The sequence below is a fragment of the Sparus aurata genome, chromosome 8, assembly GCF_900880675.1.
Source record: "Sparus aurata chromosome 8, fSpaAur1.1, whole genome shotgun sequence".
NCBI classification, from domain to species: Eukaryota; Metazoa; Chordata; class Actinopteri; order Spariformes; family Sparidae; genus Sparus; species Sparus aurata.
In genome coordinates, this window is record NC_044194.1 from 33,316,001 (window position 1) to 33,388,089 (window position 72,089).

At 41.4% G+C, this 72,089-nt stretch overlaps 2 protein-coding genes across 3 annotated transcripts; one reads left to right on the forward strand and one right to left on the reverse strand.

Moving 5' to 3' along the window:
• Nucleotides 1–8,256: 8,256 nt before the first annotated feature.
• Nucleotides 8,257–46,417, forward strand: LOC115586688 (carbohydrate sulfotransferase 1-like). Of its 2 annotated transcripts, none has more exons than XM_030425943.1 (6): nt 8,257–8,515; nt 10,749–11,143; nt 22,855–23,068; nt 23,219–23,445; nt 39,370–39,587; nt 45,784–46,417. In XM_030425943.1, exons 2-6 carry the CDS (start codon nt 10,796–10,798, stop codon nt 46,118–46,120), a joined length of 1,344 nt encoding a protein of 447 aa, XP_030281803.1. In that variant the 5' UTR covers nt 8,257–8,515; nt 10,749–10,795; the 3' UTR covers nt 46,121–46,417. The 2 variants fall into 2 exon arrangements, with proteins under 2 accessions (XP_030281803.1, XP_030281804.1); XM_030425944.1 differs by lacking the exon at nt 8,257–8,515 and adding an exon at nt 8,522–9,189.
• Nucleotides 46,418–70,098: 23,681 nt separating this feature from the next.
• On the reverse strand, nt 70,099–70,648 carry LOC115586689 (E3 SUMO-protein ligase CBX4-like). Its single transcript, XM_030425945.1, has one exon. It carries the CDS (start codon nt 70,624–70,626, stop codon nt 70,111–70,113), a length of 516 nt encoding a protein of 171 aa, XP_030281805.1. The 5' UTR covers nt 70,627–70,648; the 3' UTR covers nt 70,099–70,110.
• Between the last annotated feature and the right edge of the window lie 1,441 nt (nt 70,649–72,089).

Consider the following 72,089-nt stretch of genomic DNA (forward strand, 5'->3'; position numbering starts at 1 on the left):
TCTGCATCTTCCCTGTGTTGGCAGACAGTGTCTTCATCATCATCCTGTAATAACACAGATTTATTGTGTTATATTCTACCCATCATGAAATCTCTTTGGAATATTAAGAGTACTTAGAATAGCATGGAGGTCTGTTAAAGCAGAAGGCTCCATGCGACAGATTACACCATCAGTAACTGGTAGAAGAAGATTAGTCAGTTGATGATTACCCAGAAAAGTGCCCCACCATGTAGATTTATTTATTTATTTTTACAATAGTGTGCAGGTCCCATCACAATTTTTCAGACTCTAAGTCTCCTTGAAATAGATTTATATCTGAAAGCAACAGCAGCCAATTACAGAGAAGTGTAGCCTACTGCCACAAGAAAAATCAGTGTGCCAAGTTGTGTCTATGCTGTTAAATGAGGGCAGGCTAAACAACACCACAATTGCTTGATATTATAAATGATACCTTACCTGTTTGGGCTATATTTTTATATTTAATCTTTAGTTGCTGCCAAGTCCGTTTTGTGCCTGTTGGGTTGCACCTGTGCACTCAAACACACATATAAAATATAAATGTTGAATGAGTGGAACACTCATGACGAAACATTACTTTTTCTCTACAATTAATGCTCACGCATTGACTCGGTCGGCAATTTTCTGCCACACAAGCTCTTGCTCTTTTGCTGCTGCCGCAGTATTGCTTTTTCTTTTGAAAATATGCTCATTTCTACATATGCGGTCATTAATATTTCCAACTCCACTGGGGAGAAGAAAGAGGATCAAGGCTTTTTTTCACCTGTTACCATGGTGGATCATGTTATTTACGTTCCATTGATGAGGGCTTTTTATATCCTCATGCACAAGCTTAACTCAGGGTAACCTTTACTCAGAGTTGAAAAACATCCAGCTGAGCATTATGCTTTGGAACATTTTGTTCTAAAACTGGGCTCGTTCGAAATCAACTGTGCATCGGATGGAAAACGGATGAGATCAGTTGGCAGCAGCCTTCAGTCTGTACAGGAAATCACAGAAACACTCACATCCTGTTCAAACTGATTCTGATTGATTTAAATGTTATCAGACACATCAACAGTTTGTACACAGCCATTGTTTATTATGATGCTGAGCCTATCAACGCTCTACACAGGCCATCTGTTATATCTGTTCAACATATTTTTCCATAAATTCTTACATAAATCATCATTATAAAATATCATCATCATTAATTAAATAATTTCCCAGTCTGGGATCATTAAAGTAATTCTATCTATCTATCTATCTATTATATGAATTTGCTTCTCTTTGCAAATCATCTGAGCAGACCTGTCCCTCTCAGAATACATTAAGAAATAGAATACATTAATATAACACTGAGGAAAGAACATAGTTATTTTAGTATTAATCTGTCACATATTTATACTGTCTGGGCTTTACATGTGAATCCTCACATCTCACTTACCACAATTTTTTGTGTTGTTCGATACAGGCTAATTAAGGACGTTTAGTCCAATATAACTTTAGATCATTTATTGTGCACTGTTCATAATATGAATGTGGGCTTTTTAGTCTCCACATTAGCTACAAATCTGGTGACCTTTACACCCTTTTTATACACCCTAACGCTGCTCGTTGGGCGCTGTAGCATATGTGTCATGAAAAAAATCTCTTGTTTTCACGGGGAGGACAAGGATGAGGAAGGCCAAGGACAGTAGCCTCTTATGAGATCCAAGCCACTTTGATTGACCATGTGGTATAACACGAGGGAGGTTGGGCAAAGAGTACAGCCAAATATAAGCAAGTACACTGTAGCATCCATCATCCAGAAAAAAATAAATAAAAAATAAAGTATGTTTCAAGTATTTTGGAAATGTATTCCTACTTTGTATTCCTACACAGTATTTACAGTATTTTACGATTTGTATGGCAGAACTGACAGATTACCAACACAAGGTGGTAGGGAATGTCTTCTGTCTCCTGAACAAGAAACTGAAATCATGAACATGGTCCTATGAAATAACGCCATAACATTACGGCAAATACAAAGAAAAATTAAAGCTGCAAGCAGCGTTGAACGGGCCCTTGCAGTCCACGCACGTCGGGGCATGCTGCTGTCGATGCATGCTGCCGTAGGGCTTGTCCACGCAACACCCTCCATTTAAGTTTTTCCCATGGTTTGCTGGGCTGCTCCTCCTGTCGGAATGTATATTATTATATATAATAATATATTATTAGTGTTGGAATAAGGAGTACAATGTCCAACAAAACATTAGCAGAGGCAATGTATGCTAAACAGCATGATGGCTTTACATACTTACTACTTGCCACAGTAAATAATTTGACCATGGGGTGCCGTTTAGCTCAGTTGGTAGAGCGCGGGTGCCGAGGCTCCCTTTGCTACGTGTCTCTCTCCCTGTTTCTGTCATATCTTCAGCTGACCTATCAAAAAGGCCAAAAAAATATTAGACCATTAAACTCTATTAGCAATAAGCATGGTCACAATCACAACAAATAGACTGAGTTTCAATATTGGCATTACAAACGAAATATTCATCATTAAGTCCTCACAATCCAAATGTAGCTGCAGTGCTATCAAATGGCAGCTAAGTACTACTGAGACACAGGCTACTGAACTAACTCAAACTCACACAACATATTTCCATGTAAAATAACACAAACTGCAATAGCGATCAAACTATCAATCAACTACAAGCAGAAACCACTTACATTTCCTCAAGAATTCACACATCATTAGCGAAACTCACAGAAAGTCCATGCAGCTTCACAGGGTCTGCTCACTGACTGTCTGCTGCTTTTTAGTCTGACTGAACAGTGCTAGTTGTCTTTGCACCAGTGGACAGTGCTGTTGGACCTTGACCTGCAGACCTTTCTTACAGTTTTTGTGGCTGCACATATGCTGGAGCAGCAGCAGAGCCAAAGTTGAAAATGTCCCCACTACTGCTGTAACAAAATAATTTCCCAGTCTGGGATCATTAAAGTAATTCTATCTATCTATCTATCTATCTATCTATCTATCTATCTATGAGAGTGAATGGGAGAACACCTCCTAAACTCCTGCAATTTTTGAAGAAAATGTAATGGTTAACGCCAAAATAGTGAGTATTGAGTAACAGGAGACATTGCTGAACTCTGTGATGTCTTTTTTTTTTAATTTCTGTAGAGTGAAAAATTAGGGGCACCAGAGCGCGAGACAAAGCAGGTACCGTCTGTTCTCCTTCAGAAATTTAGGCTCAAAATTAACATTGCGGCTTACGAGGGAGTTGCTGAAGTGCTTGTTGCTCTGGGGCTCCTACAGCCAAAAGTGTAAGTTCTACATCTGAAATAAGACCATCAGCTGAAAGCCAACAAGATTTCCTACATTTCTATGCATATATTGTCTAAAGTGAAGTAAAAGATGTGGGATCCAGATCAAGCTGAAGAGAACTTTTTCTCCAGATTTCTAGCAGCTTTCCACTCTAGCGATGATGTCACACACTCTAGCTCATGCAATACACACCCATTATAAAATCAAAAGACTGCCTAAAAATCTTAAAACTGAAACTGTGATGATTTGAATACCATAAAAGATTTTTAAAAGCCGAATACGTGCCTAATAGTTCAAGGTCTTCTAACTCTTTTAAAGATGGAATGGTGTCCTCCCACCTGGAAGGAGCAAGCCACCTTTTTCCGGTCGAGAACCATGGCCTCGGATTTGGAGGTGCTGATTTTCATCCCAGCCGCTTCACACTCGGCTGCAAACCGCCCCAGGACATGCTGGAGGTCCTGGCTCAAAGGAGCCAACAAGACCACATCATCCGCGAAAAGCAGAGATGAGATCCAGCGGCTCCCGAACCAGATCCCCTCCGGCCCGTGGCTGCACCTAGAAATTCTGTCCATAAAAATAATGAACAGAACCAGTGACAAAGGGCAGCCCTGCCGGAGTCCAACATGCACTAGGAACAGGTCTGAATTACTGCCGGCAATGGGAACCAAGCTCCTGCTCCGGTCGTACAGGGACCGTACAGCCCTTAACAGAGGGCCTCCGACCCCGTACTCCTGGAGCACCTCCCACAGAATGCCACGAGGGACACGGTCGAATGCCTTCTCCAAGTCCACAAAACACATGTGGACTGGTTGGGCAAACTCCCATGAACCCTCGAGCACCCTGCGGAGGGTATAAAGCTGGTCCAGTGTTCCACGGCCAGGACGAAAACCGCATTGTTCCTCCTGAATCCGAGGTTCGACTATCGGCCGAATTCTCCTCTCCAGTACCCTGGAATAGACTTTCCCAGGGAGGCTGAGGAGTGTGATCCCCAGATAGTTGGAACACACCCTCCGGTCCCCCTTTTTAAATAGAGGGACCACCACCCCGGTCTGCCAGTCCAGAGGCACTGTCCCCGACTGCCACGCGACGCTGCAGAGACATGTCAGCCAAGACAGCCCCACAACATCCAGAGACTTGAGGTACTCAGGGCGGATCTCATCCACCCCCGGTGCTTTGCCACCGAGGAGCTTCCGGACTACCTCAGTGACTTCGGCTTGGGTCAACCTCTGAGTCCCCAGCCTCTGCTTCCTCTATGGAAGGCGTGTCAGTGGGATTGAGGAGATCCTCGAAGTATTCCTTCCACCGCCCGACGATATCCCCAGTCGAGGTCAACAGCTCCCCACCTCCACTGTAAACAGTGTTGGTGGAGGACTGCTTCCCCCTCCTGAGGCGCCGGATGGTTTGCCATAATTTCTTCGAGGCCGACCGGTAGTCCTCCTCCATGGCCTCCCCGAACTCTTCCCAGACCCGAGTTTTTGCTTCCGAGACTGCCCGTGCTGCCGCACGCTTGGCACCCGTCGGTACCCGTCAGCTGCCTCAGGAGTCCCCCGGGCCAGCCAGGCTCGGTAGGACTCCTTCTTCAGCTTGACAGCAACCCTTACTTCCGGGGTCCACCACCGGGTTCGGGGATTGCCGCTGCGACAGGCACCGGAGACCTTACGGCCACAGCTCCGGACAGCCGCGTCAACAATGGAAGTGGAGAACATGGTCCATTCGGACTCAATGTCCCCAGCCTCCCTCGGGATCTGGTCAAAGCTCTCCCGGAGGTGGGAGTTAAAGATCTCCCTGGCAGAGGGTTCTGCCAGACATTCCCAGCAGACCCTCACGATACGTTTGGGTCTGCCAGGTCTGTCCGGCTTCCTCCCCCGCCAGCAGATCCAACTCACCACCAGGTGGTGATCAGTTGACAGCTCAGCCCCTCTCTTCACCCGAGTGTCCAAGACATATGGCCGGAGGTCAGATGACACGACCACAAAGTCAATCATTGATCTCTGGCCTAGAGTGTCCTGGTGCCACGTGCACATATGGACACCCTTATGCTTGAACATGGTGTTCGTTATGGACAAACTGTGACTAAGTCCAGTAACAAAACACCACTCGGGTTCAGATCGGGGAGGCCGTTCCTCCCAATCACACCCCTCCAGGTAACACTGTTGCTGCCCACATGGGCGTTGAAGTCCCCCAGGAGAACGACGGAGTCCCCGGTTGGAGCACTCTCCAGTACCCCTCCCAGGGACTCCAAGAAGGCCGGGTACTCTGCACCGCTGTTCAGCCCATAAGCCGGGACAACGGTGAGAGTCCTATCCCTGACCCAAAGGCGCAGGGAAACGACCCTCTCGTTTACCGGGGAGAACTCCAACACATGGCGGCTGAGCTGGGGGGCTATAAGCAAGCCGACACCAGCTCGCCGCGTCTCACTGCGGGCAACTCCAGAGTAGAAGAGAGTCCAGCCTCTCTCAAGGAGTTGGGTTCCAGAGCCCAGACTGTGCGTGGAGGTGAGCCCGACTATTTCTAGCCGGTACCGCTCAACCTCCCGCAACAGCTCAGGCTCTTTCCCCCCCAGCGAGGTGACATTCCATGTCCCCATGGCTAGAGTCACCATCCGGCGATTGGGCCGCCGGGGGCCCCCGCCCACGACTGCCACCCATATCCCACTGCACCGGCCCCTTCTGAACCCTCCCGCGAGTGGTGAGCCCATGGGAGGGCGGGCCCACGTTGCTCGTTCGGGCTGCCCCCGGCCGGGTCCCGTGGGCACAGACCCGGCCACCAGGCGCTCGCCTGCAAGCCCCAACCCCAGGCCTGGCTCCAGGGTGGGGCCCCAGTGACGCCGATCCGGGCGACGTGCACGTCTTTGTTGTTCTTTCTGTCAATAGGGGCGAGTGAACCGATCTTAGTCTGACCCGTCACCTAGGACCTGTTTGCCTTGGGAGACCCTACCAGGGGCATTAAGCCCCGGACAACATAGTTCCTAGGATCATTCGGGTGCTCAAACCCCTCCACCACGATAAGGTGCCGGTTCAAGGAGGAGCCTATTAAAAGTCTTTTGATAATTTTTTCTCAGGAGGGTCCACAGATGCTGTGTCCCAAGTTTCGTGGAAATCGGTGAAATCGCCTGGGAGGAGTTTGAAAAAGTAGGTTTTCAACATTTTGAGAATTTGCAAAAAAACGGTTGGCTGAAATGGGCGTGGCCCTCAGCACAATTCACTGAACGCATGGATATAAGGTTTTTTAATGTGTGACAAAGTATAAGGGAGTTATTACCCAAAACGCACTTTCCTTAATAACAGCACCACTTAGTGGTAGAAATTCAAGAAGACAATAGATTATATAATTTTTCGCCAGGTGTGATTTATATTCCAAGTTTGGTCAGTTTTGGGATATGTTCAGGCAGTGAAAAATGCGATCATTTGGGACAAAGAAAAAAAAAAGAAAGAATCATTTGAAAAACAATAGGGCCCTTAGGGTCCTTGCAGGATCCCTGCTCGGGCCCTAATAAGAATCACGAGACAAACAATAGGGTCCTTGCAGGTTCCCTGCTTGGGCCCTAATAATCCTTTGAAAAACAATAGGGACCTCGCAAGTTCCCTGCTCGGGCCCTAACAATAAAGAATCATTTGAAATACAATAGGGTCCTTGCAGGTCCCCTTCTCGGGCCCTAAATAATAATCATTAGAAAAACAATAGGGACCTTGCAGGTTCCCTGCTCGGGCCCTAGTTATCTGGGTCATTCTATGAAAATGTGCCATTTTCCATTCAGAAAATCAGATTTTCAAAGTATTATTTTTATTGTGTTTAAGGACTCATTTGGTTTAAGTTGACCCTTACTAGTCAGAAAAATATCTGGTGCCATCTCAGGCTATCTTATATATTTATTTATTTTCCTAAAATAATCACCATGCACATGTGTGTTTTGTCAATCGCGTTACTGACACCAAATTGTTTTAAATAAATATTTGAAGTATTAATAATAATATAATACTATTATTAATATAATAAAGTGATATTATTAATGATGTATTGTATAATTAATTCTGGATTTGGACACAATAAATATTGGGACATGGTAGGGAAAGGGTTAATAGTAACAGGTTTGACAGTAATAGGTTTGATGAAATATGTTTTTGGCAGCCATTACTAGCCATGCGGTTCACACCACGTGGTGTGCATTCTAGAGAGGCTAAAATGTTTGTTTATATGTACATTTTAATCAAAAATGTTTAACTTTTTAGTACATAATATTACTGTAACGCAGGTTGACACACTTTGATCGTCCTCTTCAGTCAAACTAAACGCATCTCAATGAAAATTCATTAAAAGAGTGGAGAACTGACTTGTCTGTTTGGCACCTTACTGATAAAAGGCAGATGATGTCACTTCCTGAAAATTAATCACTTCTGGGATGTTCTTTGTCCTTGAGGGGGCGTGTTTATCCAAAGTAACGCATTTGACATAAGACGTAGGGACAGTACTAAAATGTTATTTTTATCAATATTCCAAAAAGGTCAAGAATAAAATACATGCGTCATAGGTTAACTAACAATTAAAGCTTTTCATAAATTAAAGTTTTTCTCACATAATTTGGTTTTATCCTCTTTAAAAGCCTGTCATAATAGAAAAATGTTACCGAGGAACAAGACATTTTTACCATGTTTAAAAGATATACAATACAAAAATCTCTAAATTAAAAAAATAATCACGATATGTTTACCATATCATACCAACTACATGTTTAAATATTTTGATGTTAATACAGCTTAATGGGTTAGATTTTGTGTCAGGGACACAAAATGGCACGTTTTCGTAGAATGACCCATCTATGTATTCTTGATCTGTAGTCCTTTGGCAATATTGTAAAACACAGTAATGCCAATAAAGCTTGTTGAATTGAATTGCATTGAATTGAACTAAATTTAGAGAGAGAGAGAGAGAGAGAGAGAGAGAGAGAGAGAGAGAGAGAGAGAGAGCAGTGCGGTAGAGAGAGCCGTAAACAGACGGTGTCACCCAGCAGTCCAGCAACCTGGATGTGGACGCGTCACGGTTCCTGACTCTTTGGATTGGGTTGTATTTGTTCTATCGTTCCTGTGCGGATCACAGTCAGACTCAGATCGGTGTTCATCCCAGCGGTGGAGCCACACAGCAACACCATCATGTCTCCTCCACGGCCAGCCCGCCGCATCTCGCTGCTGACGGCTATAACACAGACGAGAGGTAACCGGACGCAACGCCGTGCCGAGGTGTCAGTGTGCGCGCTGATCAGGGGATGGAGCGACCTACGGATGTGTATGACGACAACAAGCTCACGTTCTGTCCCTGTTAGCTCCAGATGAGCAGCACTGAGAGGACATAAGGCTTCAGCTAGCACGACTCTGACATGCCGGTGTCAGGCTGGGTTAGCGCCTGCGGTGTGCTGCCAATATACAGGCTAGTGTGGTCACTGCATTCTTCTGGAGTGATAGATAAACTTAATGAAAGACAAACAGCCATTTTTAATTGCAAAGATTTGATTGATGTCATAGGCCCTGTGGCGTAGTTGAAGCCGTGCTACATTGACGTTACAACTGAAATGTTCTAAAAATGTACCTAACTTTAACTAAACCATGACGCGCCTCTGTGGTAGGATATTGGCGAATATGTTATTGATGTATCACAGAACCAGAAATCCAAAAATTTACATCTAAAAAAATGTCAATTTCATTTCATTTTTGGAAAACGCTCAGAGAAACAAGGGAACAGTGTGTCTGTGGGGCTGATGGGTGGTGGTTCCACAGAGCAGGATACAAACAGTTGTTATGATGGTTGATCGAGGACTGCACATGGGATCTGTTGTCCCCTCTGTCTACACAGGAGTGCACCTGTTGTCTCTGCCAGTATCCAGATGCCTTGTGAGTGTGATGTATTTATGGTAATTGCCAGCAGTGCTTGTTAAAAGTGCTAGCTGAAGAATGCCTCATTTCAGGGACTCAACATTTTAAGGTTACAAACCTGGTCTTCAGTTGAGGCTTATTTGTTATTATACAGTTCTGGGAAGGTGTTGTGCTTGACTTCCATTGTATGCTATTTAATAACCTTCTTTACTTATTAGCACGGGCTATGAATCTGGATTTTCAGTCGGCTGAGATAGAAAATATGAATGAAACACACCACCTACAGCATGCAGTCATGAAGTAGGTGCAAGCAGAAGGTGTTTTTTGTGATGCACCTTTAGTCAGTGCTGCTCACATTGAGTCTTATTTTGTTTTCAAAGAACAAAATAAAAATAGAAACAAAACGGCATGAAAAACGGAATGATGAGTGAAACAAATAAGACAAAGAGTCAAAAACTTTTCTTCAACACATCACATTGTTGTGGTGTCAGGAGTTTTGTTTGTAAGTAGCGCTACTAGCTCCTTGAAGAGGAAGGCTCAAAACCCGCCTTCAGGGTTTTAATAATGATAATGCGGTGGACAGTTATTTTTTATTTTTTGGCCTTTATATGGCTTTATTCATAGAACAGCTTAAGAGATTACAGGAAACAGGGTTAGAGAGGGGGGAGTGACATGCAGCAAAGGGCCCCAGGCCTGGATTCGAACTCAAGGCTTCTGCAGCGAGGACAAATCCTCTGTACATGAAATGCATATCTATCAACTAAGCTAAATGGTGCGCCGCGGTGGACAGTTCCAAGGTGGACAATTATAGTAGTTTCAGCAATCTCCTTTGTTGTTTTCTTTACTTGATGCAGGCCAATAATCTGACCCTTCTGAATCAGAGTAACATCTGTTCCACGACCACAGGATGTATCTTTCTGCATGGTTGTTTAAGAATTGTGGAGCTACTCCCTGCATCAGTTGGGGTTAAATAACTTGCTGTCAGCTGAAACGTATTAATCACTGCAGTAATTATCCAGTGGAAGGCTTTTACATATGTTGCTTAGTTAAAACCAGGTGGTGGCTTTTTTTGGCCAAACAATGTATATTGTTAGCTATATTCTAATCAGAAAGGACAAATTACTTAATGCTGCATTATTAATGAATTATTTTTGCCACGTGGAAAACAACTTTCAAATATATTGTTTCATTAGTGTTGTGTTTGTGTCCACTTTATGAATGTAAGTCCAATAGTCCCTCTACATTAAGTTTTGTTTTGGTCTTTAATACAGGGCCGCGATATACGTTGGAGAAAATAGTGATAGTTAGAAAATTAAATCGTGACATTGTGTTAGAGCTTGACCCGAAAATGAAACATCGGTAAATCTTAAAAGTGCCTCTTTCGTCGTAATTATGCTTTTACCTGAAGGCTTGACTCATATACATTGACAAAAAGGTGCATCTTGCATCTTGGCGAAAGTTTTGCTTTAAAGACATTAGCTGGCTGGTGCTGAAGCTGAAGAATGATAGGCAAGAATTTACATTGTTAACATATCTTCCCTGTCACCTATCCTCCTTGTGTCCTGTATTCGACCCAGTGTCAGCAGACGGTGCTGTCGCTTCCTGATGCATCTGTCCAGCCACCATGCAGTGTTCTTGGAAGTCCATGGTGCTGCTAGCATTAGCCTCCATAGCTATCCAGTACACAGCCATCCGCACCTTCTCCTTCAAACCTTTAAGCCTGCTGTGCTCTGTGGGCCTGGCACCCACGGGCCATGCTGTCAACTGCAGCCTCAGAGATCTGACACGACTAGGCCAGGAGACACTCGAGGCCTCGGACCAGGGCTGCGATGAGATCCTCCCTCAATCCCCCTCCTCCCCCTCCGTCTCCCTCCCCTCCTATAATGCCAACAAAAGAACCCACATCCTCATTCTGGCCACCACACGGAGTGGATCCTCGTTTGTGGGTCAGCTGTTCAACCAGCATCCAGAGGTTAGTATATAATATGGGTACGCATGATCTACTTCATATCAAACTATCATCCACAATCAAACAATTATGATCTTATTTGCTGGCCTCTATTAAGACAACATTTGAGAATGCACAAAGAACCACTTTGACATGTTGATAAAGGTTCTCAGTCGTCCAGGTCATGGTAAATCTAAGCGTTGTATCATAGGCAGCTGGACTTGTTTCAATTTCTTGAAGAGGTTTAACCTCTCATCCAAGAGGCTTCTTCACTTCTAACTAACTGGAGGGGAGTTTTCTTTTCATAACATTTCTTTGACACAACTGTGTCAAACTGTGAACTGTGTCACAGCTCTGATTAACACAGTGGTTCTCAATTATCTTTTGGTCTCCCCTAGAGGACAGAAATTTTTTCACCCCCCCCCAAATTGAAATACTATTGAGAACCTGATAATATTTATTTATTTTTCTGTATAAACCACTGTATGAGTTGCAGCATTCTGCATACAATCGACCGATAGTCAAAATGGTTTCATGCTGTCCGCTGTCGGAGTTTTTAGGCATAAAACACAAACAGGTCTTTCCTCATTTCCGACCGTGTTCACGGTAAACCCAAGGGCCATGTAGGCATCATCATATTCCCTGCTCCATAGTTCCTGACCGAAGGATTAGCAGAAGAGCTTGTGTTTGTCTCTTTTTTGAGATTTGTGTGCTGGTGTCAACACGGAGTGTTTTGTTTTGAAAAGTAACTGGATGCAATATTCAGCTGAATTGCTGCGTCGTGCTCCAGCTCCCACCAGAAATAGAAGTCCTACGTATTTGTGCCGGAGAACTCCAGACTGCCGGAGCTGGGATGGAGCAGATATGCAGTGCAGGGTGGAACCCTGGTGGAAATTAACACATAGACTAAAGTGAAACCTATCAGCTCTGCTGGCGAGGTGGAGACATAACGCAGCGGAAACGCATCCAGTGGAAATTGGGGGTTAAGTGAAACCTATCAGCTCCGCTGGCATGGCAGACATAACACAGTGGACACGTATACAGTGGAATTAGACCTTTGCGTTCCGCCCTGCCTCTCACGCCTCCCCGAAACGGGGCGCGCCCCACTATTTGAGAAGTACTGGAATAACACCTTTAGTCCTCACTTGTGTGCAACAATATCGAACAGCTATACTGACTGTTAAATGTTGTTATTTCTCTGAATTCAACATGTAAACACAATGCTGTCTGGCAAAATGTAACAATGCACAAGTGATGTTGTTACATCGCCCATCACAGCCCACAGTTAGCATCCTGAAATATGTGCCACTAGAAACTGAATTTGAATCATCAGTATTTGAATTTGAATTGCTAAACCTGGATAATTGCATTAAAAAAAAACTGAATTTAAATAACATCATTTGACGTAAAACGTCATTAGGAAACAAAGCCACTTCGAGCAGAATTACACACAAAACTCTGAGGTAAGGACCAGAAAAATAAACCAAATGCAACACGCAGTATGATAGTCAGGTCAGCCACACAACAGGAGCGTGGAACTGAAGCCTCGAGTGGCATGGGACTTGGGCAAGCACAAAAAAACATTCAGTGACACGGAAATCGTGAAGGAGTGCATGAATGAAGTAGCAATCGCTTAGTGTCCCGCTTAAAGGTTCATCACCCTGACCTCATAGCATGTCACTGTAATGAGACTTGTCAATTTTTTGAGGGCATCATCTGCTCTGCAGCATCGCTTGCTGTGCACATTCCTCACAGAGGTCAATGCAGAATTTGATGATTTACAAAAACAAAACCATTTCTGGAATTCCTGCTAAACAAGGAAAAAATGGAAATTGCTGCATTTCTATCAGACATTACTTACTACCTCAATGATCTGAATTTGAAACTTCAGGGCAAAAATAACACAGTGTGTAATCCAGGGTGGGAATTTCGTCATTTTAGGGGCAAGGCGATTTGGCCTTCACTTTTTTTTTTTTAGGGGCATCCAGGCCACATGACAGGGCACAAAGGCCATTGAGTAAAATTCTATGATTTACCTTTCAGATTGATACCATAACATCCTAATTTATAATAAGACATGGATTATGTATTTAAACACTTTCTAATACCAATATCAAGTTAATGTTACATTAGAAAACAGTTTTTTTTAGTAGGGTTGTGCTTAGGTGATTTTGGTGACACTACACTGAATATTAGTGTTATTGAATATTTCTCCCAATAGACATTCCCAAAATTATGGCAAAGCACATTTTTTCAAAACAAAAATTTGTAGAATAACAACAGGAGTTGTTGAAGTTACTGTGAGTGAATACTGTGCACTCAGGTGGCTGTAATTCAAGGCAAGCCCACTACGCTGACTGGGCCAGGGGCACAAAAGCCACTGTGGCCATACGTTGATTTTTTTTTCACGGGGCATCAAGGCCAAAGTGTGGGGCCGCCATGGCCACCATGAAATTCCCACCCTGGTGTAATCTCATGTCAGCTATCCATGCTTTTCAGAGGAAACTGGAAATATTCAAAAGCGACATACAGGAGGCGGGCCTGTTTCACTTCCCAAAACTGAAAAGTCAAGCACAGTCACAACCTAGTAGATGACCCTTGGACAGTTTTGGATAGCCTTGGACTGTTGGAAATCCACATGAGATGCACACGAGAGCCATCCACTTAATTAACAGTCTAATGGTCACCCCTCTCCACTTCTTCCTCCGTTTCATGGCGGGTGGCAACCAGCCAGCAACCAGTCAGCGTCAAGGTAAATTATGTAGGTGAAAACATAGGTGCTGATTGGCCGAAGAGGAGTCCTAGTTATCTGTACTCAATGCTCTTCCTCATCTACCCGGATGTCAGTCACAATAAATTGAAATTGAATTGCAAGAACTGAATTTGAATTTTGAGAAGTGAATTTGAATTATGATAACTGAATGTAAAAATATATAGAGAGTTGAATTTTCCAAACTAATAAATTCAATTTCAAAATACAATATTCAGATTCAGTTTTTCAATGCAATGATGCAAATTAAACAATACAAATTCAAATGATGTGATTCAAATTCAGTTTTTTAATACAATTACTCAAGTTTAGCAATTCAAATTCAAATATTGATGATTCAAATTCAGTTTCTAGTGGCAAATACAGTGGGGAGAAAAAAGTATTTGATACACTGCCAATTTTGCAGGTTTTCCCACTTACAAAGCATGTAGAGGTCTGTAATTTTTATCATAGCATAACTGTGAGAGACAGAATCTATAACAAAAATCCAGAAAATCACATTGTATGATTTTTGAAAAATTAATTTGCATTTTATTGCATGACATAAGTATTTGATCACCTACCAATCAGTAAGAATTCCGGCTCTCACAGACCCCCCTGTTCTCCACTCTTTCTCCACACCTGTCCACACACTCAATCAAACAGACTCCAACCTCTCCACAATGGCCAAGACCAGAGAGCTGTGTAAGGACATCAGGGACAAAATTGTAGACCTGCACAAGGCTGGGATGGGCTACAGGACAATAGGCAAACAGCTTGGTGAGAAGGCAAAAACTGTTGGCACAATTATTAGAAAATGGAAGAAGTTCAAGATGACGGTCAATCTCCCTTGGTCTGGGGCTCCATGCAAGATCTTACCTCGTGGAGCATCAGTGATCATGAGGAAGGTGAGGGATAAGCCCAGAACTACACGGCAGGACCTGGTCAATGACCTGAAGAGAGCTGGAACCACAGTCTCTAAGAAAGCCATTAGTAACACACTATGCTGTCATGGATTAAAATCCTACAGCGCACGCAAGGTCCCCCTGCTCAAGTCAGTGCATGTCCAGGCCCGTGCATGTCCAGGCCCGTCTGAAGTTTGCCGCGACTCACACAGAGAACTGTGAGGACGTGATTCTCATTCAAGTACTGTGCTGAAAGTGGCGCTGTGTCACTCACTCACTCGGGGCGGAGGAGTTGATTCACGTTCAGTAACCGTACTGCTAAAATTAGCGCTGTGTTGCTAAAATCCGTGTAGCATCATGTTAAGTGATTTTACTGCACAGTAAAAGTCACTCATGTTCGCGAATGTGATTCTCAGCAGGTCGTTCATTTCACGCTGATTCAGTGACAGCGCGAACGTGATTCTCATCCTGAAACAGATCATTCGCGAACGACCTGCTGAGGACGCGAATCACGTTTGCGCCGTCACTCACGTTCGCGAACGTGATTCACGTTCACGCTGATTCAGTGACAGCGCGAACATGATTCACGTCCTCAGCAGGTTGTTCACGAACGAGGGACGCCAGGACGTGAATGACGTTCACGCTGTCACTCACTCATGATTCGCGTCGCTGAGGACGTGATTCTCGTTCACGTACTGTGCTGAAAGTGATGCTGTGTCACTCACTCACTCAGGGCAGAGGAGTTGGTTCACGTTCAAAAACCGTACTGATAAAATTAGCGCTGTGTTGCTAGCATCCATGTAGCATCATGTTTTGTGATTGTGTACAATAGTCCGTCAACGCACCGTCCCTCTGTAAGTGAACGTGAACCTCAGGGCTGAATCATGAACTGAATGACAGATCGTTTGACTGTTTATCAGTTCAGGGAGTTGGAGAGCACTGAACGATTCGGTGAACAAATCTTTTGAACGAATCATTTTAATGAACGGATTCTAGAGATTCAGTACAGTAAAAAGAACTGCCGTTCCCATCACCAATTCTCTGTGAATTCATGGTCTGCTTTTTTACATGGTAAATGGTCTGCATTTTTATAGCGCTTTTCCAGTTTAATGACAGCTCAAAGTGCTGTACAATACATGCCGATTTCACCCATTCACACACACACATTCATACACTGATGACGGAGGCTGCCATGCAAGGCGCCAACTGCTCATCAGGAGGGTTCAGTATCTTGCTCAAGGACACTTCGACATGCAACTAGGGGGAGCCGGGATTCGAACTGTGACCTTCTGATCACTAGACGACCCGCTCTACCCACTGATCCACAGCTGCTCAAATTCAATTATATTTGATTTAGATTTGACAAACGAAACATCCTACTAGTTTTTAAAATTAATTCATATTTATGATTCATGCCGGTATGCTTAAAGTCAATGTCGTTCTGATGGTATAATGTTTTTTTGTAATTAAGACATCCAATTTGGTGTTTTATTACATAATGCACCAACTTATTACATTTTCTTGGTAAAAAAAAGTGGAACACCTGCATTTTGTAATAACTGACCCATTTCGTAATAATCTGCCACATTTTGTAATAAAATTCTTGAACGCAATATGTAATAAACTTTGCCGCATTATGTAATAAGTTATTACATATTGCGTTCAAGAATTTTATTACAAAATGTGGCAGATTATTACGAAATGCGGCGTTATTACATAATGAAGTGCAAATTTATTACATTATTACATAATGCGGCGCTACAAGGTGGCACGGACTGTTCAGTCAGCTCAGCAACCTTTGTGGCACTTGTTTAGTAATACATGTGTTATCACCAGTGTTAAAAACTTATTACCAGAGATGGGACCAAGTCACATAGGTGACCAGCCATGAGAAAACCAGCAACAAGTCTCCCGAGCGGCATTCTGAGTTATTTACAATTTCTGAAAGTGTAGTTTCTAAGATTTTCAATGATGTCTAGCACATGGAAATCTGATAATATTTGAAGAAGTTGTGGCCATTTGAATGTATGCACATCTCAAAAGCCTTTAGGGAGAAAACAGCCCTAGAACATTTGCAATTCTCACAGCAGGAAATTCTCACCCCCTGGCTAGTCAACACAATGGTGCTCAGTTGCATCTCATTTAGATAAGCCCTACCCCCAACATTCATTCAGTGACATCTGGTATCTGTTAGCCTGCAGGGCAGAAAGTATTGTAGTGGTTTGAACAATGGTTATCAAAAGCAGTTGTCATGTAGTTAATGTTGATCTAGTGTTATTTTCCTTAAGCACTTTTGTGGACTGATCAGAATTAGAAGGTACTATATTGAAATGGAAATGCTTTTATTACAAAAAGCCCCTGAATATCATTAATTAATACACAGGATAAAATGTTACAATCCCTTGTGCCATAATCGAAGGTATAAACCACATCTACAACCATATCTGTTTAACACTCTGTAAAGCGCCATGAGACATGTGTATTGTTTTGGTGTTCTATAAGTGAAATTACATTGCAATTGAAATTTAGAAGTGCAGTGTAGATGGATCAGTCTGTTGCTGAATGAGCCCCTGGGGCTGATCAGCACATTTTGGAGAAGGTGTGAAGGAGAGTCCAATTATTTGGTGATATCACATCTGCATCCTCTTCTGCATACACTTCTGTGCTGTGACCCTTGGTGCTGGGCATGTGATGTCTCTTGCCTCGTCAGCACAGAAAGGCCTGATTTTTTCATAAAGATAGGTCTGCCTGTCAGTGTTCAGTCCAGGTGGGGCAAGGACAGGAAGACTGTCAACAGGGGGCAGAACCGCTGAATGGCGCAGTAGCTGGAATGCGACAGGTTCTGCATCACAGTGAGTTCTTGCAAGCACCACACCTGGTCTCATAAAACACTATCATGTCCATGAAATTATTTTTTATATGTACACAATGTGAAAGTTTCAATATAAATACCTGAAGTGCTGATAACTCTTGATCTGTGGGAGCTTTCGGAACTTGGGACTCAGCTGCTTCTGCCAGTCGAAGGTCTCGACTAACACTCTGCCATCTGCATTTCCAACAAGCTGTGGGATATTGAGGTGACTCTCAGGAGAGCTGTTTTCCACTACCTGGTGACAAAAAAAGAACAGAAGAAGAAAAAAAGATCTTTAGTTAAATGTTTGTCTTTGCCAATTCTGAAAAAGGAAAACAAATAAGTTTCACATCATGGGTCATACTAACAGGCACATTGTCACCTGACTCTGGATGTATTCATCCAAACTGTTCCTCAAGTAGGCTAGTTGCTAAACATTAGCATCACAGTCAATTCAAGCAATGCTAACAGGCACATTGTCACCTGACTCTGGATGTATTCTTCCATACTATCCTCCAGTAAACTAGGTGCTAAATCATGAGCATCAGTCAATTCAAGCATTATTCAAATTAATAGCAGATGCTCACATTACAAGACAAAACCTCCCATTACAGCTTAGTTTCGATATGCATATAATTTTAAAACAACAGTACTGAGCTAGCTAATAACAATGTAGGCTAAGGTATAAACATGAAAACAAAAACATGAGATAACAATTTGTAATCCCTGTGACTATGACTGCGACTTCGACTTCGAATGAACACGTAACGCAAAATAAATAACTTGGATGTTAATGGAAACTCACCCCATAAGAAACTGAAAAGTATTCCTGCAGACTGCATTGCCTCCGATGGAATAAATAGTCCTGGGGCGCTTTCTCTTCGTCTGGGGCTTTTTGGTGGATGTAGTCATGTCCGGAGCAACTACTGTGCGTCTGTTTGCCTCGAGATGTCCAATAATTTGCATGTCCTGCCACTCTCTTTCGGCAGCTAGAGAATCCAACCTAATGCTGTACATAAGCTCTGGAGAAAGCTTGTCGCTACACGAATGTGTCCCAATGAGAGAGTTCTCCTTTCTTTTTACGTAGCATTTGCAGTCAAAGTTATGGATTTTCTCCATTTCGCTGTCTTTATCCCCTTCACGTTACCGTAAATATAGCGTCTGATATCTCACGCTCCAGCTCCTCTGCTGCGAGGCCGAGAGATTCTTCCTTGTCTTCATCTTCGGCTAAGGTCAGCTGTAGATTAGGCATGTTCTCCAGTGTAATACAGTCGCTTTCATCGTCAGTGCACTCATCAGAATCAGAAGTGAAATCGGCGTCGGAATAACCAGAAGTATCCGGCGTCTCGCAAAGTACTGCCATAGATTTGCGCTGTAACAGCCATGATTTAGCTCTTCTGCAATGCTTTTTTCCCGGTCCATCTTCATTCAATGATGAAATGCAGCTTCCAGAAGTGGCAGAACTTTTGCTGGGGGCTGCATAAGTAGCCATGCGGTTCGCTACTAACGTGCACCTGATTGGCCGAAAAAAAAAACAAAAGCCTTTGAATGGTCAAAGGTAGCCAGTATGCAAATTAACTGTATCCCTGCACACGCCCAACAATGCGCCAGTATTTCCTGAAACTCTACCCGATTTCAAACACAAAATGTATACTTTTAAGACAACCAATACTGTTATCTGAAACATGGTGTGGCTTCTTCATGATCTCAACTTGTACATTCTGCAAAAAAACGAAAATCACTAATTTAGAAAAAAAACGATGTGAATTCCTCCCAGCCGACTTGCTGCTGGTTTTGCCGTGGCGCGTCACATAAATTTTATGTGCAAGTCTCAAGTAAGTCTCAAGTCTTAACCTTCAAGTCTCAAGTAAGTCCCAAGTATTTTTTTCTTGGGTAAGTCAAGTCAAGTCAAGTCACAGGTTATATCAAGTCGAGTCAAGTCAAGTCCTGTACTAGGTCAAGTCAAGTCCAAGTCAAGTCACCTTATTATTGCAATTTAACCCGCAGAATCTGATCTTAATAAAGTGAAAAGACAAGATATAAGTAACTGTCAGTAAAAATCAATGGCCAATGTGTCCAACCTGTTTGAAAAATGACAATACTTTGGATTTGCATTGTAATTACTGATATTCAGTAAAATACATAATGGAATCAAACAAAACAGAAATGTACATTTACTCAGCTGATAACCCAAATCAACTTCACATGTTGTTTTTTAACTAGGGGTTACTTCATTTTAAAATCCTATTTATTTCATGTACTGTTTGAACATATGTATTCCATTTTAAATTATATTTACTTACTTTGTTAAGTTTTAAAACCATATTTGTGTCATGATCTGTTTTTAAGCAGCATCTACTTTATTAACTAGTGTTTCAGCTTGTAGTAATTACTCAATTTTAAGACAATTGCTTCATTTAGTCCATCTCAAACAGTATTCATTCAATTTCACAACCTTAGTTACTACTACTGCTACTTTTTGTAGGTGACTTCATCGCTGCAATATTTACTTTGCAGGGATGACCCCAGCGTGCACGCGCACATGTGGCACACACACACACACACACACACACAGAGGTAGCAGCCAAAATCACGCAGGCGGCCCGCCGTTGCTTAAGAGGCAGGGAAAACACTGGGTAATGATTCGGTGTTGGCGGGCTTGTATGTTATTTAGTTCATTTAACCCTGTGTTGCTCGTTCGTAAAACGCACAGCCAGTCTTGTTTTGAACCGGTCGGAAGGTTCACTCACGCTGTCTGGGGTTAATGTTGGCAAATTAAAAACAATTAGTTCCACCAAACCGACCCTTCCCACCCCCACCTCCGTATCATATCAAGCTTAAGTTAGCTAACTACCGACTAGGCTAACAGGATAATATTAGCTTATTGACAAGCACTTACTGGGCAAAATGGCTCTTCAAATGATGAATAAAGTTTGAAGTTGTCACTTGGCTGTCCGAGATGTTAATGTCGCGTGTCTTGCACTGTGCTGTGCGTATGGAGCCAGAACGGTGACTTTAAAATTTGGCATCCAAAAAAAAAAAATTGGCATTGAAAACAAAACCAGTACTGAAAAAGGAAACATTGTCATTGAAACATTTGTATTGAAAACAGTTGTATTGGCATTGAAACAAGTATTGGCACTGAAAAAAGAAACTAATTCAAATAATTCAAATCCGAAAATCTTTTCATTTTATTTTATTGGGATTTTTTTTTTTTTTTTTTCAATGACAATCTACAGATTTTTTCTTCATGTCACTTTTTTTTCAGTGACAGATTTTTTAACAATGTCAGTTTTTTTCAGTGTCACTGATTTTCAGTTTCAACTTTCTGTCACTGTTTTGGCGTCGAGAGGGAGGGGCCTGAGGAGAGGGGCAAGTAGAGCGTGGTTTGCATATCATTTGAGAAGATAATGGCAGCAGCCTGCGGGAAGGCGGGGCTGGACGGTCCAGCCACAATACCGTTGTAGCCGGCCGTCTCTGGGCAACACAGAGTCCAACTACCTCGCGGACTTTTCTTCAAGCTCTCTCCCGATGTGCCTAAGTCCCTGTGTATCTGGTTCTGTCCCAGAGCTCCCGAGCTCCGGTCTCTATATGCGTATGGAGTGTGGTAGTAGTACCGGGGAGCCGAGCACGGAGCATTAGCCACAGTTAGCACAACAGTACAACAGCCTGTTGTTCCGAGCCGGGGCTGCAGTGCCGACTGCAGCGCTCTGGTCTGCTCCCCGAGCTCTGTGCCACCATACCGCTTTCAACATGGCCAGTCTTATATTATTGATTGATATCTTTTGTTGAGGAAATTCATATTGTACTACGCAGTGTTAAAGCAAAACTCTCACCAAAATGCAACCTAGGCTTTTTTGTGAATGTATATGAGTCAAACCTTTGTGTAAAAGCATGATTATGGATTTACTGTAGTTGTGTTTTTGGGCAAGCTCATTTTCAATGGGGTCCTGGGGCCCTCGCTATTTTTAAAACACTAAGAAGGCTTGACACAACATAAAACTCTGCTCGTAGTATCACCAGGGTCTCTACACATGAACACGAGCATTAGGAATATTGTTATTGTACACAGAGTTTGCTAAAAAGAAAGTTTTTCTGACAACTCAGCTTAGCAATAGCTTGTTCTGCTCCCAGTCGTCATGGCAGCCGAGAAGTATCGAATGCAACGTAACTTGGACAAGAGTTAAGGTGGACCACTACTGTCTTCCGGCAACAACTATCCAAGCGATATCTCACGTGACTTTTCTGGCTTTTTATTATAGTATTGCTTTTATATGAGGCTCCTTTTTCAACTTCAAGGTCAATATCATTTTTCGCTAATGACAAAACTATGAATTATCCGTACTTTTATATGGAACTAAGCTTTAGGAGCGACCACCTTAACTGTCCTCCATGTTACGTCACATTCAGAGATCGAAACTTATCGGCTGCCAGGATGGCAGCGAGCGGAGGAAACATCTGCTAACATGAGTTGTCCAAAAACGTTCTTTTTAGTAAACTCTGTGTGCACAAACAATGTTCTTAATGCTCACGTTCATGTGTAGAGACCCTGGTGATACTACAAGCAAAGTTTCATGTTGTGTCCAGCCCTCTTAGGGTTTTAAAAATAGCGATTTTGATGCTAGCGTAAGAGTGCCCCAGCACTCCATTGAAAATGAGCTTGCCCGAAAACGAAACTAAATGTAAAAAGTGCCTCTTTCGTCATAATTAGGCTTTTACACAAAGGTTTGACTCATATACATTCACAAAAAAAGCCTAGGTTGCATTTTGGCTAAAGTTTTGCTTTAAGGGCCAGCCTCTTTAATATTATCATTACAGCTTACAGCTCACATTTTTCTTTGAAGTGCTGTTTGGGCTGGCTTCCACCACCTTTCTATCGGCTTTGTGGTATTGAGGAGCTTAAAGGAGCAATCTTGTATATGTCTTCCTTGTTAGGATAGGGCTGAAAATTCAGGTATATGTCAGGTTTAATACCATATTCTTACCTGGTAATTAAATGACAATGTATTTCAAGCTATGTTATGTATATGTGCAGCGTAATTATTACTCTTTTTACAAGGAGTACACAAGTGCAGTGCTTTTTTTCAAATTAATGAATAATACATGCCTTTTTTATTTTATTTTTTGAGAAAAAACCCCAACACTGGATAACACCCACTATGACAGTTATTTTTTCCAAAGAGGTACTCAACTTTTATTGGTTGTTCTTCACAATGTTTTCATATCCCAGGTCTTCTACCTTTTTGAGCCTCTATACCATGTCCAGCTGGCTCTTCTTCCTCGGCTGGCACAGAGTCGGAACCTTGCAGAGAGGAGAGTGATTCTAGGAGCTGCCAGAGACCTGCTGAGGTCCCTGTACCACTGTCACCTTGGCAGTCTGGAGAGTTACATCCGACCACGTCCTGCCAACCACTCCACTGACAAGCTGTTCAGACGAGGAGCTAGTAAGGGACTCATGTCAGCACTCTGTCCACTTGTCCTGCTTTCATTCGTATAATGAATGATACTACACTAATGTTTTATGGATGTAGCTGTAATTGGAGTGCATTGTTGTTACGTACAGTTTTCTTATATTGTATGTGTCTTTTTTTTAGGCCGGTCTCTGTGCTCCCCCCCTGTATGTGAGGCCCAGCTGGGCCGAGAGGGGCAGAGCCTGGTGCTGTCGGATGAGGGGGAGTGTATGAGGAGGTGTGGACCAATCAATGTATCGCTGGCTGCTGATGCCTGTAGAGCAAAGCGCCACGCAGCCATCAAGACGGTCAGGATTCCCCAAATCAGTGACCTAAGAGCACTGATTGAGGACCCAAGACTCAACCTGAAGGTAGAGAAATAATCACATCTATAAATATTATATTTAAAAGCACAATATGTAATTTCTGCTGCTATAGGGGCTCTCTTTAAAGAAAAAAGCGTTAACCAGATGTGGGGTGGGGAGGGCTGGGCAGAGCAGCTGTTCAACTGCTCAGAGTCGGCCAGCTCTGGAGGAGAGAGTTGGATGCAGAGTCAGACCTTCTGGAGGAATAAACAATCCTGTTCTTTACTTCATGAATATAACATTATAGAGAGGATAGAGAGCACCAGGACCAGAGTCTCTGCTGAGTGCTGAGTTCACGTAGCGGTTCAGCTGGATTTAAAGACAGATGCACACACACCTGTGTCCATGCCTTTCTTCCCTTGTTTATGGCTAATGCAGTTATCTGGCTTTTGGCTGTTGTGTTAAAGGCAAATTGTCCCGTCACACTCGCCTCACTGGTAGTGAACACACGATTAAACATTCATCACTGCTAATGACAATCAATCTGATGTTTCTCAGGCACTAATGCTCACAGACGAGGTAATATTTTAGTTTTATCCACATGACTTTTAGTCTCATGGGCTGGCGTCCTTCCTCACTCTGTGACTCAAATTAGTTATTATAGTTAAGTTTTATAGCAACAGGTGAACGAATGAAACACACCGCTTCCTTGAGTAAACTTGTGGATTTCTTTTGTTTAAACATTGTTGGAAACATTTGGGATAATGTAAGAACAAGATAAAGATAAAGTTGTGTTTTGGACATTTCAATGCAGAATTCTTACATATTACAGTATATCTTAGACAAACAAAAGCTGTAGTCTGTAACTTTTTTTTGTTCTATTTACTAAAACTATGGAGCCAGAACGGTGACTTTAAAATTTGGCATCCAAAAAAAAAATTGGCATTGAAAACAAAACCAGTACTGAAAAAAGAAACATTGTCATTGAAACATTTGTATTGAAAACAGTTGTATTGGCATTGAAACAAGTATTGGCACTGAAAAAAGAGAGTAATTCAAATAATTCAAATCCGAAAATCTTATCTTTTATTTTATTGGGATTTTTTTGTATTTTTCAATGACAATCTTCAGATTGTTTCTTCTTGTCACTTTTTTTTCAGTGACAGATTTTTTTACAATGTCATTTTTTTTCAGTGTCACTGATTTTCAGTTTCAACTTTCTGTCACTGTTTTGGCGTCGAGAGGGAGGGGCCTGAGGGGAGGGGCAAGTAGAGCGTGGTTTGCATATCATTTGAGAGGGTAATGGCAGCAGCCTGCAGGAAGGCGGGGCTGGACGGCCCAGCCATAATACACCATTTTAGGGCCCGTGTGCCGGCCGTCTCTGGGCAACACAGAGACCAACTACCTCGCGGACTTTTCTTCAAGCTCTCTCCTGATGTGTCCAAGTCTCTGTGTATCTGGTTCTGTCCAGGAGCTCCCAAGCTCCGGTCTCTATATGCATATGGAGTGTGGTAGTAGTACCGGGGCGCCGAGCACGGAGCATTAGCCATAGTTAGCACAACAGTAGAACAGCCTGTTGCTCCGAGCCGGGGCTGCCTCGCCGACAGCAGCGCTCTGTCTGCTCCCCAAGGTACTACTACCACACTCCATATGCATATAGAGACCGGAGCTTGCGAGAACCAGATACACAGAGACTTGGACACATCAGGAGAGAGCTTGAAGAAAAGTCTGCGAGGTAGTTGGACTCTGTGTTGCCCAGAGACGGCTGGCACACGGGCCCTAAAATGGTGTATTATGGCTGGACCGTCCAGCCCTGCCTTCCCGCAGGCTGCTGCCATTACCTTCTCAAATGATATGCAAACCACGCTCTACTTGCCCCTCCCCTCAGGCCCCTCCCTCTCGACGCCAAAACAGTGACAGAAAGTTGAAACTGAAAATCAGTGACACTGAAAAAAAACTGACATTGTAAAACAATCTGTCACTGAAAAAAACGTGACATGAAGAAAAAATCTGAAGATTGTCATTGAAAAATACAAAAAAATCCCAATAAAATAAAATGATAAGATTTTCGGATTTGAATTATTTGAATTACTTTCTTTTTTCAGTGCCAATACTTGTTTCAATGCCAATACAACTGTTTTCAATACAAATGTTTCAATGACAATGTTTCTTTTTTCAGTACTGGTTTTGTTTTCAATGCCAATATTTTTTTTGGATGCCAAATTTTAAAGTCACCATTCTGGCTCCATATAAAACTGTCATTATGATCTGACAGTAAAATAACACACAGGTCAACTGTGAAACAATCCAATGTCTGTGTGGCCAACCAGTGGCTGTAATTTGGTTTGCAAGAATCAATTGCTCCCAAATCAACACAACCAATCGGAGCTAGAGATGTAGTTAGTAGCTGATTATTTTAATGTGATTTCAATTTAGACTGGGCAATATGACATTGCTTAATCTGGAGGCTGGGTTGAACATCTCTTCTAACTCTATTTGAGTTCATGGTGGACTGGATGACGGAAGTTAGATGACCAATCAATGCAATTCTAAATTGGTATCGATTGAACACGCAGTGACAATGACTGCAGTTCCTCAGAGATTCTCTGAAAACATGTACAGACATGTGAACACATAAACCCAACACGGAATCAAAGTACAGTGGTATTATCAGACCTGAGTTAAACTCACTTTGATGTTATGAGTGTGGGCTGATCTTCTTGTACACGTGCTTCTGCTCCACGTCCTTATGAAACAAATTAGAAACGTTATACAGAAAGACATACTACATTTAACGTATTAAATGTCTGAGTACATTCTGATAAATAAAGATAAGCAAATCCAACAGAGCAAAGGCAGGAAAGTTGAGACATAACCATGAAAAACCATGGGAGGAGAGAGGAAACCATGGGAGGTTAAAGGGAAACCATGGGAGGACACGTTAAACCATGGGAGGAGAGAGGAAAACCATGGGAGAAGAGAAGAAACCTTGGGAGAAGAGAGGAAACCTTGGGAGGATAGAAGAAAACATTGGAGGACAGAGGAAACCATGGGAGGAGACCAAGATATAATGGGAGGAGAAAGGGAAACCAAGGGAATAGAGGAAACCATGCGAGGACAGAAGAAAACATTGGAGGACAGAGGAAACCGTGGTAGGAGCCGAGGAAACCTTATGAGGACAGAGGAAACCATGGGAGGAAAGACGAAAACTTGGGAGGAGAGAGGAAACAAGGAAAGAAGCTAACCCTCGTGTTGTCCTTGGGTATTTTTGACCCAACTTCAAAAGTTAATTTGTCATAACTTTGAAGAAAAAAATTCTGAGGCACTCAAGAAGGTAATGATAAAAAGCCTTTATTGGTACATGGCTAGTCTAATAAAAACATGCCAACGCGTTTCAGCCTAAAAGGCCTTCGTCAGGCTAAGGGTAAAGTGTTTGTCAGTCAGCTCTGCTCATTGTTAAATAGGTGATCAGCAACAGCTGCTCAGTGTGAGCAGGTAGGCGGTCACATGACCAGGATGACCTACATATAGGCGAGTTCAAAATCAAGCGCAGCGCTGCCTAAATCGTGATGCATGCTGGTTAAAATGTGTCCACGATGACCTGGATGGGAGTGGTGTCTGCTCCGCATCTGATGTCACATGACCTCAATTTATCGCGGGAGCGAGTCTGCTGCAGAGCATTCGCGCAGTTGCTCTCCAGGTACTGCGCGACCCTAGACCCACCTTCATGACGTCAGGACTTTGCCCTAATTGGCTCTCATCTACGCTGACGTATATGACGTGTGTTTCGATGAATTTCCATATCCATAAGGCCTCTGCCTCTTTTCTACTCAAATATCAAATACTTTCAGATAAGTAGCAGCCGTGTGGCCGCACCTATGGGATAGTCAACATGAATAAACCTATAAAATCCTTCATGTAACGCAACAACCCTGAAAGATGTCGTCAATAAACTGCTCAGTTCTGTCAGCTTGTGGTGATGATGGAGAAGTGGTTAACTGCTGTGTCCAGTGTTATCTGTATTATAAACTCTTATTAATTAACCCTTTCTGTTCCGGTCACATTAACAATACAAAGAATTATCCTGAGCTATTCTGTGTGATGAGATGGCGCAGCGGGACAAGGCATCTGATTCAGTCATTTGTTCTGATTATTGTATTTCATTCATTCAGTGAAATGTATTTCATTCATTGTGAAAAATGTTGCTATGAGAAAATGCATCATCTTATGTGTCTATAGTTATGCTTACTTGTTTAATGTAGTCAGCAAATTCCCCTCAGCTGTGATATAATTATGCACATAAGCACAGTTGTCATCATAATAATGAATAACTGTTGTAATTGTATTGTATTGTTATTGGGCAAGACTTATTATAATGTACCAGATGAACAAAGTTCAAATGTATTTAATGGTGACATTACAAGGAAAACAGAACATGATCATTTACAGAAAGACAACATTTAGGCTCTTCATCTTGTCTTGATGAGCCACTGTGTGGCCGTTTGAAGTGAAGCAATTACAAAATATCCAAATTTGAAGTTGTTATTGTGACAAAGCTGTCACATTCTGTTGTCTCTAAATATGAACTGTCTATATATATATATATATATATATATATATATATATATGTGTGTGTATATATATATGTGTGTGTATATATATATGTGTGTATATATATGTGTGTATATATATATGTGTGTATATATATATGTATATATATATGTATATATATATATATATATATATATATATATATATATATATATATATATATATATATATATATATATATATATATATATATATGGTTCAATCATGGTTATAGACATATGTCTATATAAGTAATCAGATTAATACATCCTCTGCAAAAAGACAAAATTGACACGGGTCTTGATCTCCGGTCGTCTGCATGCAACACGGCATCAGTTCCACTGCTCTGTTCCCTCAGCCCAAATGTTTTGGTTGACTACTATTTTGAACATCTCATATTGAATAATTTCTGAAGGAGATTAATATGAGAAAACGGCCAGCAAAGTTCCCATAGCATCAGGTAAGAAAACTGATCGCAGTCGTTGTTGATTGTAATCAAACATGAATGGAATTTCAATTTCCTCCACTTCTTCGCCGACGAAGAAGGCAAACACCGCAAGCTCAGCCAAGTCACGTCACGTCTACGGGAAGAGAGAGTGTCAAACTTCATAGCAGCGTTTGTAGCCCCGCCCCTGCCGTCGCCGGCAGATCTCGCTGATGCAGTCAGGCAACAGGAGGTCAACTTGAATGCGCCTAATGACAGAAAAAAAGGTCAAAGATATTGCAGACTCTGCACAACCAAAAGGAAATCTGCACCACACAATTAAACATCATTGATTCAACTAATAGTCAAAAAACATACATATTATATACATTCACTTAATAAATATTGAGCTTGGTAGAAGACTGAGAAATTACTTATTTCTCTCTTAAAGGACCTGTCTAAAAAAACAACAAGAACTATCAGTTCAAAGAGAGAATTACAAAAAGGGAGAGAAATCCAGTTCGCCAGCTGACTGACAAACACTTTACCCTTGCCCTGACGAAGGCCTTTTAGGCTGAAACGCGTTGGCATGTTTTTAAACTAGCCATGTACCAATAAAGGCTTTTTATCATTACCTTCTTGAGTGCCTCAGAATTTTTTTCTTCAAAGTTCTACTTGGAACCCCAAACTGAAGCGCCCCCGAGGGACACCTTTGTCTACACCCAAGTAGCACTCCATGCATTTTGTTTTTTTTTATTAATTTGTCATAACTTTGATTTTCTTCCATATAATTGCCTGAAAAGTACATGGAAATGCAAGTAAAATTAATTATGACTTTTTTTTTTTTATTATGTGTGTTTATTCAAAATGTACAGCACCTGTGGTCTTACCGGGTCAATTTGACCCGGCCACATTTAGTGGTGCAATGGGTCACACTAAAGCTGCGTTCAGACCACGCTTGAGACGCTTGTATCGCGCCGCTTGATCATCATTTTGGACTATTCGCGTCATTCGTGCTGGACGCTCAGGGGAAAAAAAGACGACGCGCTTGCCCGCTCTCTTTCCACGTTGATCATGGCTGATATCACCAACGTTGCTGCACTGTACCTGCTGTACAAGTCCCAGAAACGCCGGAAAACCACCCGCCGTCTTGTCTGGGTTCATGAAGTCCTCCGGAGACGCACGGAGCTGGGGGAATTTCACTGTCTCCTCCAGGAGCTCTATCTGGATGACGACCGGTTCCAGCGGTACCTCAGGCTGACCGGAGCCCAGTTCGAGGACCTGTTAGCTCGGGTCGGTGCCCACACACAGCGACAATTAGCTTCTCCTCCATGTTGGTCTGAGTGTAAACAACGGTACGTGAGTGACGTCGTTGGCTTGAGCTTGTCGCTGATTGGATGTCGCGGAGCGATGCCGCCTGAAAAGTTCGATATTTTCAACTTTATTCTCGTCTCTTCAGACGCTTCAGACGCACCGCTTCAGACGCCCCAGGCGCTTCAGATGCTTCATTCGCGCCACGTTAGACGCTCCATTCGTGCCGCCGCCTGAATCGCGTGTAATCGCGCCATTTACATTGATTTTCAATGTAGAGTTTCCGCTCAATTCGTGTCTATCACGTTCGGTCTGAACGTCCCTTAAAATGCTTTCCAGCACAATGAACATAAACACACACCCACACATACACACACAATGACCTCTAATACTCACATGACACTCACACACTCACAGACAAACACGCACACACACACAACAAATCTTCAAAGCTACACATGTGGAAACTTGATTTCATCGCAACTTCTGATCAACCTACGTGAGGCTACACACACATACACAAACATGCGCACATGCACACACACACATGCGTGCACACACCCACAACTTGTGTAAACCTGATTTCATTGCAACTTCTGTTCTACCTTCATGGGGCTACACACACACACACACAAACACGCACGCACACAATGACCTCTAACTCTCACTCACTCACACACACAAAACTACAAAGCTACAGATGTGTAAACCTGATCAACCTACATGGGGCTACAGACACACACACACACACACAATGACCTCTAACACTCACTCACACACACACATATGAGCACACACACACGCAAACAAACAAATGTGCTTTGTAATTCATATTTATTTGTCATCTCTTATTAATAAATTACATCAGTCAATTTTGACCTGGGGATATCCTGGCTAATGGTTGACATATACCAGTCAGTGGTTATCCAAAATGACTAGTTACTTCTGCTCATTTTATTAAAAAACATGGTATAATTTCATGTATATGAGGATTTATTATTTGTAAATTAAGCATAATAAAAAGACTGAGAGGTGTAAAAGAAGTTTAAAATATGTGGTAATGAGTTGAATGAAGTTGGTTCAAAATATGTAACAAAGAATGGTTTGATCATTTTATACTATAGTCAAATAAAAAATAATTCATAATTTTTACTCAAAAATTCGGTATAATTTAATGGAAAATAGGTATATTATACCATACAATACAAAAATGAATGTAAAATTTGTGGTTATATGTTGGAAACAAGTTGACTAAAAGGTGTAACAGAATTGTGTTATCATTTTATACTTTATGCTTTATTAAACAGTCAAACAAAGACCGGGTCAATTGGACCCGGGAGGACAACAGGTGTGACTATTTGCTCCCATTCAAAAAAATTAAATGGTTTGAAAAAATACAATTCCTGACTTAACTTTGACATATACCAGTTTGTGATATTCTTTCTACTTTTGTGCCTATGATCATAACCATAGTGAAAATAATTCAGAATTTCTGCGTTTTATATTTACTAAAAAATTAGGTGTAACTTTATGCAAGTGAGGTCTATCATACCATAAATTACAAAAATAAGTGTAAAATATCTGTTAGATATGTAAGATATATGTTCACCAAAAAGGTGAAACAAAAAAAATGGTGATCATTTTATACCTCATGCATTATGAGCAGTCAAAACAGACCGGGTCAGTTTGACCAGAGAGGACAAAAGGTGCGTAGTAAATGGGAGGACAATAAATGAGACATGAGTTTGAGCTCGATGATGGCTGCAGTTGATCACAGCTGGATCAGCTGTCCGTCAGCTTTAACAGAGAGACTTTAGACTAATTTGTGTCTGCACTCAGCCTCTTGCCCAAAATGCCATTCTCTATGTTTTTAAATAATAAGACGGAACTAATAACTGTTGAGAGATTCAAGTAATCAATAAAGTCAAACTGATGTGCCGTGTGCGTAATTGAGTTTTAATGGAGAGACACACTTCTAGAGTTTCCTATAGTGCAGATAATGTAATATTTCCTCATTAATGACTCATATTATTTCACCCACCAGCAGCCCACCTGATATTAATCACAGGCTGTGTCCGAAATCACTCATTACTCCCTGTATAGTGCACTACATAGTGAGTACGTCATTTTGTAGTGCTGCCTGAGTAGTTTCCGAAAGTGCTTTTTTCTCCCTATATAGTCCACTAGGACTCCCTATGTAGTGACTAGGGAGTAGGCAATGAGTGAGTGATTTCGGACACGGCCACAGTGTTTTTAGTTTTATGACCCAGACCGCCCAATCCACAGATTTTCCATGGTGCCCCTGGTTATAGATAGAAAGATCTTCAGCAGCCTGGGTTGGATGGTGCTGAAGGTGCTGGAGAAGTTGATGAACATGACACGGACAGTGCAATTGGGTCTGTCCTGTCTATCCTGTACCTGTGATCAAAGCTTCACCACTGTGATAAAAGTCTGTAGTGTATAGTGTAATCAGTTCGGACATTGACATGATTAAAGTTACAGTGAGGGCCTACACTTTGAGATTAGACTGTGATTAACTTGATTTATATCTGGTTAAAATAAAGATCAGATTTCTTTTGTAGTTATCCTCATGACTGCATTATTTCACCTGCTGTCTGTATCCTACATAATAAACAATCCAGTCTTTTTATAAGTTTAAAAAAATTTGAAGCAGTCAGCAAACAGTTTGTCTGGATGATCACTTTATTTTTTCAAAGGCTGATCTGTGAAGGAACTCTAACAGCTGTATCTGGATCTGCTTTGCAGTCTGTCTTTGTGGTTTGTGCAAGTTCAGTTCCTGTTTCATTCTTGCAATTTTTATCACTCATTGGACATGTCACATCATGTGACACTCCAGCTGATATACTGATTATTAATTTTCGTGCAAATGAACTGTTTTTGTGAATCTCTCTCCAAGGACCGACAGACATGCAATAGATGTACAGAACAGAACAACAAAATCACAGTCAACAAATTGCATTTACAGAGTATCTGATGCAAATTAAAATATATGTAAAATGTCCAGGGCCCAGCTTTTCAAAAGTAATCCAGTAGGATTTTGGATCACGGATTGGATCAAATCTTGGAAATGGGTTTTTCAAAAGCAAAAGAGGGATTCCGGATAAGATCAGATCATGTAATCCGATCTTACATTTGATCTGGATCAAACCTACCCTTTGGGTTTTTCAAAAATTTGAACTCGGTTTGGGATCTATTTGATCCAAAAAAACAAGATTATCCTGATCCCATCAGAAGGGTGGATTCAGTTGTGATCTTTCGAACCAAATAAAATCAGAGGATTTTTTTTAAGGGAATGATCGCAAAATCAATGTTTATTGATGATGTATACATTTCTTCATATGAATACAAATCATTCATCAAGACAGTGACAATGGATATAAAGAAAATCTATAAATAGATAGATAGATAGAATTACTTTAATGATCCCAGACTGGGAAATTATTTTGTTACAGCAGTAGTGGGTCCGCAAATAAAACACTTCGTACATAACATAAATAGAATCCAATATATACATAGTGTATATATACAGTGCACAGTGTGCTATAAACAATAAACAATAATAATATATACAACAAAACAAAATATGCAAAATATACTATAACAATAATAATATATACAACAAAACAGTAGAGAGACCAGAGTTCTCTGTCAGGCAGAGGTGAGAGAGTTGTTGTATAAAGTGATGGATTGTGGCAGGAAAGATTTCCTGTATCTGTTGCTTCGACAGCGAAGCTGAAGCAGCCTTCCGGAGAAGGTGCTCCGCTGTCTGACCAGTGTGAGTTGGAGAGGGTGGAGAGGATTATCCATGATGGATAAAAGTTTTTTCAGTGTCCTCCTCTCCACCACAGCCTCCAGAGTGTCCTGTTTGCAGCCAATCACAGAGCCAGCCTTCCTGATCAGTTTGTTGAGTCTGTTGGTGTCGCTGGCTCTGATGCTGCTTCCCCAACAAACCACAGCAAAGAAAAGTACACTGGCCACCACAGACTGATAAAAGATCTCCAACATCTTGCTGCACACGTTGAAGGATCACAGCTTCCTCAGGAAGATAATAAAGCATGTCACATCTAATGAGATATGTTAAACAAAAAGGAACATTTTTAAAAATCTCAAAGCTCTCAGCTGTCAAATAAATGTCACTGTTGCTCGAAGCTCTATGATTCCACAGTATATTAAACAAAAAAATATACTCAGTCATTCAGTAGACAAATAAAAAGTATTTTTTTTAATTCTAATTCTCTCTAATTGCATGTCCAGTGTGTCCTTCATTTGGTGAGAACCTTGGCGGCTGTTCTGGTTCTATATCAGGCGCAGGTCCTTCAAAATTGTCATCAAGACGGACATTACGCCAGGTGTCGATGTTATGTAAAACAATACAGGCAAGGATTATGTTGCATGCCACCTTGGGTTGTATGCGCAAGTAGTTTAGACACGCAAACCGTCTCTTCAGGACTCCGTTTCGGCGTTCAATGGCACAACTTGTTTTGCAATGTGAGGAGTTGAAGCGTGCCTGCTCAGGTGTGTTTTCAACTGGAAAAAGGGTCATTAGCCATGGTAGGAGTGGATACGCGCTGTCTCCCAATAGTATGCCATTTGGTCGGTGGGATTGAAACTGTATAGTGCACTCTCTCTTAGAATGTGTGCATCATGAAGAGACTCTGGCCATTTCACAACACAGTTGGTGATTATGAGGTCGGCGTTTCCAACAAGTTGGATGTTGATGCTGTGCCTCCCCTTTCGATTGACATACTCCCACTCCCTTTCACAAAGTGCTTGGATATGCACATGAGTGCAATCAATAGCACCAATAGTGCTAGGCATGTTCCCCATTTGAAAAAAACTTGTGCTTAGTCTGAGCTGTCTGCTCATCCTTGGGAAAGGAAACAAATTGATTGATTAGACTGCCCAGTGCTACTGACACAGCCTTCACCACATTACTCACTGTTGATTTTCTCACTAACATATTTCACCAATTACTTGGTCCCACATGTGTAAAAGCGCAGAGTGATTAAGCACTGTTCCTTCATGGATAAAGCATGACTCCTTTGGGTTTGGCGTTGGAGTGTTGGCCTGATAAGATCTGCATGTACTTAGTGTCATCTCTCCCTAAGCGGATACGTGCATACAGTTCTCCTGATGTGTATTGCTGAAGTGGTTTGGCACACTCAGCATACACCCTTTCACTGTACCTTCTCCTACGGTAAAGATAAACAATACCCACCATGTGGATGCCTCTGTATGCTAGGGGAAATGGGTGCAAAGACATGATGTGTTTAACTGGTCTCACCCATTAAGGAGCAATGAGCAGTGTTGCCCGATTGGGCGGTTTTCCGCTACTTTTCTGGCTACTTTTGTTGTCGCATGGCGGGAAAGAAATACATTGGGCGGGTGAATAAAATTTGGGCTGCTTTTGTCCAAATTTGGCGAGTTTTTCATATTGTGAAAACAGCACTCTGAACTGCGGGAGCCCATCAGGAGCGCAGGAGGAGCAAGTTAAATAGAACAGAAAAGCACCAACCCCACCCCCTGGCTAACTGCGAGAAGCATAACTCTCTCTCTCTCTCTCTCTCTCTCTCTCTCTCTCTCTCTGTCTCCCCCCCCCCCCCCCCCCCCCCCCCCACCCACACCACACACACACACACACACACACGGGTGTCTGGCAACTTTGTGATTTGGGCTGGTTCTTAGTGGATTGGGCGGGTTCTAAGATGTGATTGGGCTGGAAACTCTGAATCCGATCTGGCAACACTGGCAATGAGCTGAGTGGTGTAAGCCTAATTGAGCAGGCCAAAGCTATCATGCTCAAGGCTTATAAGGTCAGTGTTGGCTACACCAAACAGTTGGAACCATGGACTCAAAAGGGCCTAATTTCAGTGTGGCAGAAACCTGTGCACTGCTGGAGGGTGTTCGGGGCAATTTTGCATTGATAGTAGGAGGTTTCAGCTCTGCAAAGGGTGGAGAAGTAACCAAGAAAGGAAAAGAAAACATTTGGGAGGACATTACCAATCATGTTAATGCCACTGGGTTTGGCCAGAAGAGGACAATAAAACAAGTTATGTTGCGATGGAAGAACCTTAGGGCCAGCAACGAAAGACCTTTCTGAAGCCAAAGACCTCCAAACAGGTAAACAGCCATACAAGAGAGGGGAATTCACCGATATGGTCCTTGATGTAATAGGAGAAAAATCAGAGGCTCTGCATGGCATTGAAGGCATAGAAGCAGATGGAGAGGCCACAATTACAGAGACTATGACGGAAGAATGCGAACAAACAGGACTTCAGTCGAGGATTCCACGTCTCTGCCACGCCAGAGGAGCTGATAGGTTTCACTTTAGTCTGTGTTAACTTCCACCATGTCCGGTGCGCTGTGTATCTGCTCCTTCCCAGCTCTGACAGTCCGGAGCCCTCCAGCACAAATACGCAGGACTTCTAATTCTTCTGGATGCCGGAGCACAACGCAGCAATTCAGCTGAATTAAGCACCGAGTAGACAGGAAGTCAAGTACCTAAACAACAATATGATATCCAGTTACTTTTCAAAATAAAACACTCTGTGTTGAAACCAGCACACAAATCTCAAAAAAGAGACAAACACAAGCTCTTCTGCTAATCCTTCGGTCGGGGACACTTCCTATTGTTGTTTTTATAACACATGCCCAAGGGTGTTGGTTTGACTTTGATATTGGTGAGGACATAGCCAGTCTCCCCCCACCCCCAGCACACGCCGCCGCCAGGGGAGAAAAACTGTATACGTTGTTAAGCATTAGTCATAGTGCATTACATTACATTATAGTACAAACCACTGCATTAAACTTTGCATTATACATAGATTAACAACAGCTGTCTACAGCTGGACCAGTTTCCTTAGAAATAGACCACATTATATAACTGCATTTGAAAATATGCAGGCAGGCAACATTACATTTATAAAGTTAATAATTACACATTTTGTCTTTTGTGTAAAACATTTTTTTACATTTGAATCTCATTAAAGTGCATATGTTGAGGTCTCACCTTTAACTCCCCCTGGCCTCTCCCTGAACTAGGCCGACAACCAGCCAAGATTGCTGCAGCACCCTAATGAAATAACATGTGCCAGCCTGACATTAACTTTGTACGATGCATTACCTACTGTACATAAGCAGTCACACATATGCGGTAAAACATTTTGTATGCATTCCAGAATGCAATGGACATGCATCCAGTGGAATCGCAGGGTGTACAGTGGGCGACACAGCATGCAGCTTGAGACAGTTAGTGAAATGTAATGTCAATCAGAATAAGCTGATTGTTTCTTACTAGCAGGACAAAGTGAATTCTAATACTATAGGACTAATTGAGCCTGAGCTCCACTGAAGAAGGTAGTGACAGCAGTCAAGGACTAATTAGGCCAAGTCAAAGAAGTACATTTTGAGTACAATACAGATTTAAAGGTATCAATAGAGCCAGTTGTCTGATGTCTGCTTGGAGGTTATTCCAGAGGGAGGTGGAACGACAACAAAAGGCCCTACAGCCAGCTGACTTCTTTCTAAATCTAGGAACCATCAGGAGCCCTTAATTCTGAGAGTGTAATGCATGAGGTGGAAACCGTTCTAGTAGACGGACGGCGGCGGCGGCGGCGTCTTTCCTCTGAAATCACGGCCAGAAAGAGTGCCAGAGTGCACCTAGTCTGTGTAATTATCATGTACACCATATACGAAGTGTACAAAGATTTAGCTTCGTTTCGCTCTTCGTACGCCATCTTTCTTGAATGCCGAGGCAGCTGGTGACGTAAAGAGGTCAGCCGGAGGTGCACCGTTAACACTAGTTGAAATGGGTACAGCGCCACCTAGCGTACCGGGGTATGACATGCTTTCGGCCAGTAATTCGATTTTCTCACTGGTATGTATACTCGGATAATTGCAGTTGTCCGACTGAGCAGCATAGTCGAACTATGGCTGTAATCTGACTAAGCTGTGCATGTAAACGCACTGAATGTCTCAGGAGAGATACGTTCAAAGTGTTATGAGCTATGACTAATCAGTTAGTCAGCCTTGCTGAGGAAGCCAGTGTTGAAGAGATGATTTTGATTCTAATCTCATCAATTTTATTGCAAATAAAACTAAGAAATAATTTGTAGTAAAGGGTGCACAGCTCACAGACTGTGGTTTTTGAGTAAGTTTAGCCGCAGTGTCAAAGATAAATCTATGGTTGTGTCTTTTATTGCTTATTAGGCCGGAGAAATATGCTGTTCTGGCAGCAATACGAGCATGAAGACACTGTCATGCCATGCAAGATAGAAAAGGTTTAATTTAGAATTTCACCATGCTCGTTCGATTTTCCTGCCGACTTGCTTGAGATCTCGGGTTTCATTTGCAAACCAGGGCATATTTTTCTATTATCATCTTGTCTTAGTAGAGACCGGTGCGACAGAACCAAGGAGAGAAATAAGTACTGCGTTAACATCATTAGTGACCATAACAGGTTCTATCACTTACAAAAGGAGCCAGGACCCCAGACAATTCTTCACTGAGTGTTGCTATGATTGCCGGGATGATATGATGAGAAGTAAAAACATTAGTGTCACCAGTGCAAGGACTTGCTCATGATGCTTCAAATATGATAAGAAAGTGGGCAACACAGCAAAAGAGACCAAAGTGGCATCCAGGGCTGATACATCTGATCCATGGTAGAGGAACAAGTCCAGAGTGTTGCCACTGGAATAAGTGGGTTCATGAACAAGCTGTATGAAGCCAGAAATATCAAGCACCAGAAAAGCTTTACTTAGAGGGTCCCCAACAATAAGGATCTTATATGAATGAGCCACAAGATCTGCAATAAAGTCACCAAATTCTTTTGGGAGTAAGACCCAGGAGCTTATGGTAGATAATTTAGGAATTGGAACAAGGTATCTTTTAGTAGTAGTATCGTTTTGGCTGCTTATGAAGGTAGGAATGATGGAATGCCTTAGTGATTAGCTTTGTTATTTGTATTATGTAAGATTGTAAAAGGTGCCTGTGCCATGTCCCCACTGTTAGAGGTGGACATTAAAATTAGATAATTGTGATTTACACATTTAGAGGATGATTCAATGAGAGAGTGGCAAGGGAAGTTGGCAGTCTCAATGTGGTAAACTAAGCAATCTGTCTTACTCTGTCTTAAGCTATGTGTCTCCTACCAGAGACAGTTAATTGATGCCGAGAAAATCTTTCTAACAGCCTGAAAAATACTGGCTAGGCTATCTTTTGAGATTGCCGACTGCTTCAGATGTGTATTATTGATGCCAGCATGATGTCAGTGCCGAGGTTTCCTGTTTCTCCCTGCATGATGTCAGCACCCTAAGATTAGCTGCTGACTATGTCAGAAGCTCTGGCCCCAGAAAACTGGTTAGCAGTTGGGAGTGGTGACCTAAAAGTGTTAAAAGCCTAAAGTTTGCTAAGGTAAAGTGGGATTATGAAAGACTCAGAAATCAAAGAATAAACAGTTACGACAGATAGACAAGGAGAGAGAGACAGTAAACAACAGTTTTTGATTCACGTGAATCCTGCTGGTCACAACAAACAGCGTGCAGTGTCTAGAAGAACTAGTACTCATTCAGAGACATCTGTACCATTGTTGACATTGTTATCACATTTTATTCCTTGTGTTTCATCATCATCATCATCATCAGGTGGTCCAACTTGTTCGAGATCCACGTGGCATCCTGGCATCTCGTATTGAGACTTTTCGAGACACTTACCGGCTTTGGCGTCTTTGGAGAGCAACTGGACGGCGCCCCCACAACTTGGACCTAGGACAGATTAACACAGTGTGTGAGGACTTCCTTAGGTCTGTGTCTACAGGCTTGGCCAGACCTGCCTGGCTAAGAGGGCGGTACATTCTGCTCAGGTGAGAAGGACAGAGGCAGTATTTGTGGACAAACAGTCAGTGCAGCTGTTTGTCAGTAGGCAGGATGACTCCCAACAACAAAGTCTGGTTAAAGGTAGGGCTGATAAATAAGTGGTGCAGACTGTCACCATGTGGTGGTTTATAATGCACTGCACAGTACATTTTGTATTGTAACCTCTGAAGCACAGACACACTAAATTCCTTTTGTTTCTTGAATAAATATGATTAGATATTTGGATCATTACCAAAAAATATGGTGAGAAACATGGATGGTTTGTTTTTTAATGTGCCAAACTATTAATTTGCTAGTAACCAAATGACTTTAAGGCATTGGTAATGATAGCCTAATTTTTTTCCAGGCAAGGTACAGGTGTTTTTAAAAATCATGGTCGCCATCTCTCAGTTAGCATGGCACTCAGTAGGTGTTGAACTGACATGCACAAATTGTACAGCGCGCTTAGAACTAGCTTGACTGACTAGCTTCCACTTTCTGAGTTGAATAGACTGAATCACTGTGACATTGCGCTGACATTAACCGCCACTTCCTGGCAGACAGCTGGTGGTTGACTTGCATTGTGATGATATGTGACATCAGCAAATTATCTTTAGTCTGTTGTCATATTCAGCTGTAACTGTAACCTTAAATATATGTGATATATGGTCAATTCATTTGTTGCTAGCATCTTTGATATCTACCCAACAGAAACAAGTTACACTAGAAGCTGGTTTTGGGTAAGCTCAAGCTGTCATTTATTTCAGTATGTGGCAAGATGGGTTAATTAGGTGTCCCTAACCTATTGTTAGGAACATTTTTGCAATTAATGAGATATGAAAGCATTAAACATGCATTTTATATGGATTTGATGTACCCAGAAGTCATCATAAACAAACATTGTGAGTGGTTCTATAGTGTTTGAAATTGACTCTATGTTGTTCTTTTTTCAGTAATGTTGACAGCCAGTCTCTTAGCAACTTTAGCTCTCAAATTCCCTGAGCTCACATGGGAAACACCTACACAAAGACGTAATTTCCACAAATATGTCAACCAAATTAAGTAATATTGCAGTATAATTATAATTAATATTTCCAAAAAGATATGGTTTGACTTCACACCAATCTGCCCCAACACTAAAACCACCGGCTTTATATTCTGCAAACCTCTCTTGTACCACCAATACAGCTCTGACCCATCAAGTAATGGACACAAGACTTCTCGGGGTGTCCTGTGGTGTGTGGCACCGGGACGTGGCTGTGGGTCCCTTGGGTCGTGGGTTGGGGGATGGAGCCTCCATGGATTGGACTTGTTCCTGCATGTCCCACAGATACCTGATCACATTGGGATCTGGGGAATTTTGGGGCCAGGTCATATTGGGCTTAGGCCTGTCACGATAATCAATAAATCAATTAATCGTACAATAAATAAAAATGAGCTCAATAATTTTGCCAGCCTCGATACGTTCCATTTGCATGCTTGTTTGTTTTCCTCGTGTCTCTCACGTGAACCCTCTTGTCAGCCCCTGACATAACACATAGTGCAGTATGAGAGCCCCATGAGGGGTAGCAAGCCAGAGGTAACGCTAGTTGAGATTTGACGGATTAAAAACAAAGATGGAATTGGTTTCAAAGCTGAACGCGACAACTGCAGTGAAGGAGCATTTTGCAGCATTTTTTTGGATGCAAACCAAATGGCCGAGGTGAACCACTTAAAGGAGAACTTCGGTCGATTTAAACATGCAGCTTCATTGCTCAAGCTACCCTTGACTTGCGAGTACCGAAGACGCGAACAAATTTGGTCCAGCCATTACAGAGCTCCGTGAACGGAGATGTAGCATTGAACGCTAACAGCATGGGGTCAGAACTTCACGCTGTGTTTTAAGCATCTTAACATGCTCCACATCTCACACCAGAAGTTATGCAACATCAGCAGACACCTTAGCACACAGCACTGTAGCGTGTATGACTCAAAATGAATAAAAAAGTAGTTAAAATAGTGTGTTTGTGCAAGCAGCTACTTACCTGTTTGTTGACATCCGCGTCTTCCGGTAGCTAGACCAAACTAGCGTATCCATCGAGTGTGCACTTAACAGGCTTAACAGGCTATTGTAAGGCTCATGGCTCATGACAGGCTGTAACATGGACATGTACATTATGAACATAAACATGAAAATGCTGGAATACGTTTCCGTCTCCGCCAGTGAGGGAGTAAGTGCACGCTCGACGGATTGACTAGTTTGGTCTAGCTACCGGAACACACGGATGTCAACAAACAGGTAAGTAGCTGCTTGCACAAACACACTGTTTTAACTACTTTTTTATTCAGTTTGAGTCATACACGCTACAGTGCTGTGTGCTAAGGTGTCTGCTGATGTTGCATAACTTCTGGTGTGAGATGTGGAGCATGTTAAGATGCTTAAAACACAGCGTGAAGTTCTGAACCCATGCAGTTAGCGTTCAATGCTACATCTCCGTTCACAGAGCTCTGTAATGGCTGGACCAAATTTGTTCGCGTCTTCGGTACTCGCAAGTCAAGGGTAGCTTGAGCAATGAAGCTGCATGTTTAAATCGACCGAAGTTCTCCTTTAACCCGGACGAGCTGGTATGTTGCATTTGTTGTAAAACAGTAGCAACTTAAAGCGGCAATATAAAAAACATGCAACTGCACCTAAAGCAAAATCATCTGATGAAGTTTTCCCAAAAAAAAAAAAAAACTACAACTAAAGCTACAGAGGGGCCGTCTCCTTCTCCCTGACAGTCCACTATCACTGGAGCATTTAGTAGACAAACAAAATACAAACAGGACAGTGCAAAATGGTGCGCACTCACAGACAGTGTAGTTCGCTACATCGCTAATGAGATGCAGCCCTTAAATGCCATCGAAAAGCCGGTATTTCGACAAATGCTGCTAACATTTGACAGCCAGTACAAATTGCCTGGGAGAACAAGCATGTCACAAAAGACAATTCCACAACTGTACAGCATGAAAGATGACATACTGAAGGGTTAGGGTTATTGTTTTTGGTTGTGTGCAATTCAAGTGCAATTTTTGCTAACAGAGACTGAGAGTCCGTTTTGTTATTTATTGTTTCTGGTTGGTTTGTTTATTTATTTTGGATATTTAAAATGTCTTAAAAATGTCTCACATTCCAATTCCAATGTTAAATATTATTTAGAAATAAAAGTTTATTGATCTTTGAAAGTGTGTACTTGCATTATTATGCCATCATTATATTAGTTGAAAAATGGTCTCAAAACGACAATATTATCATTTATCGCAATAATTTCTGGAACAATTTATCGTCCAGCCAAATTTGTTATCATGACAACATTGCATTGTAACAAGCTGATCAATGTTGTTTACTTCGTCTGTATGTTGTGGCTGATCAGTGTAATAAGAATACCAGAAGCCTAACACAAAGGATGCTCATGTAGAACTTCAGTTCAGAATGAAAATGTGGATTTGGGAGTGGATTATAAAGTTTATTTATAAGATAGCTCTACCGTTTTTTTTGTTTTGTTTTTGCCAATTCGAAAAATGACGCAAACCTACTTTTCGAACTCCTCCCAGGCAATTTCACCGATTTGCACCAAACTTTGCGCACAGCATCTGTGGACCCTCCTGAGAAAAAGTTATTAAAAGAATTGATAGTCTAAAAAAAATACTCAAGTTATTAAATAACAACTTCAACAACAACAAACTAAAAATTTTAGCTGATGACCACGTGTAAGTGTTTTATATCTCCACATCGGTTTGGTGGATTGACACGAAACTTGGTATAATCATTGCCAATGCCCCCCTGAGGATATCTGACAAAGGATTTACCAATCCGCCCCTAGTCAGCGCTCTGGTGGCAGTCTGGCACTGTGCCCAAACCATAACATAACAAAACAAAAAATGACCAGCAAGTGGCACTATTTTCAATGCAAAAGCGTTTTTGGCACATAAAGCGCACATAATATGTCACACCTTTTAAACCTCATATTTACGTGTTCCCTAAATTGAGCTGAATTGTGTGATGTACCCCCACTTTCACGGTAACTATTCATTCACAAAATTGCGAACAATGAAAAACCTACTTTTTCGAACTCCTCCTAGGCGATTCAACCGATTCACACCAAACTTTGCAAGTAGCATGTGTGGACCCTCATGACAAAAACTTATTGCAAGAATTTTGACAGTCCATAAAATGGCCAAAAAATAAAACAACAATTTCCTGCACATTGTGGTGAAAACAGACAGTCTTGCATATCTTTACAAAATACTGTCCGATTATCACAGAAATGTTTATAATTGTGTTCCATTGCCCAATGAGGGTTTGTGCAAAATTCGGTGCAAATCGGCCAATAGGTGGCGCTCTGGTCGCAGTATAATTAGTGTCAATAGAAATTAATGGGAAAATCTTCTCCACCTTTTAAAGAGTCACAAGACCTTGAACTAATTGGCATGTATTCAGCTTTTTAAAATCTTTTATGGTTTTGAAATCAACACAGTTATAGTTTTTAAGGATTTTTAGCTCGTCTTCTAATTTTATAATGGGTGTGTTTTGCGTGAGCTACAGTGCGTGACATCATCGCTAGAATGGAGAGCAGCTGGAAAAACTGGAGAAAAAAATTCTCCTCAGTTTGATTTGGATCCCACATCTTTGACTTCACATAGACAATATATACATAAAAATGTAGCAAATCTTGCTGGCTTTCAGCTGATTTCAAATGTAGGAGCTTGTCGCTCTAGAAGCCCTACAGCGACAAGCACTCAAGCAACTCCCCCATAAGCCGCAATGTTAATTTTGAGCCTACATTTCTGAAAGACAGCAGACTGTACCTCTTTTGTATCTCGCTCTGGTGCCCCCAATTTTCTCTCTATAGAAATAAAAAAGACATCACAGAGTTCAGCAATGTCTCCTGTCACTCAGTATATTTTCATCTTTGGTTCTGCTACAGCTCCAGCATATATGCAGCCAGTGAAACTGTTCGCCTTTTCAAGCTCTTTCAGCCTTCTCAGCTTTTTCAATTATTCATCTTTCTGCCTTTTCAGATTCTTCATACATTCAGCTTTATGTTCGGCTGGAGAAACTTTTCATCTATCAAAGTGTTGAACTTTGTTAGCCCCTTTGGCCTATTACTTTTCAGCCTTTCTGCCTTTTCAGCTTTTGAAAAATTCAGCTTTTTCTGCAAATTCTTGGCCATTCAGCCTTGCTAATGGATACAAACCTCTGTCTAACAATTGGTAGAGTCACGCAATGTACTCCTCTCACTATTTGTTCTTCATGTAGATTGCAGGGAGTTCTTCATCTTTCAGAATACATTGTTTAATACCGGCAGGAGCAGCCCACTAATTAGAAAGGAAAAACTTGCTCAAGAGAGAGTTGCATGGACAAGCCCCGACAGCAGCATGCCCCTACGCGCAAGGACTGCGAGGGCCTGTTCATCACTGCTTGTACCTTTTAATTCAAAATGGAGCTTAAAATAACCTTGGTTCACATTTTCGTGTTAAGCAAAAGTGAAAACAGAGTGACTTCGTTATACTGTAGACCAGTTGCAATTTTCATAAGTCACGCTAAGGTGGGAAGCTGAATGTTGTACTGCTGTGTTCCAGGTGGCATGTTGTATAAATACTGTTAGATTCCCTCTGACAAATTATCATGTCACTGCATACTGACTGATCAGGAACCGAAAAGACAATGGAAAGTGAAAATCTGGAAAAACAGCGAAAACATTTCAAGGTAAAACAACGTGTTGAAGTCCCTTAGCTTCCATCATGCAATTGAGCTAAGATTAGCATTCAACCACTTCGTAGCTAACATTACTGTTTAATAGTGTTACATAATACAATATTAAAGGCATAAATTAATAAAAAAAAAACAAACAACACACTGTGGCAAAAAGTAATGTCAGCTAGAACAATATTAAATGCGTACATCATCTAATGGTTTAATACAATATGCTATGTTTACATGACTTGCAACCTGCAACACAGCAGTACACCATTTGAGCTTCCCAACCTGAATGTGACTGAGTCTGAGAAAAATAGCAGCTGTGTGAATATGGTCTATGATTCAAAAGCTGTTCGAGTCCAGTGTCCAGGCAACAGGCAACATTGTTTTTTTTTGTTACCCACCCTCAACATGTAGTTTAATTTAGTCTTTTTTGGCCTTTTTTACTGAATGAATCTCATCCTTCCTTCCCTGTCATTGGTCAGGTATGAAGACTTGGCCAGGTTTCCTCTCCAGAAGACCAGGGAGCTCTATAGATTCCTTGGTCTGGTTCTGGACCACAGTGTGGAGGACTGGATCATCAACAATACCCGAGGCAGCAGTGATCTGTCATCTCGGCAGAAATTCACCACAGTTCGGGACTCTGCTGCTAATGCGGAGAACTGGAGGGTGAAACTATCCTTTGACATGGTGGTTTATACTCAGACTGTCTGTCAGCCGCTTCTGGAGCTTCTTGGATACAAGACAGTCTACCACCCTAGAGAACTGAGAAACCTCTCACACTCTCTGGTGGAGGACAGGACGTTCCTCCCATTTTTTTAAACAACTGATGACAAGACAGTGCTGATTATATCGTCAAAGACATTTGACCGACCGATCTGGATATGGTCATTAGGTCTGTTGTGGATAAAGAGCTGTGTCCAAACTCAAAGTTCTATAAAACAATCTGACATCATCTCCACTGGCATCAGTGTTGCTATCTATCTATCTATCTATCTATCTATCTATCTATCTATCTATCTATCTATCTATCTATCTCAGTCAGTTTTTCTCTTAAGTACCATTCCACATATTTAAGCCACATCATGGTAATAAATGCAGTGCATCTTGGTCATTTAAGAGGCTATTGTGTTTAAATCTAACTTAACACTTTATTTTGAATTTAAAGTGTATAGGTTTTGATGAAGGTTCTCAGTCATCCAGGTCATGGTTAATGTAGATGCTGTATCGTAGACAACCAGAAGTTTTTCAATTTGTTTCACCTCTCATCCAAAAGGCTTCTTCAGTTCTTACTAACTAGAGGGGAGTTTGCAGGCTTTTAAACGCCGTATTGGTGTGTCCTTACAGAATGACACCTTCTGTAAGGACACTCCCATACAGTTTGCCTACCATCCGTTAATAACGCGTTAACGCAACATCCTCGTAATGCCGTTAATTTTTTAATACGTGATTAACGCTCGGTATTTTTAAAAAAAGAAATGCACATTGTATGATTTACGGCCGTCGGTGGCACCTGTAGTCTTGATCCAGAGGATGGCAGAAGAATAAGAAAGGGAATCAGAAGAAGAAGGAGCAGGGTTTGCGTTCGGGAAAAACATGGTGGACTGAAAAGCGAAAGTGAAAGAAAATGGAGAAAGGACTTATGAACGGCAAATTCACTTTCAAAACACTGCCAGATGGTTTGGTCGATAGTACAAAAGTTATCTGCACGTACTGTCGACATGAAATGAGTTACCATTGAAGTACGTCGAGTCTCAAATATAATTTGCAAGCCAAACACATGGCAGATGCAGAGAGCCCACCCCCCCTCGCCAAAAGCAGACATTACCATCTTTTGATCCCATTTAGGGTAAGGGGATATTTTTTGAACCTTTTATTTTCCTGCATGATTTGAAGTGTTGAATAAACATTTTCATAAAGCAAGCATGTTTGCCCTTTCTTATGTTGTTAAAAGTATTAAGAACATGAAAAAAATACATTAAGGTACATTTAGAAGAGAAAAAAAATGTGCCCAAAAAACTGCGATTAATTTGCGATTCATCGCAAGTTTACTATGGACAAAATGCGATTAATCGCGATTAAAAAATTAATCATTTAACAGCCCTGGTAATACTTTTTATTTTTAAGTTTTATTTTTTGGTTTTAATATGACAAGTTAGTACATAATGGAATTTGAGGGGACTGCAGACTCAATCAACTGATGACAGTAGCATTTGGCCCATTTTCCCACAGACCAGTTACGTCTGCCACGTCAGCGAAGCTAATAGGTTTCACTTTAGTCTATGTGTTAACTTTCAGCAGGTCCAATGAGCTGCGTATCAGCTCCGTCCAGCTCCAGCAGTCCGGAGCCCTCAGGAACAGATAAGCAGGACTTCTATATCTGGCGGATGCCGGAGCACCACACAGCAATTCAGCTGAATTTAGCAGTGAGCAGACAGGAAGTCAAGCGCCAAAATAACAACATCTGGTTACTTTTCAAAATAAAACACTCTGTGTTGACACCAGCACACAAATCTCAACAAAGAGACAGTGACGTGAAAAAAAATCTGTCCTATTAAACAATATAATTGTTTAATAGTTTAGATTAAACTGGTTTGGGTGTTCCTGAACTCAGATCAGCCTCAACCACAGGATAGGATTCAACCCTCAGTTGAGAATACCAAACAACTACTGTATACGTGTATTCATTTATATTTTAAATAATGGCTTTTATTTTTTCAGTAACAGCATGTTTTTGCTGATGCACTGTAACTGAAGGGGGTTCAATAATATAATTTAGTCAAGATTAAAAACTACTGAAACAAACATGTGGACAATGGAACTGTCAACAGTATCTAGCATCCCTGTATCAGTATATTTCATGTCTTTGTCCCCATTGTTAAACATCCTTTAAATCAAGACTTATTTTTGTTTCATCCAAAACACAAATCCAAATCTTGTGAATTAGTCAGTTTTGTAACTAGTAAAATGTCTTCTAATTAGACACAGGATCATTTTCTTTTTATGACTACATATACATGTTTGACTTAGGCCAATAAACCAGCTTAGTTAAAGTGTTATAACAAAAGTTTCTTGATTAAAAAGATATGTTCAATGTGTTTAATAACACAGATGTTTTATGATATAACAATATGAGTGAGCTGTTTTAAAAGAGAAGCTACTTAGGAAAGTGAATAATATGCTAAGTAATAGGAGCAAGTCATTAGTCAACATGGAAATATACACCAAACAGCCCGAATATTACCACTGCTGATAGGTGTAAGATTAAAATTATAGCTCAAAATATTAGTATTAATATGGTGCTAGTAATTTACAGACCACTGTTAATTTTTGGATCAGTGATATGACCTCATAGTCAGCACCATATCACAGTGGAAGCTTTTGCTGATCAGCCAAAAGTGGGTCTGTTGAAGCACATTTTAATATAGAGGAATTAATTAATTGTATTTTAACTAAAGAGTTAGCAAAATCGGAATGTGTTCACTGGCTGAACTGTGAAATCTACCGAAACCCCAATTATAGTTAAACATTTATTCACTAATCTGATAACAAACACGAGACAACAGCAAAACACAAACTGAAGTAAGGTGACAAAACACTGAACAAAGAGCAGAGAGGTTTGGGGATTGGACCAGGTAGATGTAAATAGAGCTGCATTAGCAACACATTGAGACTAACCTGGAAATACCAGGAAATCTTAAGTTTGAGCTTGGTGTTTTCCTATCATATTATTGGACGACACTTATGGGACCTGTAGACTGTCGTCTGTCTCTCTCTCTCAGAGGCCAAAAGGATACAAAATGATAACACCCATCTTAGCCTCAGTCTGTTCATCCTACTGCCATCTGTTAAAGATACAGCAGTGTCTTCTGCATTCACACCAGAATACATAGCAGCTTTTCTCCTAAGACTCCTGAACTCATCCTTTGCTCAAACAGTAAGTGTTGGATATCTCCACATCAGTCTGTCTGAATGACATGAAACCCAGGCGACTACTTCCCCATGAGCCACTGAGGCTATGTAAAAAAATGATAAACTTACTTTTTCGAACTCCTCCTAGGCCATTTGATCGATTTGCAACAAACTTTGCAAGCAGCATCTGTGGACAAATCGTATCATAAGCTCACCTACGTCACACCTGGTGGCGTGGTCCATTTTTAATCTTCGCCATAAAACCATCAACTCATTATAACTTCCACATACAATTTGCCACCTAATCCAAATTGCTCAAACATGTAGAGTCTTGCCCTGATACATCTATGCGGCACACCCCAATGGCAGCATGCCCCGATGCGCATGGACTGCGAGGGCCCGTTTATTGCTGTTTGCAGCTTTAATTTCATTAATTTTTTCTGAGTTGATTGTAGTAAATAGCTTAAGAGGTGACAAGAAATCTCTCTGCTTTCATTAATTAGTCTTTTAGCAGGAAACAAAACAAAATGGCGCTGGAGATCCCTGCATTAACCAACAAAAAGAAAGGCAGGTGTAGTTTCTGGGCTTTCTTCATCAAAGGTGTCGGTGTATAGTATGTTGATAAAATGATTCTGCGGAAGCCAGGCTGGTGGAATGTTAGAGCAATCTTTATTGAAAACAGATCTCAATGCCAGCGTCCGTCAAGGCACAGCTGCTACCTGGGTTTCTCAAATTTATGACAAAGTTCTGCTCAATGCTTTGCCCTTTGCTCTAACAGAAATCCTATCCTTCGATCTTGGAAATCTAGAAAAGTACCACCCCCTTCTCCGCTTGTGCGGGCCTTTTTAAAGTCTAATTCCTCGCATCGTCCCACTTATTCCAATTGGTCACTTTGGTGGATTGAGGGTCCATCTATCCAATAGTAGAAATAGAAGTTAGTCTGCCTCCTCCTGTACATTATCTAACTTCCGCTGAGGTCACTTCTTGGAACTCATAGCCTGAAATGGACCGAATTGTCTCTTCATGCTTATATGGCGATGTATACCTTAAGTCAACTCTAAACAACTAGTATGGGAGATAGATTCAGTTTTATTGCTCCATATGGACCTGTCCTCCAGCTAACCTTTACACACACACATAGAGAGCTGTTTAATTGCTCCGGGGCCCCTAGATATGTAAACATCACATCCGCCATCTCTCTTACCTCACAGTAAGGGAAAACAACTATCACTATTAAAGATTAGCTCAGAATGTGTAAGTGTGCAGACACCACACAGGACAAAAAGGCAAAAAACACAGGAAACACAAACTTTTTTAAAAAATTTTTTATGAACTTTATTTAAATATGCAATTTACAAATTGTCAAACATTAATACAGAACACAGTACATAAGAGCTGCTTCACAGATACGAAAGTACGCAAAAGTATACAAAAAATCAATAAATAGAATACTACATGTACATTCCTGAGATCTCATAAGGTAGTATAATAATAAGAAACAAAATAAGCCGATACTAGTAACTAATACAATATCATTCTGTCATCCCATAAATGTATGTAACAATCTTTGCAGTCTTAAATTTCATTAATTGCTAGAGGGTATATCAAATATCTTTTCATAGTTATCTTAAAATTGTATATTCTTTTTATTTTTAACCAGGGCTAGGGATTTATAGAGTAAGTTAAATTCAATAAAAAAATGAGGAAAGGTTGGCTTGGAGGCTGAAAACTTTTGCTTGTGAATAAAATATTTCCCTAACAAAATGAAAAAGTTAACCAAATATTGTAGACACTTGTTCTTCTTATTTTCATAATAACATATAACGTCTTTTAGGGAAAAACAATACAACATGTTAACATGGGTGAAAACATGAGAACTCAATTCTGACCAAAATTGCATTGTGACATTGCATTCAAAAACAATTGGATTAAAGTTTCATCAGCATGCCCACAAAAAACACACAAGCTGTCCACATCCATGAATTTTCGAAATGAAGGAGTTAACAGGATATATTTTGTGAAGAATTTTGAAATGAGTTTCTTTTACTTTGTTATGAATACAGTATTTGTAAGGTAAAAGCCATGCTTTTTCCCAGTTTATGTCCTCTAAATGAGAGCGCCAATAAAATTTTCCTCTTGGAGAAAACCTCTTTTTATCTTGAAAAATCCTCCTTATTGTCATGATGGCATCATGGCAGCCCTTCTTTTTCCTCTGGTGTCATTGTCTGTTTTCCCCTGTGTGTGATGTCTGTCCCCTGCTCTGTGTCTGTCTCTCTGAGTTGGTGGGTGTGGCTATCTCCATGCAGGTTGCAGTCAGGTGGGAATCATCAGCACTGATCACCTCCCCTCTCCCCAGTATATGAAGACCGGCTTGAGATTCACTCATCGCCAGATCGTTCAGTCAGCTAGAGCGGTATTTTTGTTGAGATCCTGGCTCCTTTAAGTCTGTTGGTTTTTTCTAGTGACCTTAGCTTGTGAAGCTAACCCTCTCCTGTGTTCTTTTGTCACAGTTAGCCTTTTGCGCTCTACCCTCTCCACCTGCCTGCCTGCTTGCTCATCACCTGCCTGCCCTGTCCTGAAGGATTTGTTTCTTCACACCGAGGACGCCATCACCACGTAGAAGGACGCCAATCTATTTCACTGGGCACGCTCTGGAGAGCTCACCACCACTCACCAACCGCCACTGGGACCTCGGACACACCACCCCTCCTCGACCCTCATGAACTAAGCCCTGGTGACTCTGTTGCACATTAAATCACTTTCACCTTGACTCTTTGTTGTCGTGTCTTGCTCTTGGGTCCAGTTTCCACCGTGCATCGTTCATAACACTTATATGTTTATTGTTACATTTTTTGTCTTATATATTAATACCATTCAAAAGCAAAACAGATGTGCCCTCGGTCCAATTCTTTCACAGAAGGATAAGTGAATTCTCATTAAATTAATTAAGCCAGAGGGGATGGCTTTTATCACTGACTTGTATTCCTTGAAAGGTATAGGAAAATTATGTCGAGACATAAAACTCTTATAGGAGAGGACAAAACCGTGTTCATCCAAAACAGACAGGATATTTATAATACTTTTTTAAAACCATTTGGAATAAAAAAGATTTATTCCTTATAGTTATACACTCGTTATTCCATATAAGAGTTTTGTGAGGAGAAAAATTGTGCACAAAGCATAATTTCCAGGAGAGAAGTGATTGCTGATGAAATTTGGACAGTGTGACCGGAAGCTTGTTGGGTGAGTAGTTGCAGGATAAAATGAAAGCAAGCCCACCAATCTTGTCAAAAATATGATTGGGGATGAAGAACCATAATGAATTTTTATGTGTCAAACATCTTTTTAACCAATTGATTTTAAAAGTATTTATAATATCAATGAAATTAAGCACTTCAAGACCACCTTCTGCTCTGCTGTTAGAACTGCATTTTTAAGTTTGTACGTTTTATTTCTCCAGATGAAATCCAGAAATAGTTTGTTAATTTCTTTAGCAGTGGCATCGTTCATAAAGAGGGAAAGAGATGGGTAAACAAAATGAGAGGCGCCTTCAGCTTTCGACAAAAGGACCCTGCCATATAATGTTAAGTCTCTCTGAAGCCAAAGATTAAAAATATCTCTAGTTTTTTTAATTCTTCCAGAAAAGTTTAGTTGTTGCCTTGCTATTAAATTTTTTTTGTTATATTAATGCCCAAATACTTGACTGTGGTTTTTACTGGGATATTATCTATGATGGTATCGCCACAATTGTGTATGGGCAATAATTCACATTTAGATACACTGAGTTTCAAGCCTGATGCTAGTGAAAACTGTTTCACTAGATCAATAGCTTTGACCAACTGTTCTTTGTCTTTCAGGAAAAGGGTTGTATCGTCTGCCAGTTGAGAAATTCTTATTTCTCTATTAAATATAGAGATGCCTTTGAAATCTGTATCATGTACTATATTTAATGACAGTAATTCAACAACTAAAATAAATAGAAAAGGTGAAATCGGACATCCTTGCCCAACACCACGATTTATATCAAATCTATGAGAGGTGCTGTGGTTGATAATCACTGAGCTATTCATTCCTTTATAAAACATTTCGATAGTATCTATAAATTTGTTTCCAAAACTAAACAATTTAAGATATTTTGTAAGAAACTTATGTTCAATGGTGTCGAAAGCTTTGTAAAAGTCTAGAAAGAGAATGAACGCTTCTGAGTGTACTGAATCTGCATAGTCTAATAAATCCAAAATAAGTCTGATGTTATTACTTATGTGTCTATCCTTAATGAAACCTGATTGTGTTTCGGCAACAATATGAGGTAGACCCATTTTTAATCTAGTTGCGTAAACTGATGCCAGAATCTTGTAATCAATTGTAAGGAGAGTGATAGGTCTCCAATTTTCTATCAATAAGTTATCTTTATCTGGTTTCGGAATTAGCGATATAACGCCTTGTTTCATAGTTGTAATCATCTCTCCCCGACTCACACATTCACAGTACATACAGAATAAAGGTTCCTGAATTATGTCCCAAAAATGAATATAAAATTCAACTGAAAGCCCATCTATACCTGGGGATTTACCACTTTTCATTGAGAAGAGAGCATTCTTGATTTCCTCTCTGGTCAGGCCAGAGTCACAAGTTTTTTCCAAGTCCTTATCAATTGTCACTATGTGTTTTTTAACTTTACCAATAAACATTTCACAAGAGGGATTGTTGAATTCTGATTTGTACAAGTTGCTATAAAAGGAAAAAACAGAATCAGAAATTAATTTTTGATCCGTACATTTACTACCATTAACATTAAGCATACTTAGTGATTTTCTTTGACCGTTTCTTTTCTCCAAAGCAAAAAAATAGCTGGAGTTTGTTTCCCCCTCCTCCAGCCACTTGGCTCTAGATCTCACAAATGCACCTTTAGCTAACTCAATGTAAATCTGATCGATTTTTAACTGTATCTCCTTTACTTCCAACTCTTCTTCAGAAGACAAGTTGGATTTAGATAAGAGAAAACCAATTCTGCTCAGTATTTCAGCTTCTGTTTTATCTTTGAGGGCTTTTAACTCTTTACTTCTTTTTACAGCAATACTCCTTATCATAAACTTGAAGTATTCCCATTTTTGTGTATATTCGTTGTCAACAATTTAATTAAAAATTTCATTGGATAGACATTTTATACTATCATTAAAGCAATTGTCTTTAAGAAGGGCATTATTAAATTTCCAGTATCCTCGTAATTTAGACGTATTCTGTGAACCCCCTAATTTCAGAGTGATTTTCTTATGATCTGACAATGGAGAAAAAGAATGGGAGATATCTTTTACATACTGAAGTGCAGAGGAAGAAACTAAAAAAAGATCAATCCTGGATCTAGATGAAAGGTTACTCTTGTACCATGTAAAATCCTGTATGTCTGGATTAAAAAAACGCCATGTGTCAGTAAGGGAGAGATCTGAGCAAAGTTTCGAAACAATATTGTTGTTCAGAAAAGATTGACACAGTTTTGGGGGGAATCTATCTATTGCATCATCAGGACACTCATTAAAGTCGCCACCTAAAATTACATAAGAGTTAGGATATTTGTGTGATAGATCATTTATCTTTGATGTTATCTGATTAAAGAGTATCTTATTAGACAAATGAATATTATGCCCATAAATATTGCGAGAAATCCATCTACCATCATTTGAAGACACCACCTCTAAGATTATCCCTTTAAATTTATGCAATAAAATAGAGACTCCAGCAGAGCGGTTAGTACCATGACTACAGTAAATGTTATTTCCCCACTACCCTTTCCAGAATTGTACATCTGACTCACGTGAATGTGTTTCTTGTAAAAATATTAAGTCAGCCACACTATTTTTACAGAATAGAAAAGTGGCTTTTCTTTTCAACAGATTGCGTATACCTCTGACATTCAATGACATAACAGTTAGAGAATCAAATTGAAAATCCATCAAAAATAAAAGGATAAAATAATGAAGTAGCTCTCACAAGTAAATAACAAGAACTTTGAAGTGTGTTTTAGACCCCTTAAACGAGGAAGTGATAGACAGTCAAAATAATGTGACTATACAAAAATATAGTATTGGTACCATAAACAGTTAGTTTAAATTGATTTAAACAATAACTATCAAGCACATTGGGTTAAACCCAGAATATTGCAGATCAAACAGAACACATTTTCTTTCTGTTTGTAATTGTACATTTTATAAACTAAATATGATGAATATTTCGTTGCTCAAAAATACTGTTGCTCTAATAATTAAGCAACCTTGCAATACAAGTCATGAGAAAATGATGAATAACTATAAAGAGAAACCAGAAAGAAGAATACATAAAATCATTTATCTTCTTTATCCCTTGGAACAACTAATATTTGTATAAGCGTGTGGGATTAATCCAAATAATGTGACTGCTGGAGTTTTTAACAACGATTTTTTTCCCACAATACCAGCTGTCTGTTAATATCAACAGTTTGGAGACATAGCAATCCCCACCTGTTACCTCCAGAATTTAGTAGTTCTTAGGTCTATGAGTGTATGTATAATTATATCCTCCCTGGAGATGTGAACTGTTTGGATACAGCTTTCTTCATCCGTCATCACTGAAAGTTAATAGTTCAAAGTCAATAAGCTTATGCATAGTTCTCTATAAGCACCCTGGAGACGTGCAGCGTGTAGGGATCTTACCACTCTGTATGACTCTTCTCTGCAGTTATCTGAGGAAACGGCTTCAATTAATGTCTATATGGTCAATCTTCTTCCCCTCTATCAGAGCATAGGGTCCTAGAAAGGACGCCTTTTTACCTTCCTTCCTTGCTTTGGTGAAAAACGGGCCAGAGTTTTTCTCTAGCCACTCGATCCTCCAGGGAAAGTGCCTCGGTGAGACGCAGACGGCGTAGCTACGTCGTCGACGCAGACCCCACGCCATAGCCTGACGTGCGCCTCCAAAAAATCCTGACTGCGCGTCACGTCGACGCGTCGAGACGCGAACGGCAAGGACTGTGATTGGTCCGCTCAGAACGTCATTTCCGGCAGTTGCTTTTCCGGTCAACAGTATAACAACACCGCCAGTTTTTGTGGTACAAGCGGCACGGAAAAAATGGACCAGGCAGACGAGAGAATTATCTCCGAAAACACCCGCTCCATCTCAGTTGCCATTGTTTACTGTCTGACCGGAAGAAAACCAAGGAATCCGATATGAACCCCCCGAAACCAAACAAAGACACAGCCGCACCCCCTGAGCGGCTTGGTGGTGAATTGCAGAACAACGCGTTCCCTCGACGCAGAACTTCGAATGCTCAATGACGGCGTAGGGTCGACGACGTAGCTACGCTGTCGCCGCGACGCAGAAGCAAAACCAGGCTTTACTCCATGTAGTTTCAGTGTCCATCTGTAACTGTAGCGCTTGTTTTCAGCAACACCTGCCCTCAGAATCGGTTCTCTTTTTTCAGTTGTTCAATTTCTAACTCTGTCTTCTTCAAAATGTCTTTGGGGCAATTAATATCCACCACAAGTTGTTCAACTGTAGAAGAGAGTTTTTCAATGCGTTGAGACATTGCTTCTGTAGTGAGTTCAATCACTGAAATCTTACGGAACATCTCGTCATGTTTACTGGAGAGCTCTTGGATAGCTGCCAAAATGTCCGCGCTGATATTTGCACTGTCACCGTGACCGTTAGAGTCTCTTCTCTTCCGTTTGTTGACATGTTTCATTTTGGTGTTACAGGTCTGGCCCGAAAGTGTGTCCATTGTATCTTCAGTAGTAGTTTCTATGTTTTCCTCACCAGGTGCATTCATTTCTCCTGACTTTTCAGAGTCACTCACGTTAGCGTTGAAAGTCATCTTCTTTCTGTCTCTGACGTTAACGTTCGTTGGTACGTTAGCTAGCTTGTATTCAATCTTTTACCATCTCGGTTTACCCAATTTTTTCTTTTCCACGGAATAATAGTCCTGGTACCAAAGCGTTCCTGTACTTAAGTCACTTTTTTATCATTACAGCTTTAAAATTACTTCATATTCTGTCTGCCTTATCACATAGCCTCAAATTGTTTGACGGAGAAACTTTGCACCCCGCGTCCTACGCCTCCGCCATCTTGGCCCCCCCTCACCCCTCTCAGGAAACACAAACTACTCAACAACGTAGCAGCACTTTGAGATCACCATTTGGGACTCAATAGTCTAGCACCAAAGTAGCGGAGAGACCAGGCAGATAATGAGTTGATCCTCCTCAGGTGTGCTAATCTGCGGGTTCTGCTGCAGCTGCTGCCATGCACAACAGACACACACACACACACACACACACACACAGAAGTATCAGGTGATGGAGAAAGAGGCTGCGGAGTAGGGCTGGTATTGTGTGAACATGAGTGGGATCCATAAAATTGCATAAGGTCTATTGCACAGCCTAATGCACTGGCTGGTATAACTGCGGTTACAGCTTTTATTGAAGCATGGAGCTAAAGTGGGTGGGACTTAGGACGGGTCAATTCAATATTACACATGAAACTGCCAAGGGTCATAGAAGCTTCACAAAGACCCACACAGAGAGTGATGGAGATGGTTAAGACACTCAGGCTAAAAGTAACGTGAAAGAAGGTGAGAAGAAGAGAAGTATTGCGTGTGAAAAACACCATTCTGAGGCATGCAGCAAATGTTGTATGATTTTATTTTATACGTATAAAAAAGTATCTTAACTTTAACTACAAAATGCACACAAATGGAAACAAAGTTTAGTCTTCACTTTCACATCAAAATAACCAACATTCTTTTTTTAAATCAAAAGTGTATCCCCATGTTACATCCAGCTTTCTGTCTTTCTTCATAATGCCTTTCTTCAACAATTTTTTTCAAACTGACAGAAGGCAGAGTGACTGCATAACACTTCCCTGTGGTACAGTTGTGACATTTCTAGCCAACTGACTCATTTAAGTTCACTGTTCACTTATTTTTAAGCTTTTATTTTATTTATTTAATTTTTAATAGCATTTAACAACAAAAGAAAACACATACATTGGGAAAGAAGAAAAAGATTGAGAGTAAAAATAAAAATAAATAAACAAATAGAATAATAAAAAAATAAAATACAATATATATACATACATACATACATACACACAAATATACATATACATACACATACACAGAATACAAAAAATAATAATAATACTAAGTAATAATTAATAAAAAAAAAAGATTTGGTTTGAATGTGTGTGTGTGCATGTGCGCACATGTGGCGCGTGTGAATGTATCATGTACACATCATCTGTCAGACTATTAAAGCACTTTGTCACTTTGTCAATATATCCAAAATATTCTCTATTCCACCTCTCCAAGTTGCCATTAGCCACGAGTGTATGCCTCTCCATTTCAAATACTTGTTCTATTGTTTCATACCACAGATGTAATTCTGGTGTTTTAGTTTGTTTCCATATCCTGGTCAGCTGCCTCAGTGCAGTTAGGCCCAACATATTAAAAAGCCAATTTTCTAATGTCAGGGATTCCTTAATGTCAAGAATATCTTTTATAGCTTTCTCTACCTCTTCCAAGTAAGACTTTATTACCAGACATGTAAAAAAAATGTGTAAGATTTGCTTTACTTTCCCCATATCCTCTCCAATAACCAGATCCTTCCAGTGATATGTGGAATAATGAAAAATCTCAGACTTATTTTCCTTGCAAACTCTCTCCAATGTTTTGACTCTGTAGTTTCAAAATTTTCCTTCAAAGATTTTCTCCAGGCTTCCTCTGAGATGTTTATGGATAACTCTTTTTCCCATTTTTCTTTTACTTTACTTTCCACAATTGTTAATTTTTGCAATATTTTGTATATACATGAAAATTTCATCCTACTTTTATTTCGGTTTTCTACCAAATATTTTAATAATTCATTTCCACTTTTTTCTTCTTCTGAATTTTTCTTAATATAACTTCTTATCTGTAAATATTTAAAGAAATGTTTTTACTCCAGACCATACCTATACCTTATACCTTATTTTTAAGCTTGAGAGCTGTCTTTAATACCAGGTCTTTAAAGTCCTAATCAATTCTTATCAATCAATGACAATAAATTGACCTTATACCATGTATTTCTGGACGTTTCCTAAATAGTAATTTCTTATTCTAATCATAGGGGAAATAGGAATTTCCTTGGAAGAAGCCAAAACCCAAGTGTAAATGTATTATTTACTTACAACAAATACGGTTTTCTTCACAAGTAAAGAATTGTTTGCTCCCGTATAGACATATTTCATTTTTTTAATGTTGAGATGTCCACTGTGTTTTGACTTAAAGACTTGATTAAAGTCTCTATTTTTTCCTATAATTTATCACGTAGTTCTTTCCAGAATGGGAACACGTGCAGTAAAAACAATGGTAAAGACATGCACTGCTAATGAATACATATGTATATCAGAGAGATCAAGTAACAGTACATAACCCTAATACTACATAACTTTGCCCAGACCAGGATTTTCTATGATGGGTATCTTTTTTGTATGAAATGATTTTTCACATTTTATTTTACTGATGTTTACCTGAGATTTAACATTTACGCACAATGGAGTCTCACTTTACTGCTTCCCTGTCCTAACCATCTGTTTGCCGCAAGTAATTTTCAAAACTCACCTGGCACTCAGTGGCTCTGTCCTCTTTTACAGTCTGTTGATTTGACTATACAACTTAAGAGTTGACCTATCATACATTTTTTAAAGCAATCCAAAAATCTCCACCTGATACCAGCCCAGACAACATGTCTGATATAGGTCTCATGACCGCAACAACCACAGACATGATTTTGACTACTTTGGGGGGTGCTAATATACCCGTCTGTGGATAGATCTCATCAATGCGGCAGCGTCACAACAGTGCAAGATGCAGTCACAAAACTTTCCAAGTTCTTAGTTGAGATCAAAACAAAGGCCAACTTCAAGGATGGATGTGGTCCAAACGAGGAAGTAGAGGTGATATGAAGTAGCGAAGCAATTCACCCGCCTTAATAATTGTTACCAACACATGTTTCTACAAACTGTGAATATGTTGCAACTGCATTTCTTTGTCTGGTTAGATTTGAGCGTAAAAATCCTGCCTGGTTAGGGTTTAAAGTATCCAATGCAGGACACACAACTGGCAATACCACACTGTGGCAACACTTTACAATAAAAATGACCTATGATCATTTGAGATCATTGAAAAATATTGTTGAGGTCTGTAATTATTCCAATCATTCTGTTGTTGTTTAGTTGAGCATACTAAGCACAACAGGGGAAAATAAAACTCATTGACTGCTGTCTTATTTGGGCAACCCACCCTTACAAATGATCATATGTCATGAATTATAATAATGTAGCAACCCAAACTTGTGGGGCGGCTGTATCTCAGTGGGTAGAGCTAGGGGACTAGTGATTGGAAGATCGCTGGTTCAAATCCCGGCTCCCCGGGGTGGGACTGAGCTACATGTCGAGGTATCCTTGAGCAAGATACTGAACCCTAAGCATGGACTGGACAATTCCCCGCTGGAAAATCGCGAGAGAGGGCTGTGCGCTTTGCCCCTTGACAAAGAAAAACTATGAAAGCTACAAAAAAGTCGAATCCCAGGTTGATAATTTGGCCTTGTACCTACTTTTCAAAGTTTGAATGGTGTGTCTAGGTCAATGTATGCCAGAGATCTTTTTTCAATCATTTCATCTCATTCATGTCTATGAAGAAAAGTAGAAGAATATCAAGTGGGTAACCAAGTATGAAGAGATGTTACAGTGAGAATGAGTCAAATACTCTGAATCAGACTGAGAAATTCAATAAATCTCAATGTATCTGTGATTGGAAACATTTTTATATTTGAATGGAGTTCCTGGCTTGAATGAATGAAAAGATGATCGTTAAATATAGTTTACATGTTGGGAAATATACTTTGTGTGTGTTTGTGTTCATGTGAGTGCACGCTTAAGCGTGGCTGTATGTGTGTGTGTGTGTGTGTGTGTGTACATGTGTGCATGCTTACACGTGCATATTTGACTGCATTTATATGTGTGCATTTGTATGTGTGAGTGTGTGTGTATTACACTGACTGTGTCCGAAATTCCCTACTAACATGCTATTGAGTATGCTAAAACAGTATGTGAGTTTTTTTAGTATGTCCAGAACCTTAGTATGAACCCAATAGTACGTGAGGTGCATACTATTTCCAGTAAATATTACAGCACGCAAGCACTGGACACTACGTTGGCATAAATGTCCCACAATGCAATGCAGCGTTGACAACAACAACAACACAACGGACAATGGCGACCGGCGACCAGTGCAGCTCTGTAACTGTAGCACTTCAATTTAAGTGTAAGTATAAGGTTTCGCTTATGATTACACATAAGTGTAAGGTTTCGCTTATGATGACACACTGTTGAGGTTATAATGTTAACTAAGGAGCTAACGTAAATGAAACAGCTACCATTAGAAATGTTAACGTTATGTGTTAACGTTAAATGTAATGAGAGGGGATACGGGACGTTGCTAACTTAACCAAATGATTTAACGTTAGTAGGTTACCGCTCTCTTCCTTTCCTTTTTTGCTTATTCCTTTCACTGCATGAAAAGTGGGATTTTCGTCCCCGTAAATGCCCTGAAATCTCCCTAATTTTCGGCAGTTAACGACCATGGCGTGCGAATGGCTCCAATTTGCATATGAATGGCAGCGAAACCACGCCTTGCCAGAGAATGTGTGGGCTGGCTTGAATATCCTCTCTCAGTATTGGATGAAACCACTACTTATAAACAAGCAAAACCCTGGGTCATTATAAATGTAAACTCCAGTAAGAAAAAAAAAAAATATATAGGTTTTTTTTATTTATTTATTTATTTTCATTAGGGCTGTCAAATGATTAATGATGCAGATAACTTTTGTCCTATCGACCGAACCATCTGGTAGTGTTTTGAAAGTGAATTTGCCGTTCATACGTCCTTTCTCCATTTACTTTCACTTTCGCTTTTCAGTCCACCGTGTTTTTCCCGAACGCCAACCCTGCTTCTTCTTCTTTTCCTTCTGATTCCCTTACTTATTCTTCTGCCACCCTCTGGATCAAGACTACGGGTGCCACTGACAGCCGTAAATCAAACAATGCGTGTTCCTTTTTTTTAAAATACCTAGCGTTAATCGCGCGTTAAAAAAATTAATGGCGTTAAGAGGATGTTGCGTTGATGATTTATTAACGCGTTTACTTTGACAGCCCTAATATATATATATATATATATATATATATATATATATATATATATATATATATATATATATATATATAGTGGCCACTTTATGAGGTACACCTGAACAATCTAATGCAATCCAATACAGCTGCTCTGCTGTAAAGTCTACTTTTATGATGCCTTAACATACACAGTATATTGTATACTGTATATATTTGATAAACTTAACCATTAAATTACACATAAACTTGCTGCTAACAGTAAAGGTTAAAATATGTTGGAGTAATGTTAATGTCAGTTGCTTACCTTTTCCAGAAATTTGATTAATATCTGGTGACGAAGATGCCTGCGAGTTACAGAATGAGTTCTCCTGCAGTTCGCAAGTATTATTGTGTGGCTTCTTATCGGATGCATTTTAAGGATGTATTATTAGATTATTATCATTAGATGTATTAATATCGCAGATTGCCGGTAGAGGTGTATTGAGCCAAAACAGTCTCATAATGGATAAATGCACACATAAAGGTATAAATGCATGAAAAAAGACTCACAAATTTGGGGAGTTGTGTATATATATATGACTCGATACACAAATGCATTTTCAATGCACACACAAATATGCTTCAATCCATATACAAGTAAAAAAAAATTCACATATAAAAATAAGATTTGTACAAATATTTGTGATGCGCACACAAATATTTCTTGTTTTAAATATTACAATAAAAATTCACAAATGTTCAAATCGTCAGTTATTTGCAATTTTCATCAAATACATATTTGGAGGTTGTTACATTGATATATGAATTGTCAAATGCGCATTTGTCTCAGGGCTTTTAATTTGTAAACCTCCCTGCATTTGTGTGTGGATTTTTGAGACTCATCTAGCGCGACTCCGATTCACAAATGTGTTTTTTTCTTCAAGCGGATCGTCTGCAGCCAATCAAATGTCTCACTCCTTTAGCGTAGCTGTCACGCTCGCTTGAGAAACCAGCTTTTAACACAAAGAAAGCGACAAAATGGACAAAAATCGGAGGTGGATACACAGTACGGATGTTTGTTGTAGTTGTGAGGACAGTGCTCACAGTGCCTCACCCGTCAGTTCACAGAGTAGGCAGATGACATAAAGCAATGGCCAGACGTTAGCTACACCGACATAGTTAATTATCTTATATTTTCTGAAGGTGTTGACGGCGGAGAATTATGTAGTTACAAAAGCTTAGAAGCATACAACTACCTGCAAAGTAACAAAACAGGAAAAAGGACTGTTGAAGAAACAAAGCAAGTTTATATTTCTGAAGGCAGCAGTAGCCAGAGTGTCAATAAAGCTAAATACAGCAGAATAATGCTGAAGGAAAGTGAAGTCGTGGGGACAGGCGGCTGCTCTTGCATTGCCAGGTTATGGAAGTCATGCAGTTATGCAACAGCTATTCTGTGGAAGATATTCATAAACCCAAATATTTATTTTGGTGTCAAAGCTGCGAGCCACGCTACTCTCCGTTCCTCCTTCCTCAGCATGGCGTGTAGGTCGCAGGGCATGGACAAGTTTGTCTAAGTGGTTGATGTTATACACAAGACGTTTCTGTTGTGGCAACCAACAACGGCACATGTTGTACCTGAGCTCATTTTAAAAACAATTTAGCGTTTATGACATAACGCTAATGTTTAGGGCTAGCTTAGCGGCAGCAGTCAGTCATGCAGTTGCAAGGCAACCGGACACAGAACACCGCCAGCCAAAGTAGTTATCTGTCATGGCAGCCCCCATAGGCTAGATCCGTTGCGCGCTGTAATGACGTCAGTTAAAAACCCCTCGTGGGGAGGCACTCATGTGATTGGCTGTAAAGGAGTGAGACATCTGATTGGCTGCAGACGACCCCCTTGTAGAAAAAACACATTTGTGAATCGGAGTCGCGCTACATTAATCTCAAAAATCCGCACACAAATGCAGGGAGGTTTACAAATTAGAAGCACTTAGACAGGGGGGGCGGGGCGGTGGGCTCTCTGCATCTGCCGTGTGTTTGGCTTGCAAATGATATCTGAGACTCGACGTACTTCAGTGGTAACTCATTTCATGTCGGCAGTATGTGCAGATAACTTTTGTCCTATTGACAGAACCATCTGGCAGTGTTTTGAAAGTGAATTTGCCGTTCATAAGTCCTTTCTCCATTTCCTTTCACTTTCGCTTTTCAGTCCACCGTGTTTTTACCAAACGCCAACCCTGCTTCTTCTTCTTCTTCTGATTCCCTTTCTCATTCTTCTGCCACCCTCTGGATCAAGACTACAGGTGCCACCGTCGGCCGTAAATCAAACAATGCGCGTTTCTTTTTTTTTAATACCGAGCGTTAATCGCGCGTTAAAAAAATTAACTGCATTAAGAGGATGTTGCGTTAACTAGTTATTAACGCGTTTACTTTGACAGCCATGATTTAAAACAAGAAATATTTGTGTGTGCATCCCAAATATGTTTACAAATCTTATTTTTATATGTGAATTTTTTTTTTTATTATATATGGATTGAAACATATTTGTGCGTGCATTGAAAATGCATTTGTGTATCGAGTCATATATATATATATATATACAACTCCCAAAATACATTTGTGAGTCCTTTTCGTGCATGTATGTATTTGCAATTATCCATTATGAGACTGTTCTGGCTCAATAGAGGTGAGGTTGGCACGGGTTACCACGGTTACGCATCTCCAATCTAACCGGCAAGAGGCTCTCAGGAAGTGCATCACTTCCGCACTAAGCAGTGTGTCGGAAAAGATGCATACTATGTTTATTCACTCAAGAGTATGTTGAACGATAGTACACTTATTTAGTATGTAGTGTATAGTATGGAATTTCGGACGCAACCACTGACTCATTGATAAATCTGTCACTCTCTGTTGGCCAGGTTGATCTTGGTTGCCACGGTGATGGAAACTGGGTTGGTCCTGTTAACGGACTCTGAGAGCTGATTCTTAACTGACACTCACAGCTGCCCGGATGGTCTCGTTAATAGCCAATTCAGGGACGTCAAACTACTGCTATTGATTCAAAATCAAAATGATATCGGCAAAATTATGTCACCATCAAGCGAGAAAGGCCTTAAAGAACACAGTGATCAGTTTTTGTGGTCCGTCTGTGTGTGTGTGTGTGTGTGTGTGTGTGTGTGTGTCTCTATCTGTGTGTGTCTGTGTGTATGTGTCTTTGCCTGTCACTCTCTCTGTTGGCTCAGCTGATCTCGGTTGCCACGGGGATGGTCACTCGGCGTAGATACAGTGACTGAGACAGCTGGTTTCAGAGTGATTTCAGCCTCACATCTAGGACGTCAAACTAGTGCTATTTAGTCAAAATCGTACATGATATCGGCAAAAGTTTTTCACGATCAAGTCAGAAAGGCTTTAAAGAACACACTCATCAAGTTTTGTGGTCTTCGTTTCAGAAATGTGGTAATAGGAGTGAGTTAAAAAAGAGTGCAGTTTCGAAAATCCTCTTCCCAATTTACATAAGAGTGAATGGAGCAGTTGAGAGCTACTCTTGTCGGTTAGAGTCAGATGATTGAAAAAACATAAATCCTACCGATAAAGTAGACACATTGGCCCTCATTTATCATATGAACGTACGGCAGAAAAATGTGCGTACGACCATTTTATGAAGCCAGACTGGTGACTTTAAAATTTGGCATAAAAAAAAAAAATTAGCATTGAAAACAAAACCAGTACTGAAAAAGGAAACATTGTCATTGAAATATTTGTATTGAAAACAGTTGTATTGGCATTGAAACAAGTATTGGCACTGAAAAAAGAAACTAATTAAGATAATTCAAATCCGAAAATCTTATCATTTTATTTTATTGGGATATTTTTTGTATTTTTCAATGACAATCTTCAGATTTTTTCTTCATGTCACTTTTTTTTCAGTGACAGATTTTTTTTACAATGTCAGTTATTTTTCAGTGTCACTGATTTTCAGTTTCAACTTTCTGTCACTGTTTTGGCGTCGAGAGGGAGGGGCCTGAGGGGAGGGGCAATTAGAGCGTGGTTTGCATATCATTTGAGAAGGTAATGGCAGCAGCCTGCGGGAAGGCGGGGCTGGACGGTCCAGCCACAATACCTTTGTAGGATCCGTGTGCCGACCGTCTCTGGGCAACACAAAGTCCAACTACCTCGCAGACTTTTCTTCAAGCTCTCTCTTGATGTGTCCAAGTCTCTGTGTATCTGGTTCTGTCCAGGAGCTCCCTAGGTTCGGTCTCTATATGCGTATGGAGTGTGGTAGTAGTACCGGGGCACCGAGCACAGAGCATTAGCCACAGTTAGCACAACAGTACAACAGCAGGCTGTTGTCGCTTGTTGTGTTGTTCCGAGCCGGGGCTGCAGCGCCTACTGCAGCGCTCTGGTCTGCTCTCCGAGCTCTGTGCCACCAGACTGCTACCGGAGACCGGAGCTCCCCTATAAACTCAGTTCATGTGAATCATATCACTATTCCTACAATGACTCCTTTGAGTCGAAGCGAATAAACTCAACAAGTCAGTATGCGGGGAAAGTCAGCTGTGATTGTGCTACTGTGGTTCATAGTAAAGTACAACAGACGGCTGTAATCAATTAACAGACACATCTTTTCATAACTAACTGACTTTTCTCCAAGCACTCTCTTTTATTGTCCGGTCTCTGTATGTGTGTACAGCGGTACGGTGGCACAGAGCTCGGGGAGCAGACCAGAGCGCTGCAGTCGGCGAGGCAGCCCGGCTCGGAGTGACACAGCTGGGGTTATGCTTGTTAGCTCCGTACTACTACCACACTCCATATGCACATAGAGCTCCGGTCTCCGGTAGCGGTATGGTGGCAAAGAGCTCGGGTAGCAGACCAGAGCACTGCTGTCGGCGCTGCAGCCCCGGCTCGGAACAACAGGCTATTCTACTGTTGTGCTAACTGTGGCTAATGCTCCGTGCTCGGCGCCCCGGTACTACTACCACACTCCATACACATATAGAGACCGGAGCTCGGTAGCTCGGGACAGAACCAGATACACAGAGACTTGGGCACATCAGGAGAGAGCTTGAAGAAAAGTCCGCGAGGTAGTTGGACTCTGTGTTGCCCAGAGACGGCCGGCACACGGATCCTACAACGGTATTGTAACTGGACCATCCAGCCCCACCTTCCCGCAGGCTGCTGCCATTACCTTCTCAAATGATATGCAAACCACGCTCTACTTGCCCCTCCCCTCAGGCCCCTCCCTCTCGACGCCAAAACAGTGACAGAAAGTTGAAACTGAAAATCAGTGACACTGAAAAAAACTGACATTGTAAAAAAAAATCTGTCACTGAAAAAAAAGTGACATGAAGAAAAAATCTGAAGATTGTCATTGAAAAATACAAAACAATCCCAATAAAATAAAATGTTAAGATTTTCAGATTTGAATTATTTAATTTAGTTTCTTTTTTCAGTGCCAATTCTTGTTTCAATGCCAATACAACTGTTTTCAATACAAATGTTTCAATGACAATGTTTCCTTTTTCAGTACTGGTTTTGTTTTCAATGCCAATTTTTTTTTTTGGATGCCAAATTTTAAAGTCACCGTTCTGGCTCCATACATTTCTACGCAAACTTCGGCATTCATCAATTTGGACGTGAGCGGAACCTACGATCAGATCTCACATCAGGTCTGAGCTCGTGTACGCAAATCTGAGTCTGTGGATTTGCGGTGCAGCACAGCAAAATCTGGCTGAATCTGAAAATAACAAACTTCAGCTTTCATTAGCAGTCACATATTTAGATCAGATCAAAACGGATTCTTAAAACAAATAAAACAAAAACTTTTTTTTTAAAAGCCCACGTTTTTACTGATAGGCTACCACTTTTTTGTAATATAAAATATGATAGGCTAAATAGCCTAACATGACAACTAATTAACGGAATAATTAATAACCCCGCTGGCAAACCCCGCTATGGCGCAGGAACACAGATTCAATAGTGCGCACACACGCACACGGGTCACAGTGGAGCGCTGCTTCGGGTTGCTGAAGGGCAGGTGGCTCTGTCTCGGACCAGCAGGGCGAAACGCTGCTGTATACCCCAGAGAAAGTGTGCGATATTATTTTGGCCTGTCAAGTTTTGCACAACATTGCATTAGTGAATGGAGTGCCTTTAATGTGCCGGCGCAGTCAGATAAGCCAATGTAGGAACCAGCCATCGTCCTCTGTTTCTCTCACCACAGGAGGTGTGAGTGGCATGTCAGTGTCCATCTCACCTCTCACCTACTCCCTGCCATATTGTGGTGGCCTGGATACTGTACTTCCTTTGCCCCCCTTTTCTTTGACACTATACTGGTGACAAAAACAGCATGTGATCCAGCTATATGCAATTTCGCCTGCGAGAAAGGACAGTCTGCTGAGTTCTCATGTGGAATCACCAGATAACCTCCTGATTCTGTTCCTTCCCCCGCCTAGGGAGAGTCCTGACCCCTTTTATTGCCCTCTCTCTCACACTCTGGCCTTATTAGAGCCTCTCATAACAAACCTATGGACAATCAGGCTCAGAAAGGACTTAATCAATACCTGGGTTACATCAGTGCCTGTCTACTCTTCCACGGACTGTTTACATTCAGTGCCAATTCAATCACTGGAGAACATCAGGTTTATCCTTTGTAACAACTTGCTTGTCACCAAAGGAAAGGCCCACATCTGGCATGTACTATAAAGATGTCATCCCATAAGTTACGACACTCAAACCCGGCAGGGTGTCTCCACATTCATTTTTAAAGAAACCAAAAGCCTTGATTTCTCCTGTAATACTGAAAGAAAACATTAGGCCAATACTAATGGAATGTTCTATTTTATCATCTATTTCTAAATATTTAGACGTTTTCTTTTAATCTGATACATGTCTGGGAAGTATAAACTGTCAATGTATGAGATATTCTTGAGCCATTAGTGCCTTTAATGATTATGTACTTGTAACGGGTATGGAGTGAACCCAATTGCAGCACAAATGAACCAGGTATTCGTTTTAAACAGTCTTTATTCAGCAGGTAAAAGCAGGTACACGGCTGACCAAGGGAGGGCAGCAGAGAACTGGATCCAGGTGAGTGTGTGGGGCTCGTGAGCCGGTAACAGTCCAAAAGTTCTTAACAGGCTCAGCAAGTGTGGTGGAGGGGAAGTAATGCAAACTCACTGCTGATGAAGGTCCGACTGGAGAGTGGTTCAGGATGAGGGCTGGGAGTGGATCCAGAGCTTGAGATGATTTCACCAGAGGAGGTGAGCTGGTGAGGTGAAGCTGAAGCCAGGTGGGTCTTTTGGTGGAGCACGAACAGGCCAAGCGCCAACCAGCCACAGGCAGACGAGGAACAGAAAACAGGCAGGCAATACGCGTGGTCAGGGACAGAAGGCTGGTGGATTTACCGGGGCTTAGACGAGAGGCGATGGTCAGAGGCAAGTCGGGTCGATACCAGGTAAGCAATCCGGGAACAAGTGCTGGAGAGTCAGGCATGAGAGCGAAGACAATCTGGCAAAGAGTGAGTGGAGTGAGGCTGCATATATACTGGCTTGACTGGAGATGGTGAGCAGGTGAGAGCAGCAGGTGAAAGCTGTAGACTGATCAGGGGTGTGGCTGAGCAGCAGAGCAGGGGAGGAGCCGAGCAGACTGTGACAGAACCCCCCCCTCAAGGGATGGCTCCTGACATCCTAAAAGTCACCAAACTGGATGGGAGGAGGGGGGGAATGGAGGCGGGCCTAAAACTCCTGGGAGCAAGACAAGTCCATCTCCCCAGCTGGGTGGGTGGAGGGGGTCTGCAGGAGGGTTTCCCTGACACCTGACATAGAACGGTCTCCAACATCCTGAACAGGCGGGGGCAAGGTGCGGGTCACTGGACGAGCTGACTCCTTGGCTGGCTGGTCGGGGTGTTGCAGATGAAAATTGGTCATGAGGGTGGGGTCTACAATATGGCGAGCAGGAACCCAGGACCTTTCCTCTGGACCGTAACCCTCCCAGTCCACAAGGTACTGGAGGCCTCTACCCCGCCGACGAGAGCGAATCAGGCGCCGCACTGCGTACACCGGACCACCATCGACGATACGTGGAGGGGGAGGTGGTGGTGCCTGAGGGACCAAGGGGCTGTTGTGAACTGGCTTAACCCTGGATACATGGAAGGTGGGGTGAACTCTCATGGAACACGGGAGCTTCAAACGGACTGCCACTGGACTGATGACCCTCTGGATCGTGAAAGGCCCGATGAACCTTGGTGCCATCTTTCTGGACTCCACTCGAAGAGGTAAGTCTCGGGTGGAGAGCCACACTTGCTGTCCTGCTTGGTAGGTAGGTGCAGGTGTACGGCGTCGGTTGGCAGCGGCAGTGTAGCGACCCACAGAACGAAGGAGGGTGGAGCGAGCTTGGAGCCATGTTCTGCGGCAGCGGCGGATGAAGGCTTGGACCGAAGGGCAGGAAATCTCCTTCTCATGGGCTGGGAACAGTGGTGGCTGATAGCCGTATACACACTGAAATGGAGAGAGGCCGGTGGCAGAGCAGAGAAGGGAGTTGTGGGCATATTCAACCCACAGTTGTTATGATGACCAGGACGAGGGGTTATGGGAGGCCATGCACCGTAGGGCAGTTTCCAGTTCTTGGTTCATGCGCTCAGTCTGTCCATTGCTCTGGGGGTGAAATCCAGAGGACAGACTGGCAGTGGCCCCCAGCAGACTGCAGAACTCCCTCCAAAACACAGATGAAAACTGGGGACTGAGCAGTCTCTTTAGCAGTGGGGAGCTTGGAGAGAGGTACAAAGTGGACCATCTTGCTGAAGCGGTCCACGATGGTCAGGATGACAGTGTGGCCGTCAGAGGTGGGAAGACCAGAAACAAAGTCCAAGGATATGTGGGACCATGGGCGATGAGGAACAGGAAGAGGTTGAAGCAGCCCAGCAGGTGGCCGGCGGGAGGATTTGTGTTGATTGCAAGTGGGACAGGCTTTGACGAATTCCTGGATGTCCTCCTGCAAGGTGGGCCACCAGAAACGTTGGAGAAGGGCATGTCGTGTCCGTTGTACCCCAGGGTGGCAGAAGAGCTTGGAGGAGTGGGCCCATAGTAGCACATCTGACCTCAAGGCTGGAGGGACAAAAAGGCAGTTAGATGGGCAGGAGCTGGGACCCGGCTGTCCTTCTGTGGCTGCTCTCACTCTCTCCTCTATGTCCCAGGTCAATGTGGCAACAAGGCAAGACATAGGTAGGATGGACTCAGGTTTCTCAACAGAATCCTCTGTCCTCTGGAACTGGCGGGAAAGGGCATCGGGCTTAACATTGCGGGACCCTTGACGGTAAGAGATGGTGAAGTTGAAACGGGCAAAAAACAGGGACCAGCGGGCCTGACGAGAATTTAGTATTTTAGCGGAGCGTATATACTCCAAATTCTTGTGATCTGTCCATACAAGAAAAGGATCCTTGGCGCCCTCCAACCAATGGCGCCACTCTTCTAGGGCCATCTTCACCGCCAACAGTTCCCTGTTGCCAATGTCATAATTTCTCTCAGCAGGGGACAGGCGGCGAGAGAAGAAGGCACAGGGATGGAGCTTATGGTCAGTGCCAGAGCGCTGAGACAGGACGGCCCCCACCCCAACATCTGAGGCGTCCACTTCGACCACAAACTGCCGTTCAGAGTCAGGCATCAGGAGGATGGGTGATGAGGTGAACCGATCCTTGAGGATCTTGAAGGCTGCTGCA

Bases quoted from the DNA above. Each gene is read 5' to 3' on its own strand.
- LOC115586689 (XM_030425945.1), bottom strand. From the start codon at position 70,626: ATGGCACCAAGGTTCATCGGGCCTTTCACGATCCAGAGGGTCATCAGT.
- LOC115586688 (XM_030425943.1), top strand. From the start codon at position 10,796: ATGCAGTGTTCTTGGAAGTCCATGGTGCTGCTAGCATTAGCCTCCATA. The intron at 23,446-39,369 runs GTAGAGAAATAA...CATCATCATCAG, and splicing joins ACCCAAGACTCAACCTGAAG to GTGGTCCAACTTGTTCGAGA. The intron at 39,588-45,783 runs GTGAGAAGGACA...GTCATTGGTCAG, and splicing joins GGGCGGTACATTCTGCTCAG to GTATGAAGACTTGGCCAGGT.